Below are 72,089 nucleotides of genomic sequence, written 5' to 3' on the forward strand. Positions count from 1 at the left end.
ACAGCTATCAATGTGATCATACAGAAGCCTTGAGGCTGGCACCTCTGGTCACCCACACTGCATGCCTCGTCTGACCCCTCCTCCGCCACACACACACACACCCAGCCCAACACCCCTCCTCCCACTCAGTGGAACAGAAACGCTGTCTTGTTAATTTCCTGATTCCATAATTATATAAGGTTGTTTGTGCCATCAGTAGATTTGCAGCCATTGTCTGGACTGTGTGTGTTTGTGTGAGATGAGTGCCTCTGATACACAGTCCCCGGCTCCGTGCTGATGGCACTATCTCAACCATCAGAGATTAGAGCCTTGCTCAATACACGCTCTATCTCACACACATACACACACACACACACACACACACACACACAAGGATACTCACCTCCAAAACACATCCACTCAAAAGACTAAGACACAGACTCCACACATATCACAAACTCACACTGCACACTCTTAGAATCAAAGCCTTCGAATAGATCTGTCTCTTTTCACAGTTACACACTACCTTTCCTCCTCAGAACTTTTATGGCCCTGAATCCAGATAAGGGTCTGTTAGTGTGGTAGGCATGGTAACGTTGTTGCTTAGGTTGTTGTCTCCCGTGTAAGCTGGGCGGAAGCGATGTTATTGCAGCGGGCGGATGTTTTCCAAAGCCAGAGAGAGGACAGAGATGCTATCCTGCCCATTAGCTGTAATTGTACTCGTTTGGGGAGGAGTGGGGTTGACAGGAAGAAGGCAGTGGAAAGGGAGGTGTCGTCCTCTCACATCAGAGATGGGGGGCTGTGACGGGAGCGGAGGAGGTGTGGCGGGAGAGTTGTGGTGAGGAGTGAATCGTCTGTAAGGAGGAAGTAGATGGGGGGGGTAATTTGGTTGGGGAAGGAGTGAGATTGAGATGATGAACTGTGTTACCCTGGCACACCCTTCCCTTCCTGGGCCTGCCTGCCTGACGATGGTAATCATCTGATTTGTCCAGGGCTAAACGACAGACTCTAAACAAATACTTGGCATGATAAAGGGCAGGCGACTGAGGTGACTGGGACACTAAAGTGAGGGTCAGTGAGGCTGTTGGAAGGGCCCGTCACATAGTGGCTGAGGACTGAGAACCAACACACACACGCACGCACACCCACACACAAAAGGAAAGGACACAAACAGACACACATCTACAAGACACCCATTCACTGACCACACACAGACCAGTACTACAAAGACTCAGATACACAAAGGCACACACACATGTACAGCCAGTCAGTGACTGCTATCTCCCACATTGAGCTTTTAAAGCACCTTAAGCAGACACGTGTCGACATGTTAGCCTGAAGCGAAAACCACTGGGAATGTGGCCTTGACTTGCCAGCAATATGTCTGCCAGCATTCACATGCCCTACTTGACCTCATTGGCATAGTGGTCATTCCTTCAAAACATCACACAGATAAGAGACTTGTTCATCTCTGTACCAGTCAGAGCTTGGGCCTGTGTGACTTTGGATGTATTCACTTCGGACTCTGGTCTTCCCTTTGGCTTCTAGTCTACCACTTAGATATTTGGCTTCTAGTCTACCACTTAGATATTTGGCTTCTAGTCTACCACTTAGATCTTTGGCTTCTAGTCTACCACTTAGATCGTTGGCTTCTAGTCTACCACTTAGATCTTTGGCTTCTAGTCTACCACTTAGATCTTTGGCTTCTAGTCTACCACTTAGATCTTTGGCTTCTAGTCTACCACTTAGATCTTTGGCTTCTAGTCTACCACTTAGATCTTTGGCCTGGATGAGTTTGTATGCATTCTGTTTTGCACCAATCAGAGCTTGGGTCTATGTGAGTTTGTATGTGTTCCCTTTGGCACCTCCTCTACACCACTCCTCTCTATGGTATGACTGATTGACTCTCTATCTCTGCTTCATCTGTGGCTCATCATTCAGCCATGCCACTTTAAGGTGGTGACTCACGCGTCCACCCCCGGATTAACACACTCATCTTGATCTTCATCTTGAGTGTATCTATGGATCACGCCACATGTTTTTCTCCCCAGAGGATACGCTTGTAACTAGGCTGCTAATCAGATTCTACAGCAATATAACTTTTTTTCAGTCAATAAACACTTCCTCAATGCACTGAATAAATCAGCATTCCCTCACATAAAATGTTATTAGATTCTGATGAGAATTCTCATCACAACGACAAAGACTGTGTTTCGACCCATACATGGACTGCGACACACCCACACCTCCAGTGTATCCTGGCCTGACCTGAGGCTTCCTAGCTGGGCAGTGTTAAGCAGACAGCTGCTTTGATTGAGGGGCCACCACAATGTCACGTCAATTCAGGTCCTTCTGGCCTAAACCCAGAGGGGATGAGCTGCAAACCACCTGCTAAAAGTCTTTGGAGCCCAAGCTGAGGCCTTTAGATCCCTACGTTTGCTTTCCGACCTGGACTTACCTTTTTTTACCTGGGTTTAGGGCACTTAGTGTGTGGCCGTTTGGCAGGGTACAGGACTGTTTGTCAGGAAGCAGGGCCGAAGAGGATAGGATACCTGGAAAAGACACCTGGTTCTGTCACACCTGACCTGAAAACACCTGCAACCCAATTGTGACACCACAGGGAGTTTCAAGTTTTAATGTCACGTGCAGGGAAATGCCTTTCTTGTGAGTGTTTCTGTTTCTTGTTATTTGGCACCAGGTTAGTTATTCCTTCCTGGAAATGTATATTTGTTGATTCTGCTGAACTTGAATAAGAGCAGCAGTAATTCCATGAGTAGCAAACCTAGGTTGCCCATGTGACTTGAGCTACCAGGTAACACTCACAAGTGGACGTGGCAGCTGAGTCGCTTATCCCATCTGCTTACATTTTATTTTTGTCTTAATTGGCGTTACGGGCTTTGTCCAATTTAAGTATGCAAAATGACAAACAAGGTTGCTGTGTGCTTCTCTCAGTCAGGGTTTTTCTTTAGGCACGTAATCACCTTGAGGAGGCTTGCTTCTCCTTTAGCTAACCTGCCAATCACCGGCAGGCCTGGCGATCCCTGATAAGCCGTATTTGTCAAACTAAACACTTGATCTAGAGCGGCGCTTCGGGATGAAGCTGAAGCTCTAAGGAGCCAGCCCACAAGGTTCAGGCAGAGACTTTAAAGAGGACAAAAGTTATAGCTGGAGATTTGCAGATGCTTTTCTGGAGCTAATCCCCAGATCTCCCCCTGACTCCGGAGATGCTCTGTGAGGCCTGGACCACTTGGCCTGGTCTGGGCTTAGTGCAGCTAAAGTGGCTCCAGGGGGCAACTGTCTGGCTCCCTCCAAAATGGCACCTTGTTCCCTATATAGTGCACTACTTTTGACCGCAGGGCCCTGGTCAAAAGTAGTGCACTGTAAGGAATTAGGGTGCCATTTGGAATGCAAACAGTCTTGCAAATGAACTGTAGCCCACGGGTGCTGAGCTGTGTCAGGGGAATTAGTTGACTCTTTCTTGGAAATGTTTTTATTTTGGTTTGCACTTCAATGACACATTCAATGATTTCCCTGTGATTTTATAGTTACTGAGTATACAAAACATTATGAACACCTGCTCTTTCCATGACAGAGTGACCAGGTGAATCCAAGTGAAAGCTATGATCCCTTATTGATGTCACTTGTTAAATCCACTTCAACCAGTGTAGATGAAGGGGAGGAGATCAGTTAAAGAAGGATTTTTAAGCCTTGAGACATGGATTGTGTATGTGTGCCATTCAGAGGATGAATGGGCAAGACATGGGCATGGTAGAAGATGCCAGGCACACCGGTTTGTGTCAGGAACTGCAGCGCTGCTGGGTTTTTCACGCTCAACAGCTTCCTGTGTGTATCAAGAATGGTCCACCACCCAAAGGACATCCAGTCAACTTGACACAACTGTGGGAAGGATTAGAGTCAACATGGGCCAGCATCCTTGTGGGACGCTTGAATAGTAGGAAGGTGTTCCCAATGTTTGGTTTCCCCCGTGTATATTTCTGTACTGTGAATTTGGAATAATACTGTTGATGACGATAATGCCATTTTAGGGTAAGAGCTGAAATTTCAGATGGAGTTTTGGCCTGCCTGGTGACATCACCAGTAATTTAGTTAATAGACCAATAATGAAGAGTTCCAGGCCTTCCAAGAGGCGGTCTAAGGTATCGCAGTGCCAGAGGCGTCACTATGGACCTGGGTTTGATCCCAGGCTGTATCACAACTGGCCCAGTGTCGTGAGGGTTTGGCCGGGGGGGCTTTACTTGGCTCATCACACTCTAACAACTCCTTGTGGCGGGCCGGGCGCCTGCAGGCCAACTTTCAGGTTAAGCGGGCGGGTGTTAAGAAGCGTGGTTTGGCGGGTCATGTTTCGGAGGACCCATTGGGGAGTTGTGGCAATGAGACCAGATCAAAAAAGCGGAGAAACATTTTTTTTTTTACAAAAAAAAGAGATTTCCAAACCTCTCTGCCAATAATCAGTTACTTTTCAGTTTCCCCCTCCCCACTCAGACCACCAAGAAGCAATTTTTGTTTATTTTTGACCATTTCAATTGAAAACAATAACAGTAAGGTACATAATTGTTACATAAATTATTTGATATTTAGGTTAAACAAATATGTCTGCTTTGGACCTTTAAACAAGTGCACAATTGGATAGTTACTGTATCTGATGCTACATTAAATTGGACCAGCAGTCCACATACTTTATGACCATTTCAAGCTAGTGCATACAGCCTAGTCGTGCATCCCCTTTCCCCATACTCATCTAGGGGGTGTTTAAGCCAAGATGACCATGTGTTAAACCTTGGTGTATGACAAAACACTAACGGCAAACTCATTTTGTATTATCTGTGCACACAATTGCTGAGCACTCCATCGCTCTCCTCCTCAGCTCTTAGTTAAGCACACACTTATCATGCAATATGCCTGCACAGCAAACCAAAAATTGTTCTGTGAGAGTTCCCAGAACATTCGTTGAGTTGCGGCAAATGTTCTCATAACACAAAAACAGTTGAGTCGTAGTGATGATTATAGAATGTCTGTATACAAAACATTCTGATGTTGCAAGAATGTTCCTAGAACACATTTCATCTGTTCTTTAAAGTGTCTCAGCATGTTTCATTAGGAACGGGAAAGGGGATAACCTAGGTTGTGGGAACTGTCTGGTGTGAACAATAAGGGGACAAAATATTTGTTACCAAAACACAATGTGTCCATTTGTACAGATTATAATACAATGTTTCTGTTAGGGTGCAAAAAACATTCACCCGATGTTATAATAAAGTCCCCAGAACACGTTTAATCTGTTCTTTAAAGGTTCCCAGACTGTTTCATTAGGTTGTGTGAACAGTCTGGTGAGAACGTTGTGGGGACATCACAAAAAATAGGTTCCCAAACGACAAAAACTGTCATGTTGTGCAGATGATTCTACAATGTTTCTTTTAAGGTGTAAAAAAACATTCACCTGATGTTACAACTATGTTCCTGGAACACATTACGTCTGTTCTTTAAAGGTTTCCAGAATGTTTCATTAGGTTTGGGAACGTTGTGTGGACATGACGAGATATCTTCCCAAAGCACTCAACTGTCCAGTTGTGCTGATTATTACACTGTTTCTATTGGGTTGCAAAAATACACAGGCTCAGATATACTCTACTGAAAGAGAGAATCTCTTTATTTTGTCAAGATTCATAGATCCAGTCAGAAATGCATAATGGGTGATGGTGAATAGCCCAGTTGCCAGTATTTCCCTGGGTTAATTATGTCTAAGACGGCTAAAAACGAAGAATGGATTTCCTGATTGACTATACTGCCATGGTTATATACTCAAAAAATAATCCCTAAGAGAGCTTCCCTGGTAGTGCAGAGGATGAAGGACCTGGCTTGGAAACCAAACATTGCAGGTTCAAACCCAACATGTGCAGATTGTCAACATATAAAGTGTATAAAAAAGTGGTTGTGTTTGTATGATTAAATGCTGTTCAAATGTCCTATAAATTAAATTAAAATGCCACATGGCTCTGTGTCACTTACAATATAGTCCTCAAATGAGAATTGCTATTAAATCTGGAGAGAAACATAATGGAGATGTATTTGAGTCTGCTTTAATTTGCATGTTGGGAATGGGGTAAAACCTAAATGTAATATTTTCTAAATATTCTTAATGTTCTGAGGTACTCCAAGACAATACATATTATGTGAACATCAATGCAATATCACGTTAAACCTAAAACACATATGCTATGAACATCATACAAACGTACTTATTTCATTCCTACAATATTAAGAGAATATCCTTTGCAACCTCGTTTAAACATTGTATGAATGTCATCACAACTGTATCTCTTGTAATGTACCCACACTGTCTCCACAACTAAATGACATGTTCTGGGAACCTGTAAAGAACTCCGAAAAGGATGTTCTGTCAGCATTCTTGCAACATCAAATTAATGTTTCGTATTGCGTCAGATAACAATATTGACGAATACGCTGATTCGGTGTGCGAGATCATTAGAACATGCGTTGAAGATGTCGTTCCCATAGCAACGATTAAAACATTCCCTAACCAGAAACCGTGGATTGATGGCAGCATTCGCGTGAAACTGAAAGCGCGAACCACTGCTTTTAATCAGGGCAAGGTGTCTGGTAACATGACCGAATACAAACAGTGCAGCTATTCCCTCCGCAAGGCTATCAAACAAGCTAAGCGTCAGTACAGAGACAAAGTAGAATCTCAATTCAACGGCTCAGACACAAGAGGCATGTGGCAGGGTCTACAGTCAATCACGGACTACAGGAAGAAATCCAGCCCAGTCACGGACCAGGATGTCTTGCTCCCAGGCAGACTAAATAACTTTTTTGCCCGCTTTGAGGACAATACAGTGCCACTGACACGGCCTGCAACGAAAACATGCGGTCTCTCCTTCACTGCAGCCGAGGTGAGTAAGACATTTAAACGTGTTAACCCTCGCAAGGCTGCAGGCCCAGACGACATCCCCAGCCGCGCCCTCAGAGCATGCGCAGACCAGCTGGCCGGTGTGTTTACGGACATATTCAATCAATCCCTATACCAGTCTGCTGTTCCCACATGCTTCAAGAGGGCCACCATTGTTCCTGTTCCCAAGAAAGCTAAGGTAACTGAGCTTGGGTTAGGACAAGAGGAATACCTATGTGAGAATGCTGTTCATTGACTACAGCTCGGCATTCAACACCATAGTACCCTCCAAGCTCGTCATCAAGCTCGAGACCCTGGGTCTCGACCCCGCCCTGTGCAACTGGGTACTGGACTTCCTGACGGGCCGCCCCCAGGTGGTGAGGGTAGGCAACAACATCTCCTCCCCGCTGATCCTCAACACTGGGGCCCCACAAGGGTGCGTTCTGAGCCCTCTCCTGTACTCCCTGTTCACCCACGACTGCGTGGCCACGCACGCCTCCAACTCAATCATCAAGTTTGCGGACGACACAACAGTGGTAGGCTTGATTACCAACAACGATGAGACGGCCTACAGGGAGGAGGTGAGGGCCCTCGGAGTGTGGTGTCAGGAAAATAACCTCACACTCAACGTCAACAAAACTAAGGAGATGATTGTGGACTTCAGGAAACAGCAGAGGGAACACCCCCCTATCCACATCGATGGAACAGTAGTGGAGAGGGTAGCAAGTTTTAAGTTCCTCGGCATACACATCACAGACAAACTGAATTGGTCCACTCCAATAGACAGCATCGTGAAGAAGGCGCAGCAGCGCCTCTTCAACCTCAGGAGGCTGAAGAAATTCGGCTTGTCACCAAAAGCACTCACAAACTTCTACAGATGCACAATCGAGAGCATCCTGGCGGGCTGTATCACCGCCTGGTACGGCAACTGCTCCGCCCTCAACCGTAAGGCTCTCCAGAGGGTAGTGAGGTCTGCACAACGCATCACCGGGGGCAAACTACCTGCCCTCCAGGACACCTACACCACCCGATGTTACAGGAAGGCCATAAAGATCATCAAGGACATCAACCACCCGAGCCACTGCCTGTTCACCCCGCTATCATCCAGAAGGCGAGGTCAGTACAGGTGCATCAAAGCTGGGACCGAGAGACTGAAAAACAGCTTCTATCTCAAGGCCATCAGACTGTTAAACAGCCACCACTAACATTGAGTGGCTGCTGCCAACACACTGACAATGACACTGACTCAACTCCAGCCACTTTAATAATGGGAATTGATGGGAAATGATGTAAATATATCACTAGCCACTTTAAACAATGCTACCTTATATAATGTTACTTACCCTACATTATTCATCTCATATGCATACGTATATACTGTACTCTATATCATCGACTGTATCCTTATGTAATACATGTATCACTAGCCACTTTAACTTATGCCACTTTGTTTACATACTCATCTCATATGTATATACTGTACTCGATACCATCTACTGTATCTTGCCTATGCTGCTCTGTACCATCACTCATTCATATATCCTTATGTACATATTCTTTATCCCCTTACACTGTGTATAAGACAGTAGTTTTGGAATTGTTAGTTAGATTACTTGTTGGTTATTACTGCATTGTCGGAACTAGAAGCACAAGCATTTCGCTACACTCGCATTAACATCTGCTAACCATGTGTATGTGACAAATAAGATTTGATTTGATTTGATTTAATGTTTTATGCAACAGGATACAAACATTATCTGAATGTCAGCACCACTGGAAATGTTTTGTGTTTTGGAACATGTTTTGGGAACAGCATGATCATTACAAAGGTACACCTTGTGCAGGGGACAATAAAAGGCCACTCTAAAATGTGCAGTTTTGTCACAACACAATGCCACAGATGTTTCAAGTTTTGAGGGAGCGTGCAATTGGCATGTTGACTGCAGGAATGATGCATATGCATATCTGTATTCCCAGTCATGTGAGATCCATAGATTAGGGCCTAATGAATTTATTTAAATTGACTGATTTCCTTCTATGAACTGTAACTCAGTTAAATGTTTAAAATTGTTGCATGTTGCGTTTATTTTTGTTCAGTATAGAACTTAATGGGAATCTTAGCTAATGTTCTGGGAATGTTCCTAGTTTGCTGGGTTGTCAGCTGCTCTCTGGAATTGTCTATTACTGCCTACACATGGCATTTTTCCCCCAAGGATGTCCTGAACTCCAGTCTTTATCAGAGTTTTAGAGACTTTTTAAAGAGCAAAACATGTTTTCCACCTTAGAGAATGTCAGAGAATGGAAACTACTGTGATCGTTCAGTTACGTCTCCTGACCAGTAGAGGGGATAGGCACTCCAAGTGTGGCTGTCCAGGTTGCTCGGTTCATTGTCTCACTGTGCAAGGTTGTCATTGTTCCTCCTCCGCATTTCTAACAGCCCATCTGTATGTGGATTGATGTCACGCCTCATCACAACACAGCAGCAGGAGAGGAGAGGAGTTGGCCATTTTGAACCGAACCAGCCTTCTCCCTCCAGTGTGTCTCTGTCAGCTGGTGCCAGTTCATTTGTCTCTGAATTAGATAAACAGAAACCTGGCAGTATTTGAGATGGATCTGTCTCCCTATTCACGGGTCAGCATCAACAGAGACCCACAGGGAAAACAGAGAAGCATAATCCCTTTAAAGGGGTGGTGGTGGTGACTGTATTGTTCCACAGTCTGTGTCCTAAAGGGCACCCTATTCCCTATATATTGCACTACTTTTGACCTGAGTCCTATTGGCCCTTTGTGCCATTTAGGACTCAGCCACAGATTACCAGGGAGTCTGTCACGAGGAATTTCCTTATTGGCTCCCAGTGGCTTACACACACAGCGGAGCACATAATGGCAATCTTGTCACCAAGCTGCAGTGAACCTGAAGAGGGGAAAGGTGAAGGAAGGAGGCGGTAAGATGGTTGGAGCCATGGTGCTTGCCTTGGCCGGCCAGACATCAGATAGGCTCTGGCTTGAGGTGGCAATGGGCTTAGCTGGTGGGGGCTGGTCGGCAGTATGGGTATGGGGGGTGATGCGCATGGCTAGTTGTAGGATGTGGCTAGCGGAGTGTCAGGGCGGGGTGAGGGGGCCGGCCCTGCCCTTACCAGACCTCCGTCATGGGTCGGCAGGTAGCCTAGTGGTTAGTGTTGGACTTGTAACCGAAAGGTTGCAAGATTGAATCCCCGAGCTGACAAGGTAAAAATATGTCGTTCTGCCCCCGAACAAGGCCGTTAACCCACTGTTCCTAGGCCGTCATTGTAAATAATAATTTGTTCTTAACTGACTTGCCGGGTTAAATAAAGGTTAAATCACAAAAATAAAAATCAGTGACGAGAGTAACCCTAATGTTTATATGCTTGTCTGGTGTGGCTTAGACCAAATGGCCTTTGTGTGTCACTGTGATATTGAAGCCAAAGATAGCTTATCCCAGGGGAGAACAACTGCCTCCTCTTATTGAAGCCACTGAAGTTCAAGGCCGACCGCAGTACTGCATGCATTGTTAGCAAAAAAAACAGGATCCCCTTTATAGTGAACGGACAAATGTCAATTTTCCTGGTCAATCTTTGTATTCTAAACATTTGTTTCTATTTACACAATCATGTTACCAATAATTGCTTGTAATACACAAGATAAATGTTATAGAACCGATAATTTAAAAATCGCACACAGAAGTTAAGAATAATTTGGTTGCTAATGGCAGCCTGCAGTACCCTGATCGGCCTTCAACTTGAGTTACTCAGAGAGGGCAGCACTGGGCTAGCCTGCAACGTCACTTCCTGGAGTTGCTCAAACGTTCTCCACGAGCAGGGACGGATTAAGAAATCCTGTTTCCATTGGTTCTACAGACAGATTTGTCTTTTCTTTTCAGCAGTATGCATTTGTTTTCCAAACTGTACGTTTTCCCCGCGATTGTATTTTGAAATCTGCAAAAGACAAAGTGACAGCTGCAACCAACCATAGAAATTTAAGCCATGACTGGCATTCATTGTAACACCCTTTTAAGACACTTTATATTGGTGTTTCCTTACTTTTGTCAGATACTTGTGTGCTTGTGATAAAACTTATGGAATCATGTTGTAACCAAAAAAGTGTTAAACAAATCAAATTAAATGTATCTTTGCGATTCTTCAAAGTAGCCACCCTTTGCCTTGATGACAGCTTTGCCCACTCTTGGCATTCTCTCAACCAGCTTTGAGAGAAGCACACAGCCAAAACAACACAAGAGTGGCTTCGGGACAAGTCTCTGAATGTCCTTGAGTGGCCCAGCCAGAGTCCGGAATTGAACCTAATCAAACGTCTCTGGAGAGACCTGAAAATAGCTGTGCAGCGACATTCCCCATCCAACCTGACAGAACTTGAGAGGATCTGCAGAGGAGAATGGGAGAAACTCCCCAAATACAGATGTGTGAAGGTTGTAGAGTCATACCCAAGAAGACTGTAATCACTGCCAAAGGTCCTTCAACAAAGTACTGAGTAAAGGTTCTGAAAACTTATGTAAATGTGATATTTCAGTTTATTTTTCATAAATTTAAAAAAAATCGTTTTTGCTCTGTCATTATGGGGTTTTGTGTGTAGATTAATGAGGAGGAAAAACTTTTTAATCCATTTTAGAATAAAGTTGTAATGTAATTTTTTTTTAAGTCAAGGGGTCAGAATACTTTCAGAATGCACTGTACACAGTCATTATCTTATCCGCATGGAACATCCTATTTTTCTTCTATATTCTAATGATCACCGTTTTGTGTTGTTACTTTTAACCTCTTCTGCACCAATAAGGAACAACCTACACTACCGTTCAAAAGTTCGGGGTCACTTATAAATGACCTTGTTTTTGAAAGAAAAGCACATTTTTGGTCCATTTAAAATAACATCAAATTGATCAGAAATACAGTGTAGACATTGTTAACGTTTATATGACTATTGTAGCTGGAAATGTCAGATTTTTTAATGGAATATCTACATAGGCGTACAGAGGCGCATCACCACTTCTGTGTTCCAATGACACGTTGTGTTAGCTAATCCAAGTTTATAGTTTTAAAAGGCTAATTGATCATTAGAAAACCCTTTTGCAATTGTTAGCACAGCTGAAAACGGTTGTACTGATTAAAGAAACAATAAAAATGGCCTTCTTTAGACTAGTTGAGTATCTGGAGCATCAGCATTTGTGGGTTTGATTACAGGCTCAAAATGGCCAGAAACAAAAAACTTTCTTCTGAAACTCGTCAGTCTATTCTTGTTCTGGAAATGAAAGCTATTCCATGCGAGAAATTTCCAAGAAACTGAAGATCTCGTAGAACGCTGTGTAATTACTTCCTTCACAGAACAGCGCAAACTGGCTCTAACCAGAATAGAAAGATGAGTGGGAGGCCCTGGTGCACAACTGAGCAAGAGGACAAGTACATTAGTGTCTAGTTTGAGAAACAGATGTCCTCAACTGGCAGCTTCATTAAATAGTACCTGCAATACACCAGTCTCAACGTCAACAGTGAAGAGGCAGAGTTGCAAAGAAAAAGCCATATCTCAGACTAGCCAATAAAAAGTAAAGATTAAGATGGCCAATAGAACACAGACACTGGACAGAGGAAGATTGGGAAAAAGTGTTATGGACAGACAAATCTAAATTTGAGGTGTTCGGAACACAAAGAAGAACATTCGTGAGATGCAGAAAAAAATGAAAGATGCTGGAGGAGTACTTGACACCATCTGTGAAGCATGGGGGAGGCAATGTGATGGTCTGGGGGTCCTTTGTGGTGGTAAAGTGGGAGATTTGTACAGGGTAAAAGGGATCTTGAAGAAGGAAGGTTATCACTCCATTTTGCCATGCCATACCCTACCCTGTAGACGGTGCTTAATTGGAGCCAATTTCCTCCTTCAACAGGACAATGACCCAAAGCACAGCTCCAAACTATGCAATAACTATTTAGGGAAGAAGCAGTCAGCTGGTACTCTGTCTATAAAGGAGTGGCCAGCACAGTCACCGGATCTCAACCCTATTGAGCTGTTGTGGGAGCAACTTGACCGTAGGGTATGTAAGAAGTGCCCATCAAGCCAATCCAACTTGAGGGAGGTGATTCAGGAAGCATGGGGTGAAATGTCTTCAGATTACCTCAACAAATTGACAACTAGAATGCCAAAGTTCTGCAAGGCTGTAAATGCTGCCAATGGAGGATTCTTTGACGAAAGCAAAGTTTGAAAGACAGCTATTATTTCAATAAAAATCATTATTTATAACCTTGTCAACGTCTTGACCATATTTCCTATTAATTTTGCAACTCATTTGATGTATGTTTTCATGGAAAACAAGGACATTTCTAAGTGACCCCAAACTTTTGAACGGAAGTGGGTGTCCCTCAAGTTGGGGGTACTTGTGTAGGTTTTTTTCTGGGAATGTATTATTGTTTTGTGTAGTGATGGGGGGGAAATCGATACAGTTACATATCGGGATATTATTTTTGGATGGTATTATATTGATATTGATATTATACCACCCACCACTGCGACCTGTATGCTCTAGTCGGCTGGCCCTCACTACATATTCGTCGCCAGACCCACTGGCTCAAAGTCACCTAAGTCTATGCTAGGTAAAGCTCCGCCTTATCTCAGTTCACAGGTCACGATAACAACACCCACCCGTAGCACACGTTCCAGCAGGTATGTCTCACTTATCATCCCCAAAGCCAACACCTCATTTGGCCGCCTTTCCTTCCAGTTCTCTGCTGCCAGTGACTGGAACGAATTTCAAAAATCGCTGAAGTTGGAGACTTTTATTTCCCTCACCAACTTTAAACATCAACTATCTGAGCAGCTAACCGATCGCTGCAGCTGTACATAGTCCATCTGTAAATAGCCCACCCAATCTACCTACCTCGTCCCCATACTGTTTTTATTTTATTTACTATTCTGCTCTTTTGCACACCAGTATCTCTACTTGCACATCATCATCTGCTCATTTATCACTCCAGTGTTACTCTGCAAAATTGTAACTATTCGCTACAATGGCCTATTTATTGCCTACCTCTTCATGCCTTTTGTACACACTGTATATAGACTTTATTTTTTTCTACTGTGTCATTGACTTGTTTATTGTGTTATTGGCTTGTTTATCGTTTACTCCATGTGTAACTCTGTGTTGTTGTCTGTGTCACTTTGCTTTATCTTGGCCAGGTCGCAGTTGCAAATGAGAACTTGTTCTCAACTAGCCTACCTGGTTAAATAAAGGTGAAATAAATACAAAATAAATAAAAATATTTGATTTCAAGTAAACCCTTTTTTTGCAACTGTAGGTAGCGTTAGCTAGCGCTAATCGGCTGTACCTGACCCAAAAGCTTGTTCTCCATCTTCTTTTTCAAATAGTGCTGCAACAGGTTTTCAGCACTTATTTCCCAGAATGTCCGAAACGCATTCTCATGCTATCTCTTGTCTCTCTGCAGCAGACATATAGTAAGGAATCTGTTTGGAACATCAAATCGCATTTAATTCACAGTATCGGATTGCAATACATATAGAATTGTGAGAATCGCAATACATATCTGCACCTAAGTATAGGGATAATATTGTATTGTGAGGTCCCTGGCAATTCCCACCTCTACTTTGTGTGTGTGGTATGTGAGTGTGTGTGTGTGTGCGTGCATTTGTGAGAGAGAGAACTATAGACTTGGACACTGTCATTGGGCATGTTTGTTGTGTTCCTTGTGCCCACTGCTCAGGCTCAGGGACATTGCTGTTTTCGTGGCTGGAGCAGGGATAGAGGAGGAGAGGGTCGGGAGACAATAAGAGAGGTGCTGATTGGCTAAGGAGACTCAGCCTTGGCAAAAAAAACTGGAGGAGGGAGGAGGAGAAGAATGCTGGACACACAAATCTCTGAAAATGAATGTCTCACCCACACAGTGTATACTCGTGCAACATCACACACATATTCCAACACACACACAATACATTCACTTCGATAAACACTGGCTTTAATCAGAGCTATGCGGAGAAAGATGAGGTCATTTTCAGACCATGCATCTGCATCATCAAAGCTGTTCAGAGCCTCCTTCCACCACAACAGCCCATAATGAGATCCTGTTCTCTTTGCTCCCTCCAACAACGTGCATATTTCACTGAGCTGAGGTAACTATGGATTTGGATGGCAACCCGCTTCTACCACGTTATAAGTGCTGTGCTCTGATTGGTTTTAGGGCCAATTAGATTGAGCCGTAATGCTAAAGCAGAGGGTTTCAATCTTAGTTCTTAAAAGTTCTAGAGCTTGTTTGTTCTGTGTTCCACTGCCATCACCATCATTCTACTCACGTTGCACAGCGACGACTCCGCGATCTCAACAAAGCTTGTGGAACTCTTACTTAATCTGCTGGATACAACACTTAATCCACACCCCCCCATTTCCTCCCTAACGCCCTAATCCAGGGAGCACTCACAATATAATTGTTCATTTTTACTGATGCTTTTATCCAAAGCCACTTATTAAAGTGGGAGCCCAGTTTCATACAGTGGGGTTTAGTTGAGCCCACCAGATGTAGGCTCTACCTTTGATCAAGAGACACCGCCACAGTTAAGTGTCCCACCACCGGAGAGTTGAACCCGCCGCAGCCCCCCCATCAGCACACACACATCACATACATACATACACACACTCCCAACACACCTATACACACCCTTCAGAAGGAAGAATTCAGAGTTCCTAGGGTTCCCTCTGTGTGGTGTATTAGGTTGACCTCAAGATGGGTAGCTAGATGAGTTTGAGGAGGATGTGGGACGATGCCCCAACGCCACCACTCTACTGGCCTACTACATCTTCTACCTGCCTACCCTACCTGGTGCTCAGGGCAGGGAAATCTCTGTCTCACCCCACCAGCTCCAACTTCAGTGGCTTGAGGGAAACACACCAAACCATGCTGCACACACACTCCTCCCACCGTCCCCTTCTCTCCTCCCTCCTCCCCCACAGCGGATCTCTCTGCATGTGGATCAAATCAGAATCATCCACTAATTGACTATTTACAGGGCACCAGAAAGGCCGTAATGGACATGTTATTAAATCCCCCCTCCACTATTTAAAGTGTGTTTTCAGAGTGCCTGGGCTGGGCTGAAGGAGAGAAGGAGTCAGAGATTTTTTACAAGGCAGCCCAGTTAAGCCCATCAGAGTGGGTACCACCCAGCCCAGGTGTGTGTTCAAAATGGCACCCTATTCCCTACGAAGTTCCCTACTTTTGACCAGGGCCCATATGGCTCTAGTCAAACGTAGGGCACTATATAGGGAATCGGGTGCCATTTGGAACCAGGCAGCTCTCAAACGGGATTATGGGACGACAGCGGTATGGGAAAGAAAGGGCAGCATGGAGTGTAGAGAGGCAGGGGAAATAGGCACCGGCACAGCCAGATCTCAGAACCAATGAGTTCCAGATGGAACCCTAGGCCCCCTGTCAGGTTTTCACAGATAGGTTGCATCCCAAATTACTTTTGAAAGGTAGTGCACTATAATGGGAATAGGATTCCATTTGGGACGGAGACATGAACTCAGCAAAAAAAGAAATGTCCTCTCACTGTCAACTGCGTTTATTTTCAGAAAACTTAACATGTGTAAATATTTGTATGAACATAACAAGATTCAACCACTGAGACATAAACTGAACAAGTTCCACAGGCATGAAACTAACAGAATGGGAATAATGTGTCCCTGAACAAAGGGGGGGTCAAAATCAAAAGTAACAGTCAGTATCTGGTGTGGCCACCAGCTGCATTAAGTACTGCAGTGCATCTCTTCCTCATGGACTGCACCAGATTTGCCAGTTATTGCTGTGAGATGATACCCCACTCTTCCACCAAGGCACCTGCAAGTTCCCGGACATTTCTGGGGGGATTGTCCCTAGCCCTCACCCTCCGATCCAACAGGTCCCAGACATGCTCAATGGGATTGAGATCCGGGCACTACGCAGGCCATGGCAGAACACTGACATTCCTGTCTTGCAGGAAATCACACACAGAACGAGCAGTATGGCTGGAGGCATTGTCATGCTGGAGGGTCATGTCAGGATGAGCCTACAGGAACGGTACCACATGTGGGAGGAGGATGTCTTCCCGGTAACGCACAGCGTTGAGATTGTCTGCAATGACAACAAGCTCAGTCCGATGATGCTGTGACACACTGCCCCAGACCATGACGGAACCTCCACCTCCAAATCGATCCCACTCCAGAGTACAGGCCTCAGTGTAATGCTCATTCATTCGACGATAAACGCGAATCCGATCATCACCCCTGGTGAGACAAAACCGCGACTCGTCAGTGAAGAGCACTTTTTGCCAGTCCTGTCTGGTCCAGCGACTGTGGGTTTGTGCCCATAGGTGACGTTGTTGCCAGTGATGTCTGGTGAGGACCTGCTTTACAACAGTCCTACAAGCCCTCAGTCCAGCCTCTCTCAGCCTATTGCGGACAGTCTGAGCACTGATGGAGGGATTGTGCGTTTCTGGTGTAACTCGGGCAGTTGTTGTTGCCATCCTGTACCTGTCCCGCAGGTGTGATGTTCGGATGTACCGATCCTGTGCAGGTGTTGTTACACGTGGTCTGGGTCTGCCACTGCGAGGACGATCAGCTGTCCATCTTGTCTCCCTGTAGTGCAGTCTTAGGCCTCTCACAGTACAGACATTGCCATTTATTGCCCTGGCCACATCTGCAGTCCTCATGCCTCCTTGCAGCATGCCTAAGGCACATTAACGCAGAAGAGCAGGGACCCTGGGCATCTTTCTTTTTGAGTTTTTCAGAGTCAGTAGAAAGGGCTCTTTAGTGTCCTAAGTTTTCATAACTGTGACCTTAATTGCCTACCGTCTGTAAGCTGTTAGTGTCTTAAAGGCCGTTCCACAGGTGCATGTTCATTAATTGTTTATGGTTCATTGAACAAGCATGGGAAACTGTGTTTAAACCCTTTACAATGAAGATCTGTGAAGTTATTTATATTTTTACGAATTATCTTTGAAAGAAAGGGTCCTGAAAAAGGGACGTTTCTTTTTTTGCTGAGTTTAGATACACTGCCGTACCTCCGCAGCTCTAGAGTGGGGTTACACTGTGCTCTGCAAGTGGCTTAAACTTGGCTTCTTTATAACAGAGAGAGACTGTGTTTTATGTGGAAAGTTAGTATAAATGTAGGTCTACTGCTACGTCTGTCTTTTTATGCTTTATTCGAGCTACAGTTGAAAAAAGGTCATCATAAATTTCAGAATGAGAATTAACCTTTTTTCCCTGCAGGTTCTTAAGAGTGGCTTTTGGGTGTTTCCTGTTTTACAGAAGTTTTTTGTTCAAACCACATGATGCTTTTATTTCTTTGTCCTCACCTCTCACACCATAGCACGGTTTCTGTTAGCCATCGTTGGCCTCTCAGCCATCGCAGGACAATCAAATCAATTATTTTGTAGTCAAATAACTCTTGACTTAGTCTGAATTACTTAGTTTTCTGATTATAAAATCGTCCAATTCTGCTCAATACTCCAGACCTATTGTCCCTCCCAGTAGAACCACCTGCGTTCAGTTGGACATCCTCCATAGACACATGGAGGTCAGTCTAACTCCTCAGCTTCACAACCACCATACCCTCCACACATACACGGCCATCCTAACCATATTTCCTCCTGGTCTGCACATGTGAGAAGAACACACTTGTGTATATTACAATACACATGGTTTGTTACTAATTATAAACTGGGTGGTTCGAGCCCTGAATGCTGATTGGCTAACAGCCTTGGTATATCAGTCTGTATACCACGGGTATGACAAAACATTTATTTTTACTGCTCTAATTAGGTTGGCCCAGTCACGGACCAGGATGTCTTGCTCCCAGGCAGACTAAATAACTTTTTTGCCCGCTTTGAGGACAATACAGTGCCACTGACACGGCCTGCAACGAAAACATGCGGACTCTCCTTCACTGCAGCCGAGGTGAGTAAAACATTTAAACGTGTTAACCCTCGCAAGGCTGCAGGCCCAGACGGCATCCCCAGCCGTGCCCTCAGAGCATGCGCAGACCAGCTGGCCGGTGTGTTCACGGACATATTCAATCAATCCCTATACCAGTCTGCTGTTCCCACATGCATCAAGAGGGCCACCATTGTTCCTGTTCCCAAGAAAGCTAAGGTAACTGAGCTAAACGACTACCGCCCCGTAGCACTCACTTCCGTCATCATGAAGTGCTTTGAGAGACTAGTCAAGGACCATATCACCTCCACCCTACCTGACACCCTAGACCCACTTAAATTTGCTTACCGCCCAAATAGGTCCACAGACGATGCAATCTCAACCACACTGCACACTGCCCTAACCCATCTGGACAAGAGGAATACCTATGTGAGAATGCTGTTCATCGACTACAGCTCGGCATTCAACACCATAGTACCCTCCAAGCTCGTCATCAAGCTCGAGACCCTGGGTCTCGACCCCGCCCTGTGCAACTGGGTACTGGACTTCTTGACGGGCCGCCCCCAGGTGGTGAGGGTAGGCAACAACATTTCCACCCCGCTGATCCTCAACACAGGGGCCCCACAAGGGTGCGTTCTGAGCCCTCTCCTGTACTCCCTGTTCAACCACGACTGCGTGGCCACGCACGCCTCCAACTCAATCATCAAGTTTGCGGACGACACAACAGTGGTAGGCTTGATTACCAACAACGACGAGACGGCCTACAGGGAGGAGGTGAGGGCCCTCGGAGTGTGGTGTCAGGAAAATAACCTCACACTCAACGTCAACAAAACTAAGGAGATGATTGTGGACTTCAGGAAACAGCAGAGGGAACACCCCCTATCCACATCGATGGAACAGTAGTGGAGAGGGTAGTAAGTTTTAAGTTCCTCGGCATACACATCACAGACAAACTGAATTGGTCCACTCACACAGACAGCATCGTGAAGAAGGCGCAGCAGCGCCTCTTCAACCTCAGGAGGCTGAAGAAATTCGGCTTGTCACCAAAAGCACTCACAAACTTCTACAGATGCACAATCGAGAACATCCTGGCGGGCTGTATCACCGCCTGGTACGGCAACTGCTCCGCCAACAACCGTAAGGCTCTCCAGAGGGTAGTGAGGTCTGCACAACGCATCACCGGGGGCAAACTACCTGCCCTCCAGGACACCTACACCACCCGATGTTACAGGAAGGCCATAAAGATCATCAAGGACAACAACCACCCGAGCCACTGCCTGTTCACCCCGCTATCATCCAGAAGGCGAGGTCAGTACAGGTGCATCAAAGCTGGGACTGAGAGACTGAAAAACAGCTTCTATCTCAAGGCCATCAGACTGTTAAACAGCCACCACTAACATTGAGTGGCTGCTGCCAACACACTGACTCAACTCCAGCCACTTTAATAATGGGAATTGATGGGAAATGATGTAAAATATATCACTAGCCACTTTAAACAATGCTACCTAATATAATGTTTACATACCCTACATTATTCATCTCATATGTATACGTATATACTGTACTCTATATCATCTACTGCATCCTTATGTAATACATGTATCACTAGCCACTTTAACTTTGCCACTTTGTTTACATACTCATCTATGTATATACTGTACTCGATACCATCTACTGTATCTTGCCTAAGCTGCTCTGTACCATCACTCATTCATATATCTTTATGTACATATTCTTTATCCCCTTACACTGTGTATAAGACAGTAGTTTTTTTTTGGAATTGTTAGTTAGATTACTTGTTGGATTATTACTGCATTGTCGGAACTAGAAGCACAAGCATTTCGCTACACTCGCATTAACATCTGCTAACCATGTGTATGTGACAAATAAAATTGGATTTGATTTGGATTTGGATTTGGTAAGCAGTTTATAATAGCAATAAGGCACCTCGGGGGTTTGTTATATATGGCCAGTATACCACAGCTAATGGTTGTATCCAGGCACTCTACGTTGCATCGTGAATAAGAACAGCCCTTAGCCGTGGAATGTATATTGGCCATATACCACACCCCCTCAGGCATTATTGCTTAATTATATCCTGTATCTAATTTTTGTCATACATGTGATTTGTATGATGCTCTATGTCGTACATATGTCTCTTAATTAATTATATATTTTTATTTAACGGTTGTATAACTAGGCAAGTCAGTTAAGAACAAATTCAAATTTTCAATGACAGCCTACCCCTGCCCAACCCTAACCTAACCTGGACAACGCTGGGCCAATCGTGCGCCGCCCTATGGGACTCCCAATCACAGCCGGTTGTGATACAGCCTGGAATCGAACCAGGGTCTGTAGTGACGCCTCTAGCACTGAGATGAGGTGCCTTAGACCGCTGCGCGGAAGCCCAATTAGGCCAGATATTTTATACTGTATATTACTGTAAATATTTATTATGGTAAAATAATGATTTGTACCCACAATGGTTAGGTTATTTTGTGTAGACACACTGCAAGGCCCCACATCCAATAATTTCTACATCCATTTCAGAGAAGGAATGATCTTTATTTATTTTATCTGTGGTGTATGTATTGTGGGATGTTTGTCACACCAGTAAAAGTGTATACTTAACCTAAGTTGCCTATACAGCATATGGGAAAATACATGCATAGCCACTGTCATTTTAAGTACAAATGTAATTAATGTTCAAGATACTAACATGATCTCTGTTTACAAAAAATAAGCACCTCTCACCCACCGTTTGACATGGTAGACATTTCATCCTGTTTGAAGACCCTAGATCTCTGAACATTGATTTGTTGGAGTGGGAAGTTCTCCTAGAGACAGAGAAAGAGAATGGGGGCTAGAGAAAGAATGAAGGCAAGAGAGAGGAGGAACAAGGAAGAGAGAGAGAGGAGGCACTGACAAGAGCCAGGGCAGAACCATAACTCAGGACCCTAATGAGTGCTGTGTGTGAGAAAGCAGAGGGCTACAGTACCGGTATGTATGTATGCCCTGGGATGTTGTCCTTTACCTCACCCATTCATTTACATACTGTACTGTACAGCCACGCTGCCCTGACACACATACACACACACTGACATATGACATACACACAAATGATCTCACTTGACAGATAACTAACTAACCCAGTCACTGTTCATGGTTTGATGCCATTTAGGTGGGTGTAGTTGTTAATGTTTAATAATGTCGTTGATCGCTTGATTGGTTTTTAATAATAATAATTTGGTGGGTGCTTATTTGTCCTATTACACAAATGTACAACTGTGAATTGGAAATGTGTTTTATGCATATCCCACCTCTCCCCTCGGTGAGTGGGGTCATGGCCAGGATTTTCCATTATCTGCGACGACCCTGGAGCAATTAGGGTTAAGCGCCTTGCTCAAGGGCACATCGAAAGACATTTCACCTTATCGGGCTAGAGGATTCGAACTAGCGACCTTTTGGTGACTGGCCCAACAATAGAAATATAATTTATATTTCTGTGGGCCCAACGCTCTAACCTGCTAGGCTACCTGCCGCCCGTAATGATTGATGTGAGCCTATGTGTCTTAGATCACCAATGACAAGTAAGTGCTAGTGGAGGATAGACGGAAGTTAAATTCAGACTGAATCCAAGATAGCCAAGGTAATAACCATCAACATTATTATTACCAGTGCAATACATCCGCAAAGGTACTCTGTTGACTGTTTATTTGTTTTACATAACGCTAAGCAACAATGGGAGGCATTCAAATATTTATTTCATCATGTTTGTGAGAAGAAAATATTCAAAGAAGTTATATCGAGAAAAAAAATGTAATAATGAAGAGATAATGTGGGTCTGCTAGGTAATAGACCACCATATTGTTCTGTTATTACCCATTCCTACTTGTCAAGGTCAGACAGGCCGGGCTGAATGTTACCCAGTCGTCCCTGCTTCAGTTCAGCTCAGCTTGACTTCACAATGTGGCTCCTCGCCCGCCCCACTCGGGCTGTTTTACATTTGCAGTCTTGTAAGGATTTTTCCAACGCAGTCATTTGGGGCTGGGATTTGTGCGGAGCTCTGTGTTCTGCACTAGCGTTGGCTTAACAATGATTCCTTAAGCTCCCATCTGGTTGGCCAGGGACCTTCTCTGAAGTCTCACTTCAACAGGCGGGAACGCTGCTTCGGAACGGACCGCAGGTTTGGAGCCAAAGTGCTAAGCGATTACTGCCCTATTGTGGTTCAAAGACTTGGGTTACCGCTAACTAAGGGCCGTTTGGCTTCATGCTTAGTAGTGTCACGCTAGCTTACAATATGGCTAGCAGAGGAGTATGGTTGAAGATGAGATCTAGAACTACACACACTTAAGCTCTGCTCAAATGGACTGCATGGGTGGGCTTGTTGTGTAGTTTACCTGCAGCCCATGTTTACAAGTTCAACAGATTTCTAACTGGCAAAGTATCTCAATACAAGCAGAGATGGCAAAATTAAATGAAGGCTTTACTCAAAGTTTCAACAAATCACTTGGCCTGTTACTTCAATCTCTTTACACATACACATCCATGTCCCACTCACTCGTTTGCTGATAATAATATGATCAAGTTTTGCATTTAAATGTTTTTCTTAGAAACCTTAATCAATTCATTACTGGTACTTGTCCATCTTTACCATAAACACACTACTTCAAAGGCATAATGGATATTTTTCACTTTGCTGAACACATCTCCTTTTGGCAGTTTGACATTGAACGTTTTAGATTATTTTTTAAAGCCATTATATGGCAAGCTTTTGCATAATTCTATAGAGGGGTTCTTCCTCTGGAATACTCATTATCATCATCACAGGCACAATGCTCCTCCAGTCAGGACAACATGGATCTGAAGGCGCAGATCTTTTAGGCAGATGTAGGCTTCTATTGGAGTTTGGTCACTCTGATCTGCTTCTCCTCGTGCTAAACTACTATGGCTTCATCATGGTCATTATAGCTGTATTTCAACATAATCTAATTTCAGATGCCTCACAGGCAGTTCAAAGTTGGCTGGCTGGCTGATTCTGAACTGACCGGATGGGTGGACATCGCCGCTGCCTCAGGAGCCACACAGCACTCCCTAGCCCTAGCTATCATTCCAGTGGGCCCCTACACTGCTCTGCCCCATCTGGTACTGGTAGGACGGGTCCCGGATGGATGGGGGGGTGCTCTGTGTTGGGAAGGCCGAGAACTCCCTGTGAGACCGGAGAGGAGACCCAGGCCCAGGCTTCCTGTGGTACAGAGGAGGATGGACCACCGGCCTGCTACCCCTGGAACCAGGAACCGGTGGAGAGGAAGACGAGATGGAGGACGACGAGGGGATGGTGGCCAGGCCTCGCTGTGCTGTGGCTGGACTGTAAATTCCAATGTCGGACTGGGGGCGAGGGGGTCCGGTGGGGGTGTGGTGGGGCACCACGGAGGTGGCGGTGGCAGTACTGGTGAAGTGAGCAGTGAAGGGCTGGTAGGGGACAGCCTCCACTGTCTGCACACTGTACCGCGGGTAAGGCTGCACCGACGCCCACATGTTGCAGTTCAGAGAGGGGGGAGCCAGGTCGTCAGCACCCCCAGCCCCGTGCCCGTTCTCTCCCTCCATCCCTCCGTACATACAGGCCTCCCTGGAGCTTATGGCCTCACCGCAATAGGGGTGGGACAGCAGTGGAGGCTCGTAGGTGGGAGGAGAGCAGAAGTAGTGTTCCTCTGAGACTGCTGGAAGTGCTGTGTCCAAATATGGCCGTTTACAACCCAGTTCCAAGTGCCTGGTGTTATCTGTAAAGAAATTAAGATTAAATCATCATCACTGAGTGAAAAAACTCTATGTATCAACCTCGTGACCTATGATGCTTCTTTATACTGTTTGGAACTGTGTACCAAGCCATTTATATTGTGTGATATTGATGTGTAGCACCAAAAGATGTGTTGGAAGACAACAAAGATTTCTGAAAGACTAATGAGGACTGCCCATTTTCTGTGATTGACAGGTGTGGAGATGTTCAGGTAGGCCTGTAGCTAACCCACCTCTGTGTTTGAAGCAGTGGTAGAGCAGGCTGGGCTCTCGGCTTGGAGGGAAGGAATTGGAGATGTGTTCCTGGTGGTCTGAGTTCCCCAGGGGCACCCCACCCTCGTACTGGTAGTGGGAGAGCACCTGGGGGTGCCCCGACAGGTGCACCCCAGCTCCCAGCTTCCCCGTCCGGTGACCATGTGAGGAGAGGAGCCTCTGGCGAACCATGTTCTTAGAAATCACTGGGTAGTCTTTTCTACGGAGAGGAAGAAGGGAAAACAAGAACAGAAGGTGTTAGTGGTAGTGTTGGGGAAGCTACTCTGAAAATATAGTTTATCAAGCTACCAGTTACTTCATACTGGAAGAAGTTAACCTAGATAAAAGCTACCCTTAAGAAAAATATAGCTTACTTAACTAAATTTACTTAGAAAAAGTGGTTAATTACATCCAAACTACTTCTAAATCTAAAATGTCAGACTACAAATTGCAAGAGCAGTTCACTCTGGAGCCAGCTGTTAACACAATGTGTAATTTAGCCTATTAAAAACAAAAAGTGAGAATTATGCTCACAAAAAGTGAGAATTAAGCAGGTCTGATGTAAAATATTTTATTAAAGTAAATTCTTGCCTACTTCACCGATATTTTATTTTTGTTAAAGTTTGTCTGTAGTTCCAGTAGTTAGCTTCACCACTACATGGTAAAACACTACCAAGATTTGAATTTACTTCAACTACGACCAAGCTACTGCAAAATGTAATTAAATCACTAGTTGAACTAAATATAGTTCACCACTTCCCAATACTTGCGTTACAGATTCTACTTAGCAGAGAGAGAGTGCTGTATTAAAGGAAGCAAGCACAGATAAAGGAAGAAATGGAACAAGTTCCAAAGGGAACAAATAGTTCCAAGGAATGATGTACTGTCCCAAAATAATAATTGTTTCTATGATAAAGTAAGTATTCCATATACTTTTTATTGAGTGGCACATTCCCATAAACATACAGAACATACCCCTGGAGTCTGGAGACATGCAGGTCCCCTTCGTCGCTGCCACGGAAACCCTTGGCAAACGGGTTGTTCTCGATCTTCAGCTGAGTTATCTGAGAAGACAGCAACATATCTTGTCACTGCACTTGAGACTCATCATGAAATGTGCAGCTAGGTTCAGTCAAAAATAGTCTTTCTATAATTCGGAACATTTCTACTGCAGATAGTGTTTTGAAGACATGCTCTCGTATTACTGACATTAGAAACGTGTCAGACTGTGTGTGCAGCAGACGTTGAACATCAGATAGCAGGTGGCACACATAACATGGGTGGCACACATACTGTACCTTATGGTTCTGGTAGGAGGTGACAGAGATGAAGGCTGTCTCGTGAAACACGTGAGTGCAGTAGGCTGTGTTCTTAGACCCAAAGGCGTTGTTCTCGTCGGCCTTGACGATGTGGAGCCGAGGCTGGTACTTGTGCATCGAGTTCAGGATGATCTATCAGGGGGAAAGATGGAAAGTACAGGGTCAGACGAAAGACAGCTGAGTCGATCACAGCACACAGTCCTCTTAGTGGCACCAGTGAATGACCAGACACCACCACAGGTTTAAGACTGTTTAAGATGTTTTTATTTCTTTTTTAAGGTTAGTTGTTCCTCCTTTAAATGAATGGTTGTCCCTGGCCTAGATGTTAAATTCCATGTGATGTAATTGTATTGACTTGAATAGACTCATAGTGTGAATGGGGTGCTTAAGATGCTCAGGTTTTCCATGGCTAGCCTTTTTAGCAGGTAGGCCTATTTTAATACTATTGGAGTCAGCATTAGTGGCCATACAATGCCCAACTTTGTCCATACAATGTGGAAATGTGTCAATATAATGTAGTTCAATGTGTTGATACTGAAAAGTGGGCACCCCTTTGTCACACTTGAGTTGCAACTGTATAGTGCATCAATCAGCACGTGTGGAGCGTGCTCAATGTTTGGGTTGGGGGGGGGGGGCTAGGTAAGCACATCGGCACCAGTCTGCTCAGAGTAGCCCAGTAGCCTAGCCACGTGCTCACTAGAGTGTCAGCAGGGTTGGAGCAAGGGTTATCTCCAGCGCAGCTCTGTCAGGGCCGATGAGCATCAAGCTCTCCCCCACTCCCACCTCCCCTCCTCTCCTACATTCTAGACTCACGGCCCAGTAGTACAAGGGCATTAACAGGCGAGCCCCTCCAGGAGGCTACCACAGAGAGGGGTTAAGACTATCAAGCACAGGCGGGCCGGTTCACCATAATTGGGGAGGATGGGCTCATAGTAATGGATGGAACAGTATAAATTGAATGGTATCGAACACATCGCTACAAATCACTTAAGCTATAGACTTATATCTCCCTCTCTAACTTTAAGCATCAGCTGTCAGAACAGTTTACCGATCACAGCCAATCTGTAAAAAGCACATCCAACTACCTCATCCCCATATTGTTATTTATCTTTTTGCTCTTTTGCACCCCAGTATCTCCTTGCACATCATCATCTGCACGTCTATCACTCCAATGTTAATGCTAATTTGTAATTATTTCGCCTCTATGGCCTATTTATTTCCTTACCTCCCTAATCTTCTACATTTGCACACACTGTACATAGATTTTTCTATTGTGTTACTGACTGTACGTTTGTTTATATGTAACTCTGTGTTGTTGTTTTTGTCGCACTGCTTTGCTTTATCTTGGCCAGGTCACAGTTGTAAATGAGAACTTGTTCTCAACTGGCCTACCTGGTAAAATAAAGGTGAAATAAAAAATGGTTTCCATGTGTTTGATACCATTCCATTCACTCCATTCCCGCCATTACTATGAGCCGTCCTCCCCTCAGCAGCCTCCTGTGCTATCAGGGCACAGGCAGCCGGGGTCATAGTTGCACCCTGAACAGCCCAATGCTCACATGCCTTTGCACCCTTTTGCTGAGGCAAGGTTCAGACAGAGATAAACAATTGGTTCATTGGCTGCCTAGAGACCTGAGGCAGAAAACAGATAGAGATAAGCTACTGGTTGGTTGACTGGAGACTCTCTGGTGATGACCTTTGTCTAGTCTGCTAGTCTGGCCAGTGTCTGTCTGAAGGGAGTGCAGGAAGGAGTCTGACTCTCTCTGTGATGTCTGGTTGCATTGAGCAGGACAAGCCTTCCTTGGATCAATCCAGAACCAAATCATACATTCTCTCTTTTATCTTGTGGGTGAAAATGCCAGCCCCAGACAGTCTGCTAACTGGTTTTTAAACCAAGACACTCAGTGACAGCTGGGAAGTGACTGCATTTCAGGAGTGATTCCTTGGACCATCTCTTGGTCAACAGTAGCATGGGTCAGTGGGAGCCCAGATCCCAGATCAGTGATAGTGTTTTTAGCAGGTCAGCAGCAAAGGGAAGGGAAGGGCAGGGCAGCGTTTGTGGGGGATGGTCAGAAAGGGGAAGGTCTGTCATAGATATGAGACCCCTGGGTTGAATCAAGCTGACGGCCATCCTGCTCTGGACTGGACTAGCAGCCATGCTGACCCACATACTTGCACACACAGTCATGCAGACCGCATACTCTCACATATATAAACACACTTGAAAAGACACACTCTCAAATGCACAAACAACAGAGTCTGTCATTGACTGTCATTAGCTCACTTCACAGGCTGTTTTATTTTGGCTGTGGGTCAGTTAAGAGCAGTGGTGTCAAACTAATTTTGTCACCGGGGGCCGCATTCAGTCTTCAATGAGGTCCGGAGGGCTGCATTGAAAATATTTTCAATGCTCCCTGACTGTCTAACTTTAATTTCAGTGATTATTAGCGAGCTGGATTTAACCCCCCATGGGCCGTATGCTTGACACCCCTGGTTTAGTGGGTCAGGTGGGTGGTGGATCCAGTGCTATGCAGGGCAGGGAGGAGAGGCTCTCTGGCTCCCCTGCTGGCATGGGCTGTTCTATGGCCATCAGCAGGGCTTAGCTAGACCTGGCCCCTCTCTCTCTCTGTCCTCATTACTCGCCCTTATCACTATCCAGGCGGTGGACTCAACCTGACAGCGGGCCCCGCCGCTGATCCCAGAGGTTATGAACCTAATGAGTTCTCCTTCTGACGGGATGGCTTTGGACAAGCCTGCTCAGAGTTCCTCTGGGCAGCACTGCTGCCGCCGTCACAGCAAGACACTCACTTTCTCTCTCTTTCCCTCTCTGTCACTCCCTCCACTTCACTCCCTCTTTCACCCTCTGTTCCTTTTCCACTCCGGCCATCTTTTCTCGACTCCTTCCCCCTCTCTCCTCTCTCCCTCTTTCCCTCTCCTCTCTCCCTCGCTTTCCATAAAGACAGCTTCATGACTCAGTCTTGTTAAAAAACGCTCTATCCTGCTGTTGTTTTAACGACGGTCTGTTGAAGTCTCATCCACTGTGTAGATTTTACTAAATGAGCCGTATCCAGTCACCTCTCTTGTTTTACATGGCCAAGAGAAGTGAGAAGCTATATTGTGTGAAATGACCCAGTGCCTTCCTGGGATGTGACCTACATTGTGAGGCCGCAGTAGCTAACCATCCCCCTCGCTCTCGCTCTCGCTCTCACTCTCTCTCTATTCCTTTAGTTAATTGAGCTTAAAGATTATAGACGTTGTTGACATTATTCAGAGCAGTCAAGCTGTTGATCAGTTGCATCAGCAGGGTCAAGTGATGTGACAAGCAGAGCACTTCGCTCTATGACAAAGAACTAAGTGGCTTTAAGGGCCAAGTGTGGTCACATGGCCAAAGTACCTGTTGTTGTTGGGCAATTGTCCAGCATATACCCATAGTTTAGTTGTGTACTGTTACAGTTGAAGTCATAAGTTTACATACACTTAGGTTGGAGTCATTTAAACCATGTTTTCAACCATTCCACAAATGTCTTGTTAACCAACTATAGTTTTGGCAAGTCGGTTAGGACATCTACTTTGTGCATGACACAGGTCATTTTTTCCAACAATTGTTTACAGACACTAAGTTAAGCTAGCTAGCTTCTGTCCTCCTCTGGGTAAATTGACTTCAATACAAAACTTAAGAGGCTCGTGGTTCTCACCTCCTTACACAGTAATTAGGACAACTTCCGGAGGACGTCCTCCAACCTATCAGAGCTCTTGCAGCATGAATTGACATGTTGTCCACCCAATCAAAGGATCAGAGAATGAATCTATTACTGATTCATACGCTACAGCTAGCTAGCACTGCAGTGCAGTGCATAAAATGTGGTGATTAATTTCCTCAAAGAGAAAGACGATAGTTGAACAGTTTTGAACAAATTAATTTCTTCCAAAATTGAGAAGCGAGAGAGAGAGCTATATTTGGTTGTATTTTTTAAATTTTATTTCACTTAGCTAGCAAATGCAGCTAGCTAGTTTAGGCTACTCAAACAGAGAGGGATGCTATGTCAGCTAGCTGGCTATGGCTATCCAACACTGGAACTCTTCCAAGTCAAGGTAAGCTTTTGGTTTTATTAATTTATTGCCACCGGGGTCCGCCGGTGTAACTGTTAAACTACTTTCTTACTGTACACTGGGTTTACTAAAGCATTAGTTCTTGTAGTTCTAGTTGACTATGACGTGGCAATGATGTTGGCTGTGTGTAGTGGTTTAGCGGTCATGAAATGAAGGTTTTTTCGTCTGGTGTCAGACAGCTGATGTGCTGTGCACTGAAGTCCACAAGCGAAGGGAAAAGGTGTATCACGTGTGCTCACGTGTGCTATGAAAGTGAACTGTTAGCGTGTTACCAGGGGTCTATTCATTGCACCGATTCTGTTTAAAAAGGTTTCTTAAATGGAAGCAAACGGAATGAAACAGTGATAAACATACCTGAATTTGTCCAACAGAAACTCTCATTTGCAACTGTTGGACTAATGATTACACTAGATCAGCTAGATGAAGGCAAGGCAGTATTGAATGTGTCACTGTCTGTCACCTTGATTACTCAAATTTCTCTCAACCTGTGCACCTACGTCATGAAGGGTACAGGGAAAATTTGAGTATCATGTAGTAGCCTAAACCTATCACTGTTACATTGAACTGGGTGAATGGAATATGAATGACAGTCATCCAATATGCTATAATAGAAATAAGGCTGTGCTCATAAAAAAAATATATATAATCCTCCCTCATCTTAAATGGCACCGACAGCCACTGATTTGAGTGAATGTTAGCCAGTGTGCTGGGATGCTGTAGATAGGTAAACTGAGGGTCACTCACATGCCCAAAGGGGTCCAGGTGGTTGTTGGTGAGTTTTAGCTTCTGAAAGGACACCAGCTGCCTCATCCAGTGGGCTCCTGTAGCTGGGGAGTCTGGGTGGACATAGAGCCTCCCTGGCATGGCCGGCTCCGCCTTGCCTGCCACCATCCTGAGTAGAAAAAGGAGGAGAAGAGAGAAGAACGAGAGTGGGAAGGTGAGAGGGAGATGAAGAGACAAATTAAGGTGCAACATCATCATCCTCATAAAGACCCCTTGGCTAGCAGCAACCAATGGTCATTACTCTGCCAAGATGACTCAGCCATTGCGGTAATCCTGCAGCCATATACAACCCAGCAGCCCTGTGATCTACCAAACCATATTGTCACAGCATGGCCAAATCTTCCAGCAGCCACACGACTCCATTCAGGCTCACTGATAGGCCACTGAGACTTAAGGATCCCTTTTTATACTAAACACATGTAGCTACAGTCAGTAATCATAAAAAATTACAGCCGTTTCAGCCCTCACTCCATGGGGCTATAGGAACCATTCTCTCAGGCTGGAGGTGCTGGTGGTTGTTTCAACCGTAACATCAATGCTAATTACGCTCCTCCAAGGTGTCGCTGAGAGAATCCAGAACACCACACTGGCAAACGCTTGGATTCCATGCCCTCCCAGGCCATCCCACAAAGATCTGGAACAAATGGCCGTAAAAAAAAAAAATGGCTGGTGGAGAAAGCAAAGCATGGTGGTGCATTTTATGGAGGCTTTGTCTAAGTCTCAAATGGTACCCTATTCCCTACATAGTGCACTACTTCTGACTATGGGCCCTGCGATTAGGGTTTTCTTGGCATGACTAGGGTTCTGGTTTCAGTACACCCTACCCTGGATATGGTTGTTTTGTCATTTGCATGGCCGGCAGTGCTAATGATTGATGCCGCTCCGGTGGGCAGTGGCAGGTGCAGGCTGTGGTGGCATCACTAGTCATGGCTAGAGGAATACAGATTATGTCAAATTGACTTCAAAAGTAGATTTGGTTTTGCATTTTAGCTAACCCTAACCTAATTCTCCTAACCTGCTAAGTTAATTATCCTAACCTGCTGCGTAAATTGCAGCCAGGCGCTCCTTTTCACAAGAGCAATGATTAAATTGACAGAAACCTGTCGGTTTTCCTCCTTATTCAACCACAACAGACTCAATGTTACGAAAAGTCAATTCTTTCTGATCAAATTCTTTTTTTTACCCCTTTTTCGTGGTATCCAATTTGTAGTTACAGTCTTGTCTCATCACTGCAACTCCTGTACGGACTCAGGAGAGGCAAAGGTCGAGAGCCATGCATCTTCCAAAACACGACCCCGCCAAGCTGCACGGCTTCTTAACACAATGCTCGCTTAACCTGGAAGCCAGCCGCACCAATGTGTCGGAGGAAACACTGTATACCTGGCGACCGTGTCAGCATGCACTGCGCCTGGCCTGCCCTAGTGCACGGTGGGACAAGGACATCCCTGCCGGCCAAACCCTCGCCTAACCAGGACGACACTTGGCCCATTGTGTGCCTCCCCATTGGACTCCTGGTCGTGGCTGGCGTCCGACAGAGCCTGGACTTGAACCCAGAATCTCTAGTGGCACAGCTAGCCTTAGACCACTGCGACACTAAGGAGGCCCTTGTTCTGGTCAATCTGACATAAGCTGTATCCCATCTAGTCAAAACCGGCATCACCCAAGGTATAGGGTCACTGGAAGGACAGCGGGTACAGCCCAGCAGGCAGCTTGCTAATGACAATCCGCAGCTACAGTTTAGTTAGAGCAGCGACTGAGACATGAGGCACTGCTCTTGCTGTGCTCAAGGAGCATGCATGGGGCATAATATTATAACATGACCTCAATAACAACAAAGCTGTCTGTGGACAGCACTAAAAGGGTTCTTTCCTCTTTTAGTGCTAATTAAAATGTAGGGGTGGCGGATCATTAGAAATTTTGGGGGCGTGGTTTGAGCACTGCTCTTTTTGTAAAACCGAGTGTCATTACAGTTTATCTCATCTTTTTTGCTATGCCATATTGAAAATGACTATGGCCAATGACAGTGTTTTGTGAAAGACTCATGTATGGCCTTGTGTCAATTGAGAACTGTTGCTTCAGTCAGTGGTTCTCAATTCTCTCCTTAAGGGTCCTTAAGGAGAGAATTGAGAACCACTTACTGAAGCAACAGTTCTCAATTGACACAAGGCCATTCCAGAGCTAGCACGCCTGATTAAGCTTGTCAATGAACACAACAATAAAACCTATGGAATTTTAACACTATAATATGGCTAACCAGAAAAAAATAACTCTATATGGTTCTTCAAAAGGTTATTTGGAGAACTTTTGAGATGGATTATGGTTCTATAATTTGATTTGTACCTTGTCAGCTCGGGGATTTGAACTTGCAACCTTTCGGTTACTAGTCCAACGCTCTAACCACTAGGCTACCCTGCTGCCCCAGAAAAAGAAAAAAAACTTTCTCCATATAGGTTCTATAAAGAACCATCAAGGGTTGTAATCATATCACCAAAAGGATTCTGCTATATAGAACCTTTTATAGTGCTTTATATGAAAGGGTTCTTTGTAGCAACATAAAGCTTCAATTTAGAACTGTATTAGCATGGTTCTTTATCGAACCTTCAAAAAAGGGTTCTATATAGCACAAAAAAAGAGATCCACTATGGTTACAACCCTTTTTGGTGCTGTATGGTTCCACATGAAACAGCATTACATTATCCAACATGACATTTGTAAGGGGGGGGGTGTAAATAAAGAATATAATGCAGAAAACATGGTAATTTCTACCCTTCCATTAATTTGGTTTGCATAATGATGTCACAGCATGTAAAGTGTTTGTTCAAGAGGGCCCTCTGCCTGGGGTGTGTGTGTGTGTGTGTGTGTGTGTGTGTGTGTGTGTGTGTGTGTGTGTGTGTGTGTGTGTGTGTGTGTGTGTGTGTGTGTGTGTGTGTGTGTGTGTGTGTGTGTGTGTGTGTGTGTGTGTGTGTGTGTGTGTGTGTGTGTGTGTGTGTGTGTGTGTGTGTGTGTACTGTGTGTGTGTGTGTATACTGTGTGTCTGTGTGTATACTGTATGTGGGAGGCAGCATCACCTGAAGCATATAAAACTGTCTGAGAGTGTTAAATGTCTCTCTCATTTGCACCCACCGTTAATGTCTACTCTACAGCGTTGGTGATTATTTTCCTATGGTGAGAGGAAGGCCTCTGCTGAGTGGTGGGGGTGAAGCTGTGGGGTTGAGAAGATAATAGCTACTTTCACCTTCCTTAAGCTCACCGCTCCCTCCCTAACCTCCCCATTTCTTTTGACCCCCCTTTCCATTTCAAAACATCCCTGACTCCTGAGGTCTAAAGCCAAGCAGCATCTGAGACAGAGATGAGTAGGTGGATTTCTCATAACAACCATTAAGGATGTTACTAATCTAAGCCCTGAGCTTAGAGAAGAACTTGAGCAATACTGCAAACTGGAAGAACCACTCTGACAAGGTTTTTGGCAGGATTTTACAATTGTCTATATATATTTTCTATTCTGGTGTACTGTATGTATTGCTGTATTGTCTGTTTTTAATATGTACAGTTGAAGTCAGAAGTTTACATACACTGAGGTTTCAACCACTCCACAAATTTCTTGTTAACAAACTATAGTTTTGGCAAGTCGGTTAGGACATCTACTTTGTGCATGACACAAGTCATTTTTCCAACAATTGTTTACAGGCAGATTATTTCACTTATAATTCACTGTATCACAATTCCAGTGGGTCAGAAGTTTACATACACTAAATTGAATGTGCCTTTCAGAAAATTACGTCATGGCTTTAGAAGCTTCTGATAGGCTAATTTACATAATTTGAATCAATTGGAGGTGGACCTGTGGATGTATTTCAAGGCCTACCTTCAAACTCAGTGCCTCTTTGCTTGACATCATGGGAAAACCATAAGAAATCAGCCAAGACCTCAGAAAAAATATTGCAGACCTCCACAAGTCTGGATCATCCTTGGGAGCAATTTCCAAATGCCTGAAGGTACCACGTTCATCTGTACAAACAATATTACGCAAGCATAAACACCATGGGACCTCGCAGCCGCCATACCACTCAGGAAGGAGACGTGTTCTGTCTCCTAGAGATGAAATGTACTTTAGTGCGAAAAGTGCAAATCAATCCCAGAACAACTGCAAAGGACCTTCTGAAGATACTGGAGGAAACAGGCACAAAAGTATCTATATCCACAGTAAAACAAGTCCTATATCGACCGAACCTGAAAGGCCGCTCAGCAAGGAAGAAGCCACCTCTCCAAAACCTCCATAAAAAAGCTAGACTACAGTTTGCCACTGCACGTGGGGACAACAATTGTACTTTTTGGAGAAATGTCCTCTGGTCTGATGAAACAAAAATAGAACTGTTTGGCCATAATGACCATCATTATGTTTGGAGGAAAAGGGGGAGGCTTGCAAGCCGAAGAACACAATCCCAAACGTGAAGCACGGGGTGGCAGCATCATGTTGTGGGGGAGCTTTGCTGCAGGAGGGACAGGTGAACTTCACAAAATAGATGGGATCATGAGGCAGGAAAATTATGTGGATATATTGAAGCAACATCTCAAGACAGAGCTTTGTCGCCAATGGGTCTTCCAAATGGACAATGACCCCAAGCATACTTCCAAAGTTGTGGCAAAATGGCTTAAGGACAACAAAGTCAAGGTATTGGAGTGGCCATCACAAAGCCCTGACCTCAATCCTATAGAAAATATGTAGGCAGAACTGAAAAAGCATGTGCGAGCAAGGAGGCCTATAAACCTGACTCAGTTACACCAGCTCTGTCAGGAGGAATGGGACAAAATTCACCCAACTTATTGTGGGAAGCTTGTGGAAGGCTACCCGAAACATTTGACCCACGTTAAACAGTTTAAAGGCAATGCTACAAAATACTAATTGAGTGTATGGTAACTTCTGACCCACTGGGAATGTGATGAAAGAAATAAAACCTGAAATAAATCATTATCTCTACTGTTATTCTGACATTTCACATTCTTAAAATAAAGTGGTGATCCCAAATTACCTAAGACAGGGAATTTTTACTAGGATCAAATGTCAGGAATTGTGAAAAACTGAGCTTAAATGTATTTGGCTAAGGTGTATGTAAACTTCTGATTTCAACTGTACATGTTTGTATTGACTGTATAGCTGCTGTCTTGGTTTCCCTCATAAAGTAGATTCCTTAAGGATCTTCCAGGTTAAATAAAGGATCACATTTTTAAAAATGTGTCGCTGACTAAACTCACCACTTGTTGTCACAGAACTTGTAGCGATGGTCGTCGGCGGGGACAATGTCTGTGAGGAGGATGTACTTCGTTTTCGGGTTCATGCCCGTCACTTTAACCTTGTAGCTGGGGAACATCCTCCTGTGAAGGACACAAGAGAAGGGTCTTACATTAAATTAGACATTTCCTAATGATGATTCCACCCACCATTATACCCACTAGACCTAATGCTCACTCCCCAACTCACTCAAACACGAATTGGGTCAGCAATTAGTTATTGGTGACAAAGTCACCTCATCCTGATCCAATTTGGAAAGACCTGCCATTAGCTTCTAAGCACCTTTAGTATCGTAAGACCCGTAAATACGGAGGTTTATTTAATGCCTTATGTCTTCGTGCTGTCCTCACACCTTGGAGCTTTGAGGGATGTTGAACGGGAATCAAGGTGATAAGACGCTTTGGGCAATGATGTCACCCAAGCTTTTTGAGCACCTAAGTATCTTCCCTCACCTAGCTACCTTACACTGGAAAAGATTTCCCTCTTCAGATGAGCTAATGAAAATCAGCTTTAGCCCCAAGGTGTCTCTCCTTGGGGCTGAGTGCAAAGGGTAAACATGCATAAGAGGCTCTTCTCCGGCTTTGCAGGAGGGTTTAAGCCAGCCCTGAGTGTAGCATCAGCACGGAAAGTGTTCTCCCCGCGGCAGATGAGCGGACGATTAGCACTCAGAAAGCGGCTCAAGCCAGGCTTAGAGACTGATTGGGACGGGTAAGGAGCTAGAGAGGTCACAGTAGATCACAGAGTTGAAGGAGGTACAGTGCAATAATAGGTACAATAATTTTGCACGCCCGATTTTTCAGTTTTTGATTTGTTAAAAAGTTTTAAATATCCAATAAATGTCGTTCCACTTCATGATTGTGTCCCATATGTTGTTGATTCTTCTCAAAAAAATACAGTTTTATATCTTTATGTTTGAAGCCTGAAATGTGGCAAAAGGTCGCAAAGTTCAAGGGGGCCGAATACTTTCGCAAGGCACTGTATGTAACCACAAACTGGTTTAATCAACTTTATTTGTCAACGTATTGTGGTGTGGAAGCTACGTGGAAAATACATTGGATTTGAAAAATGTAATCAATGTAAAAGTATGTTTTGAGGGTGGAAATTCAACCACAATATTGTCATTAGTGTTCAACATAGACAAACCTTGTATCAAATATGTTGAATTTATAAGTTTGAAACATTATATCCACTATCAGAAAGAAGACTATAGGCTGGGTAGTACCTCCTACTGGAGAGTTAATCTATCTACTGCAATTCATTTGGTCTCCCATCCAGGGTTTTGACCAATCCGAGCCCTGTTTAGCTTTTATGTGTCACTGGCTACTACCAATGTGCTATCATGAGAATGAATACTGAGCAATCTCTAAATAACTAAATCTATTCACTGTTGCTACTGAATTCATTCCAAGGGATAGCTTTAACAGAGAAAATGAAATGTAACCATACTTTATAAGTCATACTGTATATCATCAATTACACTATTTAGGCCTATATGGCATTTGCAAAGTCATCAACAGCTTTTTTTAAATTATTTTCTTTATTTTTTAAATTATTATTATTTTTTTTTTTACCTTTATTTAACCGGGAAGGGCTCATTGAGATTTAAAATCTCTTTTTCAAGAGCGTCCTGGCCAAGATGGGCAGCACCAAGTCATTACAAAAATTACAGACAAACAACATGAAAAACTACAAGTAATCTAGTAAAAACCATAGAATTCACAAGAGTATAACAAAAATAAAAACAGCAAATTAAAAACATTGACAGGTCAGAGAATCAGTCTCAAGATCATTCATCAGTGATTTAAAAATACCAATCGGGGCACGTTCTTCCAGTTTAAAAGTATTTTGTAAGGCGTTCCAAGACGATGGCGCAGAGCAGCTTTTGTTCAAATTCAACCCAGGGTTCAACTAAAAGTATAAACTAGGTGGTTCGAGCCCTGAATGCTGATTGGCTGAAAGGTGTGGTATATCAGACCATATACCATGGGTATGACAAACCATTTATTTTTACTGTTCTACTTAAGTTGGCAACCAGTGTATTATAGCAATGAGGCACCTCTGGAGTTTTTGGTATATGGTCAATATACCACGGCACTCCGTATTGCATCGTGCTCAAGAACAGCCCTTAGCCATGATATATTGGCCATATACCACACCCCCTTGGGCCTTATTGCTTAAATATCCAATACATGTACGCTTAGAGTTTCAAGCTTTAGTTGATTTCAAATCATCTTCAATTGAATCATTAATATGTTGGATTCACATCTCCATCTCAACCAAAAATAAAAGTTAAAGAATTGGACTAAATCAAATCATATTTTTTTAAAGTGCATGTAAAGTTTGATTAGACTAGATTTAGTACTATTCTATAACTTTTATTTTTGGTTGAGATGGAGATTTGAATCCAACATATTAATGATTAGAAGTGACTCCAACATATAAATGATTCTTTTGTAGAGTAACTGGATATTGAATAGTCTTTGGTTGTCAACGCAACCAAATATCAACATTTAAAGGAGATGTATCTTCTGCTTGGATAGGTCCATCTGTGCCACTGATTTAGTCTGGCTTTAATTCCAGTTTCTCTACAAATTAATCATTGATATGTTGGATTCACATGTCCACCTCAACCAAAAATCTAACTCAAAGAATACGACAAAAGGCAGGAAGGCCCTAAAAATTGTCAGACTCCAGCCACCCTAGTTATAGACTGCTCTCTCTGCTACCGCATGGCAAGCGGTATGCACCAAGTCTAGGTCCAAAATGCTTCTACCCCCAAGCCATTAGACTCCTGAACAAATCATCAAATACCCAGACTATTTGCACCCCCTCAACACCATTTTTAGAATGCTGCTACTCTTTGTCTATTATCTATGCATAGTCACTTTATCTCTACCTACATGTACATATTACCTCAATTACCTTGACTAACCTGTGCCCCCACTTATTGACTCTGTACTGGTACCCCCTGAATATAGCCTCGCTACTGTTATTTTATTGTTGATCTTTAATTATTTGTTATTTTTCTATTTTCTTCTTTTCGAACTTTGTTAACACTTTTTTTTTTTAAACTGCATTGTTGGATAAGGGCTTGTAAGTAAGCAATTCACTGTATTCGGCGCATGTGACAAATACAATTAGATTTGATTTGAAATCAAGTCAAACATTAAATGCACTTTACATAAAGTTTGATTTGATTTAGTCCTATTCTTTCAATTTGAATCTTGGTTGAGATGGAGAGGTGAATCCAACAAATCAATTATTAATTTGTAGACGAACTGGAATTAAAGCCAGACTAAGTCAGCGGCACAAAATATACATTTCCTTCAAATGTTGATATTTGGTTGCATTGACAACAAGACACAATTTAATATTTGGCCGATTTCAACCCGAGTTAAGCGCGCGTAAATGGAACATAATTCCCTTTTTATGCCCTTTTCTCTCTACGCATATACTGAATTTGAACTTAAGCATGCTATTCACCCGCTATTATTTTGGATGGGGATCAAATAAATGAAGGTGTGGCAAAGGTGTGTCTGATATGCCGTATTCTGACCTTGACTTAATTCCCTCATAATTCCACCACATTTATGTGCAAAGAAACCATAAATAATGTCTAGCCAACATACCGGTTCCAAGTGGAAAAAGCATCATTTTTTCCTGATACAAATGACACCATTCTCCATGCACTGTAATTTACAACTTGATGAGAGCTATTGATAAGAACTAGGTAAATGAGTAATCCGTTTGAATCAGAGAATTGTAAATATAAATTATATATTTTACCTTTTAATCGCTGGAGACAAATGTGAAACCAGTCATATGGCAGCAAACTGAAGCATATCAAACATATCAACTTTCCCACAGTAAAGATTATGAAATGCAGAATTTAAATTGAAAGACATTTTAACTTGCAAGGATGGGCACTCTCAAATGTCTTAATTATAGGCTACCCGACATTCTCTGTATCCTATTTCTATCAGGTTAAATATTACCCACTACTGGGTAATTTACTGTTAATTCCCTTCAGTTGGTATAGCCTACATTATCATTCCATTTAATTACATTGTTTTGTTTACAGCCATGTGGTTGTTGCTGAGGATCATTGGTAACAGTTGATAATATATATATATTTAAAGACATGTAGGCTAATTAAATCATTATGGAGTAAAGCGCAGACCAAGCCGTAACCTGATGCATGGTGCAATACTTGGCTGTGTCATCACACAATTCCATGGTTAGTGCAGGCAATAGACGAGGGTATAGCCTGCTATTGTACACTATTCTCTCTATTATATTTCTATGTACACTAATCTTCCAACATTACCATGGGTTGAAGAACTGAATGTGAACATTTTCAGAATGAATCAAACCACTGTCTTTTTTCTTTTGTGCATAAATGCTCTCCTATCCTGTTTTTTTATGATTCCTAAATACTTCCTAACCCTAAATAATCTATAAGATCAGAGTATTTTTTTTATCTACCAATTGGTGCCGAAACGTAGAAGAATATATGCATATATTTAGATGACTTTCTTTCATGATCTCTAATATTCTGAACCCGTTCTCTGGATATGCTCTAGTGAGTCTGTGAATAAAATTAAAACTATAAGGTGTTTAAAGAGATGACTTAAGGTAAATGTACTGAAAACCTTATTGAATGAAAACTCCACGAGAAAATCTGTTGGCCAGCAAGTGGGAGGGTTTTCAGCGGTTTAATTGCATTTATTCAGCATGAGAAGGAATCATGCCTGCAAATCCTGTTTCATGCCTACACAAGGTAAGTCTGAATACTAACTACTGAGAAGTGTGTGGGAAAGGTGTTCCTAAATCAGAATCGGGTCTTTCACTTTTGTAATACCATAAATAGCCTATTAACTTGTCAATAAATGAACAAATTATGTGTTGGATTCATGTCTCCAATTAAATCAAAAATAAAAGTTAAAGAATAAGATTAAGCCAGTGGCTCAGATGAAACTATCCACTATCCAAGCATTAGATATCCATAAAATGTTGATATTTGGTGGTGTTGTCCACCAAATACAATACAATATTACTTTTGTAATTCAGTAATACAGACTAAAGTTAAAGCTATCTTACAAACTAATGTAACAATATTTATTCAACCTTAAAATAAGTAACATATCCATGGCCACATTTTGAAGTTAGTCTACAGTAACTATAAATGCCTTATGTTCTTATGGGCTTCTGAGTGGTGCAGTGGTCTAAAACAGTGCATCGCAGTGCAGGAGGTGTCACTACAGTACCTGGTTCGAATCCAGGCTGTTGGCCGGGGTAGGCAGTCATTGTAAATAAGAATTTCTTCTGAACTAGCTTGCCTAGTAAAATGTATCATAGAAAGATAGCATGCAAAGGTTGCAGGTATGTGGAGCTTGACACAGTTTCTATAATAATCTGTGCAGAATCAGCATTGATGTACTTTTTATGCAATCCAGGTAATTTGGTTGTGCTATTAGATTAAATAGAGTGATAATACATTAAGTTGTTGTATAAATACAAAATATCTGACATTGTATTACTATTTGAAGTTTCTGTGCTTTTAAATGGTTGAAAGCGCAGTGATAATACATTTAGATAACAGCGATGGAAAATCTGACATTATTTTTCCATTGGAATTTGGTTGGGCTTTTAGATGGTTGAAAGCATAGTGCTAACACATTGGGAATTCAACAAACTTATGGTTGTCTTTTTGAGTGGGTGAATAAAGGTTGAAATTGAATTGATCCAACATTTCAACCAAACATTACTCACATTTCCACGTTGAAATGACGTGGTGTGCCCAGTGGCATGTTCCTACATTTCACCTGATGGTTTTTGAGAGTGCATCGGCAACACCGCCAAAAAAATAGTCCTTTTCTCTCATCCGTCTCAGAGAGAGAGCAAGAGAGAGAGACTCGGGAATGATAGACAGAATATACTAATATAGCAGACAAGGCCATAAAACACGTGAATACCCCTACCTTCCGTGACCTCTTCCCTGTGAAACGGCCCTCTTTTTCATCCCATCTGCAAAGCAAAAAGTTGCAAAGGGATCTGCAGCACCCCTTATAAACCCCTAAGTGCTTTTTAATGGCGGTTCGGATCGGACAGCACTTTGTACATCTGACTTGTCATCGTACCGCATCACCCCCTGAGAGTATGGTCGGTCAAAGGGTCTGTACTCCAGTACAGTTGATCTGCTGCTTCCCCTTCTACCGACAACCGGTTAAAATAGTGGGAGTGTGAGACACACTTGTGAAAGACTGACAGTGAAATGCTCTCTGAATGGATGAGTGTAAGAGCGGGCAGATAGCTGGCCCCCTAAGCAGGACAAGCATAAGGCTCTGGATGCATCAAAGGTAGTGCACTAGGGTGCCATTTGGTAGGGAATAGGGTGCCATTTGGGACTCAGCCTCTATCTGTTGCTAACGCACAAGGCTTCAAAGGACCCATCCAAGATCTTTCTGGCCTGACAGCAGCCCTAGCTAAAGTTTTGTTCATGGATCACATTACTGTAAATACTCAACCCGCCCTGTACAGTAGAGGGGATTGAAGGCAGGTAATCTCTCTCTGTCTCTCTCAGGCTCCAAATCCAATCAGTGAGGAGATCAGTCCTGGTGTCATGCTCACAGAAAGACCTTTTAATCTGAGGGGAACATCCAAAACAGATCTGCAGCTCATCCCAGCCCCACTCACACCATCCAACCAGGCCCATATTGAGGCCTGTGTCAATAGATCAGAAGGTCTCTAGAAGGATATAAGGCTATTTCTATGTAACCCACCCTACCATTATTGCTTTTGGCTTTTCAGCACATCCATGATTCCATTTTCCCACAAAGACATGACTCGAACGAAATAGTGATGTACAGTAACCCCTCAGTTACTGTGGAAACATTGTTCGATCGGGCCCTAGAATGACCATCTCCCTATCTGAGTCCATTTCCAAAAGACTCAGCACCACGAAGGGGTAACACAGCACAGCTCTGCGAGGGGGCCCACACTGGATCACATAGCATGTCTAATGGCTAATCGGGGACCTCAATGGCTCAGCCACCTCAGCCCTGCCTGATGACAGATGCTGTGGTTTCCATGGCAAAGCTGCCAAACAGCCATGATAAAATATCCAAGTTGTACTGTCCATCCCCTTGAAGTGCAGCACTTTACTCAAAAGCACGCCTTTGTGTCATCCAAAACAGAAGTAGTGACAATGCATGAACAATGGAATAGGGATTCATTTGTTAAAGTGAGTGCCTGTCAAAACTCAGGACCAGTCAGGACCAGCTGATTGCCACATAATCCCAAGGAATACTTTTTCTGTGCACGTGCGTGTCTGAGAGAGTGTTTGTGTGTGTAGAGGACTGGAGAGAATGAGAAATGGAGATGGAGAATGTGTATGATATCAGTGTCAGTGTGTGGGTGTGTGTTTGTGTGGCGTGAGCCAGCTGTTTTCCTAGCAGCTCAGCACTAGGAGCCTCCCTGCCTCCTAGGCCCTTCAGTCCAGGGATCTATCCAGGCTCTGTTCCAAATGGTACCCTATTTCATTTATAATGTACTACTTTTGACCAAGGCCCATAGGGCTCTGGTCAAAAGTAGTGCACTACATGGGGAATATGGTACCATTTGGGAATCCCATCCAGTCTCTGGGAACCTCCAGCACTGAGGGAGATCAAAAGGAGTGGCGGGGGGATGATGGAGCGTTCCAGGCCCCGCTAGACGCTGCTGAAAGCGGGCCCCGGGGTCCTCTAATCACCCCTCCACCACCGCTCCCACTGACGGACTGTGTACAGAGAGAAAGAGAGGCGAGAAGGAGCACCGTGTGTACAGATGGGGAGAGAGGGGAGAGTTGGAGCACTGCCTGGGTATGTTAAAGGGCAAGGATTAAGACTGAGACTGTGGCACTCACAATAACAAACTACATCTACGTTCCTCAGTCAGGAGTTCACTGACTGCACTGTATGAGGCTGAAGGGCCAAGCTGCACTGTAAGAGGCTGAAGGGCCAAGCTGCACTGTATGAGGCTGAAGGGCCAAGCTGCACTGTAAGAGGCTGAAGGGCCAAGCTGCACTGTAAGAGGCTGAAGGGCCAAGCCGCACTGTATGAGGCTGAAGGGGCCCAGCTACTGCTGTAAGAGGCTGAAGGGCCAAGCTGCACTGTAAGAGGCTGAAGGGCCAAGCTGCACTGTATGAGGCTGAAGGGCCAAGCTGCACTGTAAGAGGCTGAAGGGCCAAGCTGCAAAGTATGAGGCTGAAGGGCCAAGCTGCACTGTAAGAGGCTGAAGGGCCAAGCTGCACTGTAAGAGGCTGAAGGGCCAAGCTGCACTGTAAGTAAGGCTGAAGGGCCAAGCTGCACTGTATGAGGCTGAAGGGCCAAGCTGCACTGTAAGAGGCTGAAGGGCCAAGCTGCACTGTAAGAGGCTGAAGGGCTGAACTGGTCATATGTTTCCCAACCCATGGTCTAGTCTAAAGACACAGCCATAACTTCTTCCTAGTCCTGCCACTCTGCCCCTTCTAAGGAGTGCTGACCGGACACTGCCCGCCCTCTATAGGGTGTTGACCTCTCACTGTCCTGAGAACCTTCCTTCATTAATTGATTAATTTGTTCATTCATTCATCCTTCATGTACTGACACTGATTAAAACCTGCTAGCTCATCAGATCCTTTAGCATCTAGCAGCACCTAGCACCACTGCTTGATGCTCCTTCCAGATTCCTCTATGAAAAAGTCTCTGCTGGGATAAATTGGCATTGAATTGTTTTGGCAGTCTCAGCTACAACTTGAACAACAATATGTCTGTTAGAGTGCAAAATGTCGAGCAAAATGTCTAGCTAGAGCTGGTGTAGCAGTGAAGCAGCCTTGCTATATTTACTCGTCATTTTTGCATAGAGATTCAGATTACGATTTTGGCACCTATAGTTGTTCTATAACATTCTCAACAAAACCAACTCTTGCCCACTGTGTTGAGGCCTACAAGTGGTTAAATTTACAATACATTTGTATGTTCAATAACATTTTATACTTCACATCAGTTCAGACAGAGTTCATTCTTAGAATTATTGAATTACGTACTGTAGCTGCTCCTGCTCCATTACGGAGCAACGTAAACCTGGTGTGCGTCCCATACGGCACCCTATTCATGCTCACCATGGGCTTGAGTCAGAAGTAGTGCACTATCAAGGGAACAGAGTGGCATTTGGGAAGACGGCCTGCTTTTCTCTGGCTTCTTAGGCTGACTGACTGGATAAGCCTAGTCAGTCAGTCAAGTTTTCCAGCTGAGTGCAGCTGGCGGAGCTGCGTAGCTAAGCGTCACTCTGAGGCCGGGCCCTTCAAAGGTTTTAAGGAATTCTCAGCACACTTTATCAGCTGGACAAGGGAAAGCCCATCTTTCACAGTGATGCGGCATTAAAGAAAAATTCTGGTGACCTTTTACATTTTGGACTGGGAAAAAAGCCCCTGTGAGGAATGAGGGGTGGGCGGAGGTTAGTTAGAAAGCATCTAGTCATCTTCTGGTTAAAGTCCAGGTTAAGGGCCAGACTGTCTAATCCATGGGGCGGCATTCAATCTAACACACAGAGCAGGGCTGTGGGTTTGTGTTTTCAATTAGATATTCACTGGGGCAGACATGACGACTTTACCACTACCTGAGACCCAGGGTGCCATAACTGTAGCATGGTGTAATTGTTTGCCTTAGCTCCAACAGATGGTCATAGCTGCTTAAAATGGAGGTGCCGTAATGACTACATTTTAACACTATTGAAAGCAGCTACGCAATTAGCAAAAGTAACCCATATTTTTGGAGAGTCTCAGATGAGTCTAGTACAGTTTAGCATAGTGTAGTGTAGTATATAATGTGTTGTGCTAGTCTACTAATATGGTATAGCCCATGTATTGCTGTGATATATGAACTGTAGGTACTCACCTGCCTGCTTTCGTTATGATCATCTCTGTTCCCGCCTCATGGAACTTCTTCCACAGCTCCCTCTCATGAAGAAGAACCTTGATGTTCTCAATATTCTAAATAGAGAAAGGTAGAGACAGCCATGAGGGTTGGCAACCTGTTGTGGGCTTATTGGCAACCTGTTGTGGGCTTATAGACAACTCAGATTATACTATCTGCATTTTTAAGTTAAACCAGTTCATTCTCAATAAATCATTCCCAATTGATAGGGTATCCACCGACTAGAAATAAAAACACCCACGATTTAATATGGCCAATAATTTTGTCAAGTCAACATTTATTGAAATTGAGAGCAAGGACACATACCCATTTGGCCATTTCCAAGAATAAGAAACTTCTGAACATACAAAACCTTTGCAGTTGTGGTTCTGGCTCTGTGTTGAGAGCCTACAATACCCATGATTACCTGGTCTGGCTCATTGCCCTGGGGGGTGCTAGGAGTTGTAGGCAGGCCCAAGTGTGAGGAGTCAGGGCTGAGATCTGGGGGCCCTCCAGATTGGACCCCAGTCACACTGTCATCCGTCACAGCTGAGGCCTTCTCCTGGAGCATCTCTATGAGATGAACAACGGCTTCAGTTCAATACACAGACTTACAATACACAGACTTACAATACACAGACTTACAATACATGGACCATAGAATTACATATAGAACATATAGAACTTATATAGTAATGTAATAGAATATATGTGACACAGACTTACTATAATACTAAAATAAAACAAAGCATCTCTACAGATACTAACAGGCTTACAATACCAACATTACACTGTCTCTTAAAATACTTAAATATACAAATAATAACAGACTTACAATACCAATACTACACTGTCTCTTAAAATACTTAAATATATCACATTCCCATAAAATGGACTGGACAAAATATGTTCCAACGAAATACACTGTGCACGAACAAAATGTAACATCCCTTCAAGCTACAAAGTTGAACCCCCTCCCTCCTCCAAAAAAAAGTAGTCTAATATTATATCATGGCTAAATATTTAGCTATTATTAACTTTTTCAACTAGTAATTGACATTAAGTACATTTATATAATGTACTTGTATAGCAATTGCTATTCATTTTGTATTTCTACAATAGTTATCCCTATTAATACTGTAAGGAAATTGAACACATTTTACTGGAAAGCTTCTAATTAATTCAATATTTTCAAACCTTACGGGGACATTTCAAGGATAGAGAAGTCAATGCCTCATTCTTGCACTGCATTAATACACACTTGAATGTGCGTACTCAACTAAAAATGTTTGCAATGAGAGAATATATATATTTTTTAAATTAATTCAGACATGCTCTATCATTGTGGGATATTTCTTGGAATGAATTTTTCCGTTCTTGGAAACCAGGTCACTGTTTTGTCCCCAAGCTACAAACTATTGTTAATAGAAATATCTGTTGAATTGTGTAGGCGAAGTCATTTCAAGGTGGATCACTGCAACAAGGGCCATGTGCCATTGGGGGAATTTGGTCACAATGACCCAAATATGATGATGGGCCCTCATTCATACAAAATAGAGCTGATCTAGGTTGGCAGTGAGGTTCCATGTGAGTTTACAGGAGGACCTGCGTCTGAATTGTCTACTGCATACTGTACCCTCAGCTCTGCTCTCCATTCATGTGAAAAGATGGAAGAGTAGTGAGCAAACTTGGTTGTTCCACACATAGAATTCAAATTACTGGACCCATTCAAGTGAAGTTGTTCCCACATACAACTACACTGTTGTGCTGGTTAGCTCATCATAAATACACAACTATTAGGTAATCATGAATATTCAAGCAACATTCTGGCCATAGAATTAGAATTACTAGAACGGACAATCCCATTCCACTCTGCACTCTGTGATGGGTGGACCAGCGGCCATTCTGAATACTTATATTTCTGTTATTTTGTTACGATCGCCATTTGGATTCTCTGACGTTAAGTTTGATAAATAAAATAACAAAATTCCTAATATATATTTTCATATTAACTTGAAAATCATAAGAAACTCTAGACATAAGCTAATTACTCAATCTGCATGCTTGGAGACCACAATAAAAAGCACACAGGGTCAAGATTAATTGTTCATCAGAAGAGTTGAATTAAATATTTACTCTTATAGCATTACGGCGGAATAGTTTTATGTAACGGCTCCTAAACACTGTTCATTCCATTAGTCCAGGTCACCAACTAAGCTTCGCTTTCTCACGGCTCTAAACCCATCTCAAAGACAAACATCTTTCATGAGAGACACAGACACACAGACAGCCTGGTATAGCCTCGTCTGCTCCATACAGTTCAGTTTCACAATGCCCTCTCCTCTCCCATAGCAACCATTCCCCCAGCCATTTTACCATACAGACTCAAACTGTAGCTCTACGTCCCAAATGGCACCTGATTCTCTATATAGTGCACTACTAGTCCTATGGGCGCTTTTCAAAAGTAGTGCACTATATGGGGAATAGGGTGCCATTTTGGAAGTACATATAAAGGTCTACAGTGTACATTTCGGAGAGTTTTACACTCACCCCGGCCCCCCCTTAATCTCAGGCATGTAAACAATTAGAGTGCTCTCTCTCAGGATGAAAGAGAAGGGGCTCCAACTGTAAACCAATGCAGACATTTGCTAAAGCGAATAAAGATAAGGCGCGCTGCAAATCAGCCGTGGTACTTTTTTACCCTCCTGAACAGGGCCCTTTCACTTACCCTGTTTAACTAAACACACTGAGCTAGCCCTCTGTTTATATCTGTGTCACTCCCAGACATATAATCCACTAAACTATTCATGACAGATTGTCCTGTGTGTGTGTGTGTGTGTGTGTGTGTGTGTGTGTGTGTGTGTGTGTGTGTGTGTGTGTGTGTGTGTGTGTGTGTGTGTGTGTGTGTGTGTGTGTGTGTGTGTGTGTGTGTGTGTGTGTGTGTGTGTGTGTGTGTGTGTGTGTGTGTGTGTGTGTGTGTGTGTGTGTGTGTATACCCTCGGTGCAGTAGGGAGGCTATTCTCAGTGGTGAGTCTGATATGCTGGGAGCTGGCCAAACTCAATTAGCAACTGTTGCTTTTAGGCAACTCCTGAGTTTTTTATGAGGAGCAATACCATGACAGTAAATGGAGGGGAAAGCATGCAATGTACTGTATCTATATCTCAGTACATTTTGTGTGTGTGTGTGTGTGTGTGTGTGTGTGTGTGTGTGTGTGTGTGTGTGTGTGTGTGTGTGTGTGTGTGTGTGTGTGTGTGTGTGTCTTTGCCTGTATCTGTCTGTGTATCTGTGTCTGTGTTTTTGCCTCCCAGTATGAAATATAGACATGATGCATGTTATTGAGACAGCTGCCATAAATTCAAACCTGACCTGCCATTTTGTGCAGAAGCCAGTCTCATGCATCTGGTGTTGTGTTGCAGGGGAGGGGAGGGGGGTCTGACTGTGCATCAGTACATTGCATCTTTGTTGTTGTATGTTTGTCTCTGGCAGGTACAACTCAGCTATGTCAGTAGAATCACATCACATAGCCTTGGGTTTAGGGGCGGCAGGGTAGCCTAGTGGTTAGAGTGTTGTAACCGGAAGGTTGCAAGTTCAAACCCCCGAGCTGACAAGGTACAAATCTCTCATTCTGCCCCTGAACAGGCAGTTAACCCACTGTTCCTAGGCTGTCAATGAAAATAAGAATTTGTTCTTAACTGACTTGCCTAGTTCAATAAAGGTTTTTTAAAAAGGCCCGCCGTTAGTGCAAATAGTTATGAATGTGAAACTGACCTATCACAACAAAAATGTAATGGTACCAAAGTAGTAAGTGAGTATGGTGCTGTAAAATCTCTCACCTGGAAAACAGCTCTCTAATGTTGGATTCCCTCTGCAAAATTAAGCCTGTTTATTATTTATTGGCTACAAATGTCAGTATCCTACCTATCAGAACATCTCAGGATGTAATGTTTAGAACAAATAAAAAATTAAATATGAATTATAGTCCACATTTTAGCGACATTCCACATCATTGTTCGAGGGCTTTGTATTTTGGTATTTCTTATATTAATGTAAATGAAAAGGACATTATTTAGACTCCCATATGTAGATAACATTATTTGTTTGTAATTTGTGAACATATAATTCTAAAAGCATATTCTAAAATCATAATCTGGCAATCGGCCTGTATAAAAAATATATGAATAAGATTAATAGTATTTGCATTATCATTTTTAATGGTTAATGATACTAATAATAATATTTGTAACATTATTTAAGGATAATAACTCTAATAAGAAGAGAGTCTTTTTAATCTTAAACAGAACAGATAGAATTGTTGTTTGTTTAACGTTCTATATTAAAGCATGAATCCATAGTTGCTACATCAATTTTGGACTTAATACACCCATTGATTCTTGAAGGATATAACTTACAAATGCCTCATGAGCTTAGTTCAACTGTCTTACCCCATCAGAACCTAAAACAAAAAGTTTTTTTACTCCAATGTTTCTAAACAATGTAAATGTTAACAAACACTGTATAGCCTCAAAACATGGTTAAAACTATCATTTTAATACAATGGATGGTCAGTCCTTGCATCCATAGTTCTCATGACTTTAATGTCAATAAACTCTGAATACCTTCACAGGGCCCTGAAACATACATCAGACTGGTATTTTGGTGTTTAATATGACATTTCATGTCATTTCTACACAGCATATAGGCTACTATCCATAAAGAAAAGTACAATCTCAGACAAGGGCTCCTGGCATTTTTTATTTATTTAGTAAATATCTGTTCTTAACTTGTTGTGATTTTCGTCATATTTACAGTAACCTAAAAATCATATTGTGAAAATAATTATTATTTAGCATATAGTATAGGTATAGGTGAAATGTATAGAAATTGTGACTTTCAAATGTGACTATAGGCTACATGTTCATATCAGTTAAAATTTCATTTTTTATAGACCGTGTGACCATATACTGTTATTCATCTCCATAATATTATACCGCAACATACAACAACGGTTTACTGCTTTAGCTTTTATTGTTGAAATAGGCTACAGACACAGCGTTGTCACGTTCAACATCACTATCAAGGCAGTCAAATAACGCGTGAAAAAAAGAAAGTAGAAAGTACATCCTAACACTAATCGCATTAAAGAAGCTGAGCCTATCCAACTACGCCGTTTTCAGATTGACTCTACTATGTCTGAGCTTGTTTACAAAGCATGTAGACAGGCAGATTACACTGAAGATAGGCAATAACATTATTATATTACCTCATGAAATATTAAAAGCTTGAATCCATTTATTTTCCAAATGGTAATTTTCTGTCTTCACGAAGGAAATATCAGAAAGTTACGTTCCATTGAGACGTAGTTAGGGCAAGTCGTCCAGCATCTCATCTTAATAGACTTGCTTATCTTTCTCCGGTATAACGGTTCTCGAGTAAACTCCCGGTCACGCGTGAGCGCCCGTGTTAACCCTGCCTTGATGTGATTCAACAGCTCGTGAACTGAACTGTAGCCTGCTCTGCGCGTTAGCAGTGCGGTTTGAGCGTTAGAGAGAACGAACTTGGTGCGTGATTTTTTCTTGGAAACACAAAAAAGAATTTGCTCAACCCCTTGAATTGTTAAAACACCGGGACGAGTGAATTATTTGGCTCGTTCCACCCCTCTCCCTCCCTCTCACCGTCGCAGACCTGACGTCGCTCCCCTACCAACGAGAATAGTTTACAGCGCGATGCACTGCTCCTCTGGAGCCAGAATCTCTCCACCAACGACTATTGGACTAATAATCGTGGTGTATGACATGAATACAACCTCATCTCCTTCGCCATCCACTGTCTATTGGTTACATCTTTAAAAATACTAACCCCATGCTACGTGTTGCCTATAAATTGATATAGCTGCAGAGTTTGATAGGGCCTATAGGCTATTTATATGCATAATATAGTACACATATAGGCTTCATAAATACACTATTCTGAGAATAATACATATTTTACCCGATAGACCTTTGCTACTAGATATTCTTTTTTCAACCAACTCAGAATAGCACAACTTGATCATTGAAGCATCTGCTCTGACTCTTTGTCAATCAGATGTCACTGTGAAAACAGACATGTGAGGAACTGGGTTACCTGTGAGGTGAACCATGTCCAAATCGGGATTGTTGGGTTCGAAATGAGGCTCCTCTGTTCCAGGGCCACAATGAAGACGAGTGGACTAGCCTATAGCCTACCCATCGTCTGGTTCAGTTAGGCTATAGATTTTATTTCTCTATCGTTATTTCGCAGGCCATGTTTTCCTTTCAAAACAGCAAATGACCTCTGAGGACAACAGTGAAGACGAGTGGACTAGCCTATAGCCTACCCATTCAGTTATAGATGGTATTTCTGGACCGTTATTTCGCACACCATGTTTCCATTCAAAACAGCAATAGCCGTCAAAGAATGATGCTAAAACGCTCATACATTTTCAGGTGAAATATGGTTGTGGTTTTGGAGTAAATGGGTCGAAGCACGAGGCTGAAAGACCAATAAATCAACAATAGAAGTTGGCGGGTCGGGTTGGTCGGCGAGAGTTTGACTTATATTTACTGGTGACATGACCAAATGAACGAGAACAGCCTAAATGTCCTTCCCGCGACCGTTTGTCATTTCCCCCAATGCGTTTTCAACCCTTTCAATATTTTTCAGCCAAAATATGACTGGTGAGGAGGCATCGAATGATCAAACGACAGTGGTCCTTGTTTGAGTCTGTTGAATGTTTGGACATGGGTGATGCATTTTATCAGTTAATGGCAGGTTTTAGAGACTTATTGATGATTTGTTGGCTCATAACAGATTTTCATATGCATTCTAATTAACAAATGGCTTGATTTTGGTATCATTTTGAGCACAATAAATTGCATCTAGGCTGACTGTATTTGTCAGTTTGTTGAAATCATAGGCTGAAATTTAATACACTAGTTGCCTTTAATTTATTTACTTTGTCATTGGGGTGATTTTCGTTTTTTGTTCGTCCATTTAACTTATGAATGAACAAAAACTGTACGAATAATAGTTTTAATATTTCTTTATTGTGAACATAGCCTACTACAATTACTAATAGCTTACTAATAGGGTAATTATCATAGGCTAATATAATTGAACGCACACATGCATTTTTTTCGATAGGCCTGTCATCATTATTGTATGATTAATCAATATAATTAATATTAACGTTTTTTGTCAGGGAACAAACATACAGAATAGTCCGTTTTCTATGGTCTTCCATCTCATATTGCTATGTCAACCAATTTGCTGAATGGGACAGTAATCTTTCCTTGGTTATGTGGCGCCAAAAGGCCAAAGCCTCTTGAGTTCACGTGAAGGCCTTTTGTTCTATATTGCACATACAGTCCATCCAAGATCGAACGCAGTCCTCCAAACATCAGTCATTTGCGCGGGAAGAACATATTTAGGAAAACATGTAAATATTGACCTTAAATTCATTGCATCATATACACACAACGCCAGGCTGTGTTAACTCATAGGCTATGCTAAGTTTACACAAAAGTCTCGTAAATATATATTTACCTACCTCATGAAAGTGAAAAAGCAATGGTATGACTATTGACCAACAACAAATATGCTAAATGTAAAATGACCAAAGGCACATACTCAATTCTGTGTAACTGGCACTCACAAACATAACACGTGATGTAAAAGTAGCCGTTCTTACCTCCACGTTATTGCTCTGCCCTTCACACGAACTTGACCTCTGCTCTGTACTCCCCTTTAGCTGTGCTTTTCTTCAGGGAATCTTAGTCCCACAAGGACAAACCTCATTCGCCGTGGTATAGAAGATGCCTCTGTTATAAAATGGTTGAATTTTTTTATAGGAGCAGAATTGAGTTGGGTTTCTGAAGGAGTTTAAATTTGACTCACTCCCACCGTCACGTGGTGTAGAAATTAGGAACAGGAGTCCAGTGGAGTTGTGGTGGGCTCGTGCAGGGCTGGGTGTTGCTGGGGGGACAACGTTCAAGCATCCTTAAAAACTCCCATATTATATACGTCGATTCCTTGGCGTTTTGGTCTCTGGCCCGAACTTATAGTGTTTGTTGGTTTAGAAGTTATACTAAATTGATGTTTATGAGAAATACTAGGCAAAAAGATATAGACATTTCCTTTTATTCACGTGTCAATAGGTTACCTATGACTTTGATGGGTCCATTAGTAATCCTTGCTAATGTCATAATTTTGGTTTGAATAATGACAACATCAGTTGTTGCCAAAACATTAATTCCAATACATACATCAGCTTGTTTTCACAAGTCGTATATGTATAGTCTATTTTGAACCATTTTAATTCGTTATTTCAATATCAAATTAAACCAGAAACGTTAAGAAAAAGACATGTATGATGAATGAACATGTCATTGACCTTTGGCCCTGAGTAGACAAGCACGAAGTGCAGTAGTTGCAAAAAAATTCAGGATGTGAGTATGACATTTCTATGAGCGTCCTTAGAATATAATAGTTTGCTTCATGGAGGTATACCACTATTTTACCTACACATTGTTATTTATTTATAGCAGAAAAACCTAGGCTTCATTCAAATATCAGTGAAATACATTTTTTAAAGGTTACCTGACATTTTGACTTCTAACCCCTACGTTTTTTTTGTAGGATATGTATTTTTTTCTTCGATTTTCAGCAATTAGAATAGCAGATGTTTTAGTGATTATCGTGATTGGATAGATATACACTAACTGTATATGATATTGTTGGTTGATGCCTATTCAGAACCAGTTACGCATCTCTAACGAATTTGACATTACCAATGCAGTACATAACAATGGTATATTTTCATATATGTGCCAATTTTACCCTAAACTCTTTGATGTTCCTAACATTTATACAATGTTGAGTGTACATGTTCCCTCCATCTATTCCATCTGACTGTATGGAAGTAGACGGAGCTGTGTAATGAGTTGTTTACACTAATTTAGTTGACCTTTGCCCTCTCTGATATACTTCCATACAGACATTGTATTATTTAGAGGTTTGACACCACTCAGCCTCTTATGGTTTCAGAATAGTTTTTATGTTTTGTGACATGGACTTAAATTGGGGTGTGAGGTTAAAATAGGACACTGCATATATAGCTGGAGTTGTGTCATTGTGATACTGTATAACTAGGGTGAGCGTTGATGTCACAGCATACAGAGTAGTCCACTGGCTGATTTATGTCGGACGGAGTCAGGGTTTTTCTTTCCTTGGGAAAACATTTTCCGGTGTAATTGGCAGTGGGTGAGAGAGAAAGGGGTCTCGGCTAATAAACAACGAAAGAGGAGGGGACATGCTCTCTCCCTCTCTCATTGCTGTCTTCTTTCTCTTTATAGCCACACTCCGTAAGGTGTGCATGTGTCATATTTTTCTAAAGGATCAAGGATTACATAATTAATTAGTTGAAATCATCTTACAGACTGTCCAATCTTGCAGCCTGTGCCTCTCGTTGCTAATTTGTGTGCAGTCAAAATGGCGGAGATAGAGTGGTGGATTTGTTCATATTACTACTACAGTCCTCAGATGCCTATTAGTTTTAGTTTAGCAGTTAGCACAGTGCTAGCTAGCACACAGAGGCTATTTCCCCCACTTACCCTGATATACTGTATGTGTGCCCATCACCCACCATTACTCAGATTCCAATTGGACTGATCCTTTCCCCTCCACTGGCCAGTCTGGGGGATAGAGAGCCGGTCGGACCAGCTTGATCTGCAGGGAGAGAATAGTCACTTACACTTCCTGTGTGAACAGCCAGTCAGAACCAGGGGTTTGCCTAAATTTGCCACCCATGGTTCTGTTTGGCTGCTCACACAGGAAGTGAAAGTGACTATTTTCTTTCTATAGATCCGTCTCTCTTTCCCCCAGGCTCCACTCTATGGCCATGGTGCATCATGGGAAACCGGAAGTGGCCAGCACACTGCCCAAACATGGGGCAGATTAACTGTAGAGGGGGCTAATGTTACGCCCCTGTTACATCACGTTAACTTTAAATGTTCATCGTTAAATGTTAAGGATGTTACAGAGACACACACACCATGTCCCAATTGTCACAGCTCAAGTGTCCCTTGACTGTTCAGTTTGCTAAACCTTCAATAATGGATTGTATGTGCAGTTACAATAGGTAATGTACCAACTAGTATCAAATGGTATTATTCATATAATCAATATCTTCTGATTTAAGATTACTTATCATTTTAAATTTAATTTATAACCCTAACCCTTCTTGGTGCTCTAGGAGATGTTTCAATCTGAGGGGGCTGGTGGGAGGAGCTATAGGAGGACCTGGTCATTGTAATGGCTGGAATGGAATAAATGTGGTTTCCATATGTTTTACGCTACTGCTACTCTCTGTTCATCATATATGCATAGTCACTTTAACCTTATCTACATGTACATACTACCTCAATCAGCCTGACTAACCGGTGTCTGTATGTAGCCTCGCTACTTTTATTGCCTCGCTACTGTAAATAGCCTGTCTTTTTACGGTTGTTTTATTTCTTTAGCTACCTAATGTTCACCTAATACCTTTTTTGCACTATTGGTTAGAGCCTGTAAGTAAGCATTTCACTGTAAGGTCGACATCTGTTGTATTCGGCGCACGTGACAAATGCACTTTGATTTGTTTTGATTTGATACTGTTCCATTTAATCCATTCCAGTCTTTACAATGAGCCTTCCTCCTATAGCTCCTCTCACCAGCCTCCTCTGGTTTCAGTCCAACCACAAGCAGGCTGGTCTACCCTGAAACAACAACCTCAAAATAAGCTTTAACCCTACTATTTTTTTCAAAGAAGACTTCAAAATATTTTTGTTTATTTCCATTTTAAGGGGGGGGTAAAATACAGTGCATTCGGAAAGTACTCAGACAGTCACTCCCTGATCTGTTTCACCTGTCATTGTTAATGTCTCCACCCCCCTCCAGGTATCGTTTGTTTTCCTCCAGTGTATTTATCCCTGTGTTTCCTGTCTCTCTGTGCCAGTTCGTCTGGTATGTTTAAAGTCAACCAGCGGTTTTCCCCATACTCCTGCCTTTGCTATTCTCCTTTTTCTAGTCCTCCCAGTTTTGACCCTTGCCTGTTCTGGACTCTGTACCCGCATGCCTGACCATTCTGCCTGCCTTGACCACGAGCCTGTCTGCCACTCTGTACCTCCTGGACTCTGAACTGGTTTTGACCTTTTGCCTGTCCACGACCTCTTGCCTACTCCTTTTTGGATTATTAAACACCTTAAGCTCCCACCATCTGCCTCTTGTGTCTGTATCTGGGTCTCGCCTTGTGTCATGATAGTACAAACTGGCCATGACAGACCCAGCAGACTTCGACCATGCTGTCTTCCTGCAGGGGGCCACCATTGGGAGACATGAGGAGCTGTTACAGGACCTTCTGGAAGGGCTTTGTTCTCTGACAGAACGCCACGACCAAGGGTTTAAGGCTACTATGGAGCTAATTAAGGAGTTAACTCATAGGCTGTCTGCCATCCCTGAGAGACCCCAACCTCCCAGTGCATTTTTTACTTTTAGTGGTGAGTTGGTACAGCCTACCCCTGTTCCCCGAGAACCCCGCTTACCTCCTCCGGAGCGATATTCTGGAGATTCTAGTACCTGTCGGGGCTTTCTTTCTCAGTGCTCACTTATTTTTGAGCTAGCTGCTCGGGAATTGCCGGTAGATCTCAACTCCCTCATCGCCCTAACCATTAAGATTTATGGACGCTTAAGGGAATGCAGGAGTGAGAGGTCTGGCCTCGGGCACACTGGTTCACCCGCTATGGCTCGCTCATCTTCGAAGGAATCCAGAAGTTCACGAAGCCAGTTTTCTCGAGAGGATTCGAAGCCACCTGAGCTCCCTCGTGAATTATCAACAACGGGTGAGTTGGATTCTCCTGAGCCTATGCATTTAGGAAGAGCTAGTTTATTGGTTGGGGAACGCTCACGTAGGCTCAATTCCAACTGTTGTCTGTACTGTGGTGGCGCAGGACATTACACAGCTACCTGCCCTGTTAGGAAACCCTTGTCTCTGGTGGGTACTTTGATCAGTCATACTGGGAGTTCCCTAATTCCCATCATCCTCACACCTTTCTTTGTGCTTGTGCTGTGGGGAGACCAATCTAAGTCTCTCCGAGTGCTTATTGACTGGGGCGGATGAAAGTTGGATGCTACTATTGCTTCTGATCTAGGTATACCCATTCAACCTCTCTCGGTTCCCATGGATGCCAGGGCACTGGATGGCCTCTCAATAGGTGGAGTCACCCATTGTACTGTGCCCATTCAAATACGGATTTCCGGTAACCACAGTGAGACCATACAGTTCCTCCTCATTGCATCTCCCCATGTTCCTGTTGCCTTGGGGTTTTCCTGGCTCCAAAAACATAACCCTGTTATTGACTGGACCATGAGCTCCATCATGGGTTGGAGCCCATTTTGCCATTCCCACTGTCTTCAAGCAGCACAGCCTTCCCCCAGATGTCTTCCTCAGGACGTCAGCAAGGATTTGAATGTTTGTCATTCCCACTGAGTACCATGACCTACTTGATGTTTTCAGTAAGGCACATGCAACTTCCCTACCCCCGCACAGTCCTTATGATTGTGCCATTGATCTTCTCACAGGCACCACACCACCTCGGGGTCGGCTATATTCTCTATCCGGGCCGGAGACCAAGGCCATGGAGGAGTACATAGAGGAGTTTCTGGCTACTGGGGCCGTCCATCCGTCTGCATCTCCTGTCGGCGCAGGGTTTTTCTTTGTGGAGAAGAAGGACAAGACCCTGCATCCATGCATTGACTACCGGGGACTGAATTCCATTAACATAAAGCATCATTACCGCTTACCACTCCTCTCCTCTGCTTTTGAACCTGTCCAGGTGTAACAGTATAACTTTAGACCGTCCCCTCGCCCATACCCGGGCGCGAACCAGAGACCCTCTGCACACATCAACAACAGTCACCCACGAAGCATCGTTTACCCATCGCTCCACAAAAGCCACGGCCCTTGCAGAGCAAGGGGAACTACTACTTCAAGGTCTCAGAGCAAGTGACGTCACCGAATTAAACGCTATTTAGCGCGAACACCGCTAACTAGCTAGCCATTTCACATCCGTTACACAGGGGCCACCATTTTTCTAAGTTGGACCTTCGGAATGCCTACCACCTGGTTCGGATACGTGAAGGGGATGAGTGGAAGACAGCCTTCAACACAGCCAGAGGACATTATGAGTATCAGGTCATGCCGTTTGTACTCACCTACGCCCCTGCTGTCTTTCAGGCTTTGGTAAACAATGTGCTCCGGGACATGCTCAACCGTTTTGTGTTCATCTACCTTGATGACATCCTGTAGCAGGAGGTCAGCGTACCTTCGGCCCAGATGTTTGACCACCGCTGTCGACATACCGAGAGAAGAGCCAGGGCGGCTATTCTCAAGACCAACTCCAGGTAACGTAGACAAGCGGACCGTCCCCCCCACCCTGATCTGTTTCACCTGTCCTTGTTAGTGTCTCCACCCCCTAAAGGTGTCACTTGTTTTCTCCAGTGTATTTATCCCTGTGTTTCCTATCTCTCTGTGCCAGTTCATCTTGTATGCTTCAAGTCAACCAGCGTTTTCTTCCATACTCCTGCCTTTGCTATTCTCCTTTTTCTAGTCCTCCCGGTTTTGACCCTTGTCTGTTCTGGACTCTGTACCTGCCTGCCTTGACCTCGAGCCTGTCTGCCACTCTGTACCTCCTGGACTCTGAACTGGTTTTGACTTTTTGCCTGTCCACGACATCTTGCCTACACCTTTTTGGATTATTAAACACCTTAAGCTCTCACCATCTGCCTCTTGTGTCTGCATCTGGGTCTCACCTTCTGTCGTGATACAGACCCCCTCACCTTTTACCACATTTTGTTACATTACAGCCTTATTCTAATATTGATTACATTATTTTTGTTCCACATCAGTCTACACACAATGAGCTCAGGTGTATCCTGTTTCTATTGATAATCCTTGATGTTTCTGTAATTGATTCGGCATGCTTTGGAAAGGCACACAACTGTCTATATAAGGTCCCACAGTTGACAGTGCATGTCAAAAACATGAACAAAAACCAAGCCATGAGGTCGACGGAATTGTCCGTAGAGCTCCAAGACAGGCTTGTGTCGAGGCACAGATCTGGGGAAGGGTACCAAAACATTTCTGCAGCATTGAAGATCCCCAAGAACAATGATGGAGGTCCCCAAGTGGCCTCCATCATTCTTAAATGGAAGAAGTTTGAAACTATCAAGACCCTTCCAAGAGCTGGCCGCCCGGCCAAACTGAGCAATCGGGGGAGAAGGGCCTTGGTCATAGAGGTGACTAAGTACCCAATGGTTACTCTGACAGAGCTCCAGAGTTCTTCTGTGGAGATGGGAGAATCTTCCAGAAGGACAACCATCTCTGCAGCATTCCACCAATCAGGCCTTTATGGTAGAGTGGCCAGACGAAAGCCACTTCTCAGTAAAAGGCACATGACAGCCCGCTTGGAGTTTGTCAAAAGGCACCTAAAGGACTCTCAGACCATGTGAAACAAGATTCTCTGGTCTGAAGAAACCAATATTGAACTCTTTGGCCTAAATGCCAAGCATCACGTCTGGAGGAAATCATGGTGGTGGCAGCGTCATGCTGTGGGGATGTTTTTCAGGGACTGGGAGACTAGTCAGGATCGAGAGAAAGATGAACGGTGTAAAGTACAGAGAGATCCTTTTTCCTTTAACGAGTGTGACGAGAAGGATATACTGCTTTCCCGGGAACAGGCCCAAATCCCCGTCTTTTGCGTGAAGAAAAGATGGAGGAAAAGAGGGCGCAGATCCGGCTGCCTTCCTAGAATCAGTAGGCGAGCAAAAAAAACTCCCACTGCCATCCGTTCTACTTGCTAACATGCAATCATTGGAAAATAAAATGTATGACCTACGATTACGATTATCCTACCAACAGGACATTAAAACTGTAATATCTTATGTTTCACCGAGTCGTGGCTGAGTGATGGCACGGATAATATAGAGCTGGTGGGATTTTCCATGCACCGGCAGAATAGAGAAACTACGTCTGGTAAGACGAGGGGTGGGTGTGTGTGTCTTTTTGTCAATAACAGCTGGTGCGCGATGTCTAATATTAAAGTAGTCGAGGTATTGTTCGCCTGAGGTAGAGTACCTTATGATAAGCTGTAGACCACACTATCTACCAAGAGAGTTCTCATCTATATTATTCGTAGCTGTCTATTTACCACCACAGACCGATGCTGGCGCTAAGACCGCACTCAACCAACTCTATAAGGTCATAAGCAAACAAGAAAATGCTCATCCAGAAGCGGCGCTCCTAGTGGCCGGGTACTTTAATGCAGGCAAACTTAAATCAGTTTTACCAAATTTTTACCAGCATGTCACATGTGCAACCAAAGGAAGAAAAAAAACTCTAGACCACCTTTACTCCACACACAGAGATACATACAAAGCTCTCCCCCGCCCTCCATTTGGCAAATCTGACCATAATTCTTTAACCCTGATTCCTGTTTACAAGCAAAAACGAAAGCAGGAAGTACCAGTGACTCGTTCAATTTGGAAGTGGTCAGATGACACGGATGTTACACTATAGGACTGTAGGACCTTGACAGTTCTACCCCAAAGCCATAAGACTGCTGAACAATTTTTTTATATACATTTTTGAATATATTTTTTAAAATTTTACCCCTTTTTCTCCCCAATTTCGTGGTATCCAATTGTTGTAGTAGCTACTATCTTGTCTCATCGCTACAACTCCCGTAGGGCTTGGGAGAGATGAAGATTGAAAGTCATGCGTCCTCCGACACACAACCCAACCAAGCAGCACTGCTTCTGACACAGCGCCATCCAACCCGGAAGCCAGCCGCACCAATGTGTCGGAGGATACACCGTGCACCTGGCTACCTTGGTTAGCGCGCACTGCGCCTGGCCCGCCACAGGAGTCGCTGGTGCGCGATGAGACAAGGACATCCCTACCGACCAAGCCCTCCCTAACCCGGACGACGCTAGGCCAATTGTGCGTCGCCCCACGGACCTCCCGGTCGCGGCCGGTTACGACAGAGCCTGGGCGCGAACCCAGGGACTCTGATGGCACAGCTGGCGCTGCAGCTGAACAATTAATCAAATGGCCACCGGACTATTTACATTGACCTCCCCCCCTTTGTTTTGTACACTGCTGCTACTTGCTGTTTATTATCTATGTATAGTCACTTCACCCTTACCTACATGTAGAAATGACCTCATCTAACCTGTACCCCCGCACACTGACTCGGTACCAGTATTCCCTGTATTTTGCCTCGTTATTGTTGTTATTGTGTTACTTTTGATTATTTTACATTTTTTACTTTAGTTTCTTGAATCTTCTTGAACTGCACTGTTGTTTAAGAGCTTGTAAGTAACTATTTCACGGTAAAGTCTACACTTGTTGTATTCGGCACATGTGACAAATAAAGTTTGATTTGATTTGATGAAAACCTGCTCCAGAGTGCTCAGTACAACAACCCTAAGCACACAGCCAAGAAAACGTAGGAGTGGCTTCTGGACAAGTCTCTGAATGTCCTTGAGTGACCCAGCCAGAGCCCGGACTTGAACCCAATCGAACATCTCTGGAGAGACCTGAAAATAGCTGTGCAGTGACGCTCCCCATCCAACCTGACAGAGCTTGAGAGGATCTGCAGAGAAGAAAGGGAGAAACTCCCCAAATACAGGTGTGCCAAGAAGAGTCAACACTGTAATCACTGCCAAAGGTGCTTCAACAAATTACTCACTTACTTTTTTAAATATAAACTTGCAACAATTTCTAACAAACCAGTATTTAATACATTTTAGAATAAGGCTGTAACGTAACAAAATGTGGAAAAAGTCAAGGGGTCTGAATAACTTCCGAATGCACTGCACTGTAAAAACACCAAGAAATCAGTTCCAAGGGATTTAATTCTAGTAAATTTGTTCTCAATTATTCCCACGCATAATAGAGAGACAAGTGATCATATACAAATGCAAGAAAGGTTTGAAATTATTCAGTTTTAGTCAAATATTATATCTGTTTGGGCTTCTTGGGGTTAATTTGCAATCTACAACTTATTAGTAATTATGTTCCGGCCCCCAGACCATCCGCTCAGAAAAAATCATCCCACAGCTGAATCTAGATGATGATCCCTGCTGTATAATAAATCATCATATAATTCCTATGTTTTCATATACTTCTCATAAGTTGTCATTCCCATTGACAATATTTCATGATGAAGCTACTGCCTTGACATTTGCAAAGGCGCTAAATAGCCCTGCTTACTTACAAATCACAAACCAAAACAGAGCCATTGATGACCAGTAGTTGAAAACATTTGGATAAGAGGAGAAACTGGGGCTCACCCATACTGGGGCTCACCCCACATGGGGAAAGTAACTCAAGTGCAGTTGACATCTTCTGGCCTTCTGTCAAGGCAAATGGACAGTTTATACACATGGTTCAGAGCTGTCCGAAGCGAATGAAACACTGAGCCCTGGCTGTCAGCTAGCCGAGGGTGTCGTGCTACAAATCTCAGTTGAGACCCACTAGGTTGTTTAGCTTCAGACTCAGGGAGAGGCAGTGAAGAGGCAAGGTTCACATTCCTATCTAAGTGTGGAGGTACTGGACTTGTACAAATGACCACGTTACATCTCTGCCAGAGCAATGTATTTCATTCAATATATATTTAAGCAATAAGACACGAGGGGTGTGGTATATGGCCAATATACCACGACTAAGGGCTGTTCTTACACACGATGCAACGCGGAGTGCCTAGATTCAGCCGTGGTATATTGGCCATATACCACAAACCCTGAGGTTCCGTATTGCTACTATTAACTGGTTACCCACGGAATTAGAACAGTAAAAAGTAATATTTGGTCATACTCGTGGTATACGGTCTGATATACCATAGCTTTCAGCCATTCAGCATTTAGGGCTCAAGCCACCCAGTTTATAATAATAAATACACTGCTCAAAAAAATAAAGGGAACACTAAAATAACACATCCTCGATCTGAATGAATGAAATATTCTTATTAAATACTTTTTTCTTTACATAGTTGAATGTGCTGACAACAAAATCACACACAAATTATCAATGGAAATCAAATTTATCAACCCATGGAGGTCTGGATTTAGAGTCACCCTCAAAATTTAAGTGGAAAACCACACTACAGGCTGATCCAACTTTGATGTAATGTCCTTAAAACAAGTCAAAATGAGGCTCAGTAGTGTGTGTGGCCTCCACGTGCATGTATAACCTCCCTACAATGCCTGGGCATGCTCCTGATGAGGTGGCGGATGGTCTCCTGAGGGATCTCCTCCCAGACCTGGACTAAAGCATCCGCCAACTCCTGGACAGTCTGTGGTGCAACGTGGTGTTGGTGGATGGAGCGAGACATGATGTCCCAGATGTGCTCAATTGGATTCAGGTCTAGGGAACGGGCGGCCAGTCCATAGCATCAATGCCTTCCTCTTGCAGGAACTGCTGACACACTCCAGCCACATGTGGTCTAGCATTGTCTTGCATTAGGAGGAACCCAGGGCCAACCGCACCAGCATATGGTCTCACAAGGGGTCTGAGGATCTCATCTTGGTACCTAATGGCAGTCAGGCTACCTCTGGCGAGCACATGGAGGGCTGTGCGGCCCCCCAAAGAAATGCCACCCCACACCATGACTGACCCACCGCCAAACCGGTCATGCTGGAGGATGTTGCAGGCAGCAGAACGTTCTCCACGGCGTCTCCAGACTCTGTCACATCTGTCACATGTGCTCAGTGTGAACCTGCTTTCATCTGTGAAGAGCACAGGGCGCCAGTGGCGAATTTGCCAATCTTGGTGTTCTCTGGCAAATGCCAAACGTCCTGCACGGTGTTGGGCTGTAAGCACAACCCCCACCTGTGGACGTCGGGCCCTCATACCACCCTCATGGAGTCTGTTTCTGACCGTTTGAGCAGACACATGCACATTTGTTGCCTGCTGGAGGTCATTTTGCAGGGCTCTGGCAGTGCTCCTCCTGCTCCTCCTTGCACAAAGGCGGAGGTAGCGGTCCTGCTGCTGGGTTGTTGCCCTCCTACGGCCTCCGACACGTCTCCTGATGTACTGGCCTGTCTCCTGGTAGCGCCTCCATGCTCTGGACACTACACTGACAGACACAGCAAACCTTCTTGCTACAGCTCGCATTGATGTGCCATCCTGGATGAGCTGCACTACTTGAGCCACTTGTGTGGGTTGTAGACTCTGTCTCATGCTACCACTAGAGTGAAAGCACCGCCAGCATTCAAAAGTGACCAAAACATCAGCCAGGAAGCATAGGAACTTAGAAGTGGTCTGTGGTCACCACCTGCAGAACCACTCCTTTATTGGGGGTGTCTTGCTAATTGCCTATAATTTCCACCTGTTGTCTATTCCATTTGCACAACAGCATGTGAAATTTATTGTCAATCAGTGTTGCTTCCTAAGTGGACAGTTTGATTTCACAGAAGTGTGATTGACTTGGAGTTACATTGTGTTGTTTAAGTGTTCCCTTTATTTTTTTGAGCTGTGTATATGGCTCTGATCATGGCCAATCTGTGTAGGGAGACAGAATGTTGAATATATTGGTATCCTGTTACTTGCAATACTTTGTTTGTTCTAGTTGGAGCAGCTCAATGTTGATTGTGAACCGAATGAGCAGACTGATCACGTAACTCATGAAGCTGATTTTAGTTAGCTAGTCTCTGAAGTGTAAAGAGGCCTACATCTAAGCTGTGAGAGAAAAAGGGAAAGGTCACCCAACAGAACCACTCATATAATCCGCTATACAAACAAGCACAACTGTACATGTCTCTATAAAACAATTCACATATTTGGTGGTATTGCCATCAGTACTCTATCGCATCACCATCATAAGATCCTTAGCTAGTGTTATTATTAGAAAAGTCAAAAGTGCTATGCCCTCTCTTCTTCTGAGGTAAGCCCTTCAAGCTTTGACGTGAGATGGGGTTTGGACTGTTAGCGCTCAGTTCATGGCAGTGCTACTAAACATTAGTGTCAGAGTTAATTGGTGTGTTTAGTCCAGTTTAGTAGCTCTCTTGGCTCTCACTCGTGTTCAGTATGTAGGCATCAAGTGCTGTCCGGTTCAGGATCCGGTCAAGCAAGCCCCATAGTCTCACTAACACGACACACACACTTACTTACACAACACACAGACTGTGACACACACACACACACACACTGTAACATCTCCTCCTGCCCACCGCTCTCTGATCCCCAGCCATGTGACAAGGGAGACATGGGACCTTAGTTTGGCCGTCCGACATTACAGAAGCCATGGGGCTAGGCCTGCTCCACACGCTGTGTGTGCGTGCTGTGCTGCTTGGACCTCCCAGGGAGCCTCCAGCATCCCAGAATCCCCCTTTAACTTGATGGCCCCTTCCTTAGACTCCTTTTAAAACACACACCTTCCTTGTCCTCTTCCTTGTCATCATTGGGCCACCATGAGCCAGAACAGCTTCAATGTGCCTTGTCATAGATTACTCGTGTCTGGAACTCTATTGGAGGGATGTGACACCATTCTTCCACGAGAAATTCCATCATTTGGTGTTTTGTTGATGGTGGTGTAAAATGCTGTCTCAGGCATCACTCGAGAATCTCACATAAGTGTTAAATTGGATTGAGATCTGGTGACTAAGAGGGCCATGGCATATGGTTTACATTGTTTTCATGCTCATCAAACCATTCAGTGACCACTCGTGCCCTGTGGATGGGGGCATTGTCATTCTATGGGGCCTATATAGGGAATTGGGTGTGATTTGAGACACACCCTTCGTTTCTTTTAGTATAGTAATTGAATATGGTTTGGTTCTGGTTAGCCTTTGGATGATGGGACTACTTTCCCAACCCCTCTCTTCTTTGTGTTGCTCTCTGCTCTATATACGTGGCATAAGGGAGGTCATTTGTCATGCAACACTTAGCTGGTTCCCTCCATTTTTATTGGGTGCGATTAACTTGTCAGTGGTCATCTAAAATGTATTTCAAAAGACTTCCCGGGTACTTAAGCCTTTGTTCTCGAGGGAAGAGAAGCGTTGAGAGTCGTCGATACACAGAAACACCTGGACTAGAGGAGACAGACACTAGACAGTGAAGAAAGCAACATGGGACGCCCACACTGTTAGCGTACTGGTGACGTTGATACCCCATCAGTGTGCAGGGATGGCGTGTTGTGAGATGTGTGTGTGAACACGTGAATGTGCGTTTGCATGGGTGCATGTAAGTGCATGACTGCATGCAAGCTATTGAATAGAACTATGTGCATATGTTTATGTAGTACACAGTGAACCAATATCTTTTTAAACTTCTGTCGTTTTGTATATGACCCGGATTCAATCAGATAAAGCATTAACCGGTGATAGCTGACACCCACAGAGCTGATGTTTTGGGGGCGTAACTGCGTTGGAGCTGTCACATTGGTGAGCAGCTGCTCTTGTGATTGTAACGAAGTAACACCAGTTCCACGTTAGAAGTTCAGAACAAGAAAGTTTTTTTATTTTTTTTATTTCACCTTTATTTAACCAGGTAGGCTAGTTAAGAACAAGTTCTTATTTACAACTGCGACCTGGCCAAGATAAAGCGAAGCAGTGCGACACAAACAAAACAGAGTTACACATGGGATAAACAAACGTACAGTCAATAACACAATAGAAGTGTCTATATACAGTGTGTGCAAATGTAGTAAGATTAGGGAGGTAAGGGAATAAATAGGCCATAGTGGCAAAATAATTACAATTGAACAATTAAACACTGGATCGATAGATCTGCAGAATATGAATGTGCAAGTAGAGATACTGGGGTGCAAAGGAGCAAAAAACAAACAAACAAAAAACAATATGGGGATGAGGTAGTTGGGTGGGCTATTTACAGATGGGCTATGTACAGGTGCAGTGATCTGTAAGCTGCTCTGACAGATGATGCTTAAAGTTAGTGAAAGAGATATGAGTCTCCAGCTTCAGGGATTTTTGCAATTCATTCCAGTCATTGGCAGCAGAGAACTGGAAGGAAAGGCGGCCAAAGTAGGAATTGGCTTTGGGGGTGACCAGTGAAATGTACCTGCTGGAGCGAGTGCTACGGCTGGGTGCTGCTATGGTGACCAGTGAGCTGAGATAAGGCGGGGCTTTACCTAGCAGAGACTTATAGATGACCTGGAGCCAGTGGGTTTGGCGACGGATATGAAGCGAGGGCCAGCCAGCGAGAGCATACAGGTCGCAGTGGTGGGTAGTATTATGGGGCTTTGGTGACAAAATGGATGGCACTGTAATATACTGCATCCAATTTGCTGAGTAGAGTGTTGGAGGCTATTTTGTAAATGACATCGCCGAAATCAAGAATCGGTTGGATAGTCAGTTTTACGAGGGTATGTTTGGCAGCATGAGTGAAGGATGCTTTGTTGCAAAATAGGAAGCTGATTCTAGATTTAATTTTGGATTGGCATGCTTAATGTGAGTCTGGAAGGAGAGTTTACAGTCTAACCAGACACCTAGGTATTTGTAGTTGTCCACATATTCTAAGTCAGAACCGTCCAGAAAATGGTCCAATTCACACTTATCAAGAGAACATCTCTGGTCCTCCCTATACTGCTTCTGATCTGGCGGACTCACTAAGCATAAATGCTTAATTTGTCAATTATGTCTGAGTCTTGGAGTGTGCTCCTGGCTGTCCATAGATTTGCTTAATATAAGGAATTATAAATTATTTATACTTTTACTTTTGATATTTAAGTATATTTTAGCAATTACATGTATTTTTTATACTTAAGTATATTTAAAACCAAATACTTTTAGACTTATTCTCAAGTAGTACTTTATTGGGTGACTTTAACTTATACTAAAGTAATTTTCTAGTTTGACGGTCCCCATAGGAGAACCTTTTTTAGTTCCAGGTAGAACCCTTTTGGTTCCAGGTAGAAGTCATTTAAGTTCCATGTAAAACCCATTGGGGAAAGGAATCTACATTGAACCCAAAAGGGTTCTTTAAAGGGTTCTCAAAATGGGAACAGTCGAAGAATCCTTTTAGGTTCTAGATAACACCTTTTGTTCTAAGGGTGTACTAATATGACCGTGCAGCCAACGTCCACGATAGCTATGCCGGGAGCCACTTGTGGATTTGACAGCTCTAACGCGGTTCCACCTCTATCCTGTCAAAACACCAGCTATGTGGGTGTCGGCTAGCGTGAATCTGATTGAATCAAGCCCTATGTCTGTGTCTGTGTGTGCACAATCTCCCTGTCAGCCATTGTGACTGTTTCTCTCTTTGCTTAACCCGGGGTTGTGTGAGAGGATTGTATGTTTTTAGAAGAGCTGTCTGGTATAGTCAGCTAGGCCCTGCGCTCCCTCCGTTCATCATGACAAACTCTGTTAGTCTAAATGAATCTCCTATGTTCATCTCTGCGTCAAAACCAGGGGCGCTGCGTGCTAGGAGCAAATGATTTCTCCCGGGTCAGGTCTGATAATCCCTCAACCCTCCTCTGCAGTGTTTTATGTCTTCTTAAACATGTCCTCAAGGACCCAGGAGATCAAAAGATGCTTTGGACGTCTACTCTGTCTACTCTACAGGTCCTACAGGATGCATGGAGCATGTGTCTGAGAGTTGGACTGTTTCCCAAGTGGCACCCTATTCTCTATATAGTGCACTTCTTTTGACCATGGACCATAGTCACAATGTAGGGAATAGGGTGCCATCTGGGACACACCCTTGGGTTCAAAAGCTCACATATCTTTAGTATAACATTGTTTGGTTTATCGTTGATTTACTGGTTTCCCTATTGTAATATTTTAGTTTATACACATCTTTTTCCAGTGCTGTAAAATACCTAAGTAAAAATACTTTAAAGTACTACTTAAGTTGTTAGTTTGGATTCCTGTACTTTAGTTTACTGTTTTACTTTTACTCCACTACATTCCTAAAGACAATATGTACTTTTTACTCCCATACATTTTCCCTGACACCAAAAAGTACTTGTTACATTTTGAATGCTGAGACAGGACAGAATTACGGTCCAGTTCACGCACCTATCAATATAAAGCATTGTCATCCCTACTGCCTCTTATCTGGTGGACTCACTAAACACAAATACTCTGTTTGTAAATTATGTGAGTGTTGGGATGTGCCCCTCTCTGTCCGTAAAAAAAAATATTGTGAGGTATGGTTTGTTTAATATAAGGAATTGTATAGCATTTACTTTTACTTTCTACTTTTACTCAACTTTGAACATTTAGTACTTTTTACTACATTAATACCAGATACTTTTAGACTTTTACTCAGGTAGTACTATACTGTGTGACTTTTACTTTTAGTCAAGTATGACAGTTGAGTACTTTTTTCACCACTGTCCTTTTCAAGTATAGTTGTCTGTACATTAATAATGTAGCATGTGTTACATAACAAGACATGGTAGGTAGTCTTTGCTCAGGGCCTCCTTAAGGCATCCTTATCAATAAGTATGGCTATACATACTGCTGGGTGCATACACACACACACACACACACACATTTTACATTTGAAACCACCAATTAAATTGACAAAAAAAGGATCCAAACATTTCAAAGGTCCCTGTATGCACGGCACTCAAGGAAAGCACCTCCTCCAAACAGATAGGCTGCCCACGACAGCTGAAACAGAGCGCTACCTAGCCAATTGCTTTTCCTTCGTTTTTGTATTCTTTTATTTCAAGGCTTTAACTCTCCGTACTGGAGAAGTTTGAATGAATTGGACCCATCACTAATGTGTTAGAATTCATACCTTTTGATTAGTATTTATAACATGTACCTAAGAAGCTTATTTTTGTTTTCTTTTGTTGTTGTTTTTTCAGCTTTTGTGACATATCACGGAAGAATGCTTCACTAGGAGGTAAAATAATTATTTGATCTCATGCTGATATTTCCCTAAAAAAAAACGGGTTGTTTTTCAAAAGTAAGTAGTTGTGACATCTAGTGGTGAATAGTGGTACTTCAAAACTGTTTTGCGCAGGTACACTCAAGAACAAGCAGAAAGTCAGAGCCAGAAGCAGCTCCAGCGCACAGTATGTGTATGCAGGTGATAATAATGAAGTGTATAGGACATTTATGGTCATATTAAGATGTGATTATATTTTATGCCAATAAACATAGTGGTAATGCTGTAAAAATTACATTGGACCTACAAAGGACAAAAATATAGCACATTTCATTTGGAAGTTGCTGTGGAGTTGACTTAATTTCATAAACCTGTGGCCAGGAGTGGGAGACGGCTTGCGAATGCACTTTCCACGGGGCCTTATTAGCTTTCTATTCAACTGTGAAGCCCTAGAAGCAGAAATTAAACAGTTGCTGTAACTTAGAGAGAGACAGACAGGCACCGTTCTATTGTGAAACAGTGTCTGTCAAACATTCCCCAGTAGAGTAAACAAACAATTCTACTTCCCTCGTTCTCTACAAACTTTACTGACTGTGATGCAAGAAAGTTGAAATCCAAGCATTTGTGCCAGGCTTAAAAAGTATTTGCCTTGCGTAAAATAGCATGTGTTCCATGCGTAAATAGGAGGCATATATGCTATTATCAATTAGAGAAAAAAATATACAGTACCAGTCAAAATTTTAGACACACATACTCATTCAAGGGTTTTTCTTTATTCTTACTATTTTCTACATTGTAGACTAGTAGTGAAGATGACATCAAAACTATGAAATAACACATATGGAATCA

General features: G+C 43.3%; 1 protein-coding gene across 2 annotated transcripts; it reads right to left on the bottom strand.

Annotated features, from left to right (window-relative positions):
• Nucleotides 1–22,588: 22,588 nt before the first annotated feature.
• On the bottom strand, nt 22,589–54,365 carry LOC112267017 (T-box transcription factor TBX4). Of its 2 annotated transcripts, none has more exons than XM_042297356.1 (9): nt 54,033–54,365; nt 46,751–46,896; nt 46,306–46,400; nt 36,355–36,474; nt 31,063–31,210; nt 26,188–26,340; nt 25,865–25,953; nt 24,871–25,109; nt 22,589–24,621 (listed from the first exon to the last, which is right to left on the bottom strand). In XM_042297356.1, the coding sequence occupies exons 2-9, from the start codon at nt 46,892–46,894 to the stop codon at nt 23,942–23,944; spliced, it is 1,668 nt and encodes a 555-aa protein (XP_042153290.1). In that variant the 5' UTR covers nt 46,895–46,896; nt 54,033–54,365; the 3' UTR covers nt 22,589–23,941. The 2 variants fall into 2 exon arrangements, with proteins under 2 accessions (XP_042153290.1, XP_024300786.2); XM_024445018.2 differs by lacking the exon at nt 54,033–54,365 and adding an exon at nt 51,585–51,954.
• Nucleotides 54,366–72,089: the final 17,724 nt, after the last annotated feature.

The sequence above is a fragment of the Oncorhynchus tshawytscha genome, linkage group LG14, assembly GCF_018296145.1.
Source record: "Oncorhynchus tshawytscha isolate Ot180627B linkage group LG14, Otsh_v2.0, whole genome shotgun sequence".
Classification (NCBI taxonomy): Eukaryota; Metazoa; Chordata; class Actinopteri; order Salmoniformes; family Salmonidae; genus Oncorhynchus; species Oncorhynchus tshawytscha.

Bases quoted from the DNA above. Each gene is read 5' to 3' on its own strand.
- LOC112267017 (XM_042297356.1), bottom strand. From the start codon at position 46,894: ATGCTCCAGGAGAAGGCCTCAGCTGTGACGGATGACAGTGTGACTGGG. The intron at 46,401-46,750 runs GTAATCATGGGT...TTCTCTATTTAG, and splicing joins AGGGCAATGAGCCAGACCAG to AATATTGAGAACATCAAGGT. The intron at 26,341-31,062 runs GTGAGTGACCCT...TCCCCCTGATAG, and splicing joins ACCTGGACCCCTTTGGGCAT to ATCATCCTGAACTCGATGCA.